This window comes from Phoenix dactylifera, chromosome 8 (assembly GCF_051530095.1).
Source record: "Phoenix dactylifera cultivar Ajwa chromosome 8, Ajwa_hap1_PhDact_Kaust_v1.1, whole genome shotgun sequence".
Lineage (NCBI taxonomy): Eukaryota > Viridiplantae > Streptophyta > Magnoliopsida > Arecales > Arecaceae > Phoenix > Phoenix dactylifera.
The window spans coordinates 16,530,856-16,602,944 of NC_143197.1; the positions used below are offsets into that span (position 1 = coordinate 16,530,856).

A 72,089-nucleotide genomic window follows, 5' to 3' on the forward strand; every position below is an offset into this window, starting at 1 on the left:
AATATAATCTGGAAAGAGTTTAGAAGCCCTCAAACGCTTTGAGTTGGAGTCGAGGAATGGCTTCTTGAACTCCGAGTCTCCTCTTGAATGTGTAGTCGACTTGAATGCAGGAGGAGGCTTCTTTAATTGCTGGGAAGATGTAGGTGGATGCAGTTAATGCAGCTCTTCCCTCTTTTTCGTTGAAGAACAGGTTGCAGAGATTGAATGCTTGAATACTTGGAGTGGAATAGTTGTTCTCTACCTTGCTACAGTCCTCTGTGGCTATTTAAACCCCCACGGAAACTAGCCGTTAGAGACCTTTTTCTGCCCGTTCTGCACACTCTGCACAGCCTGACAATGTGTCCGTTGGTGGGTTGGAGTCGACTCGCGCGATCAGGAGTCGACTCGGCTGTAGCGGGAGTCGACTCATGCATTTCTGGAGTCGACTCGGCAACTGTTTCGGATTTGAATTAAAGTGCCCTCTTCGACTGGGAGTCGACTCGTCTTGACCCGGAGTCGACTCGCCAACTTCTGGAGCTGACCTGGCTTTCTCGAAGTCGGCTCATCCCATGGAGTCCGTGGATCTATTTTTGAATTTGGTCCACTCGAGTCGACTCGACAATCCTGGGAGTCGACTCGCCGCTCAGAGCCCGAACTCCCGATCTTCTGTCTTTTGGCTCGTCCAGTCTTGGAGTCGACTCGAACTTCCTCGGAGTCGACTCGGCTCTCAGTTTCCAAAACTTGGTCTTCTGCCTTTTTGATGTGAAGCTGCCTTGGAGTCAACTCTAGCTGTCTGGGAGTCGACTCGAAACTCAGAGGCAGTAACTTGGTCTTCTGTCTTCTTTGTGGTCGCGGAGTCTCGGAGTCGACTCGCGTATTGCGGGAGTCGACTCGAATCTCAGAGTCCGAAAAATGCTTTCTGTCTTTTTCCTTGTGTTCCTCTGAGAGTCGACTCTCACTTTCTTTGGAGTCGACTTGCCAACCATTGGAGTCGACTCGCGTTCCACTGGAGTCGACTCGAATCTCAGACCCGAAAACTGCTCTCTGACTTTTCTGCCTGTGACTCCTTGGAGTCGACTCATACTTCTCCGGAGTCGACTCGGTAAACATTGGAGTCGACTCGCGCACTTCGGGAGTCGACTCGCTGACAGGTTTTGAATTGAAGCTTTCTGTTCGTCTGTCTGTTCTCAGTCGGAGTCGACTCGTACCGATCCGGAGTCGACTCGAGCCCGTGCCAGTGAACTTGATACGCTTGGAGTCGACTCGTGATACTCTGGAGTCGACTCGAGTCTCAGACTTTGGTTCAAGCTGACTTCTTAACTTATCCAAAATATTATGAACCAAGTCTAGAGACACTTAGAGAAGATTTTCACTGAAAACACTTAATTGAATTCATTAGTAAACAAGAAATATACTCAAATGCTTTGAGCTCATCAAAATCAAATAGGGTTTTAATCAATCACTCCACACCTTTAGATAATTAATTCTTACCTTAATCTACGAAGCCTAGGCTCTGATACCACTGTTAGGAATCCGCCCATGCCGCTGATATTTCAAAAAAATTCAGATGGCAGCGGAATCGGCATGTGCGGGATCGACGTTCATCTCATGAACGTTGTTTCATGAACCGTTCGTAGATGGGTAAGGATTAAAAACTTTTAATCTAATTGGAAGATCAGATCTTCACCTTGTGCGGGTAGATGATCACCGCAAACTGATGATCGTGGTTTTTGGATGAAGATTCGCTTGAAGCCGTTCAAGTGCCCGGCCTCTACGAGTATCCACACGAAGCAGGATCCGATCCAAGCTCTCTATCTCACCGGGGTGCTAGCTCCCTTGCAGAGATAACTTTTGATGGCTGATCTCCTCTCTTTCAATCAACCCTTGATTGTGCTTAAGAGGAGGAAGAAGAAGAAGCAACCAAGGAAGAAGAACACAGCCCCTGCAGCCTTCTTTCTTTTTCCTGTGTTGGAAGGAAGAAGGGAGGAAGAGGATGCCGCCAACACCTTGGACTTTGTTCTTCCTTGCTTGCGGCTGAACCAAGAGGAGAGGAGAGGGAGGCGTACGGCTTGAAGAGGAGGAGGACCAAGTATGCCCTAGGTGCCGCCCACAAGCCCTTTTAAAGGCATGAAGGGCTCCTACAAATTAGGAGCCCTTGATCACCTTCCAAGAGGGGCGCCGGCCCCTCTTGTGTTGCCGCCCCAAGCCAAGGAAAGGAGGAGGGGCGTGTGCCCCTCCTTCATGGTTGCCCTAATCCTCTTTAAGTAAGGATTTGGATGCCCTAATGTGGTTAAGTCCTAATCCAATTAGGCTTTGTCCAAGGGTGAACCAATTTGGGTCCAATCTAGGTAAGTCCTAATCCAATTAGAACTTAAATCAATTTTGACTCAATTGAACTCTTCAATCCTAATCCAATTAGGAGTCTTATTGATTCATTAGATTAATAATTAATTGTGACTTAAGAAATCCTAATCCAAATTAGGACATATTTGATTTTAGTCATAATCCAATTAGGACTCTATTTGAATCCGAAGTCCTAATCTGATTAGGACTCTAGGAATCCTACTCCAAGTAGGAATTCGATTCTAATTCAAAACTCCTAATCTTATTAGGATTGTAGGAATCCTATTTCAAGTAGGAATCCCAGTCCTATTCCAACTAGGATTCCCAGTCCTAGTCCAATTAGGACTCTAGGAATCCTACTCGAAGTAGGACTCTTGTTTTAAGTTCAATTAATTCCCTTTGTTCCTTCTTCAACTGAATATCAATCGAATTGATTACTTGTGATTCCTAATCACGATTCAACCATCGGATCGGTCAATACTTCTAGTGTGTGTGACCCCATAGGTTCTACTCTGACTGGTAGTGAGATATATCATGATCTCTATCATGATATCATTGAAAACTCCTTTCAATGGATTGGAACGATTCCAACTCTACTCATTGGGGTTTATCGATGATCGAGATAATCCCTGTGAGTCCCACCATCCACCAGTGACACCTAGCAGCATGTAGTGGCTACCCAGTAGAATAGAATGATGAACCTCTAGGTGCAGTTATCATGTGATACAGTCCTACTATCGTGGATCCCTACAGGACGGAGGTCATGGACAACTCGTCAAACCCCATCGTCTGTCATATGTGAAGATTTATTCGACTTAAGTTCGAGAGTGGAAAACTCTTTTTCCACTGTGCATCCTGCCCCGGCCGAGGTCTTACGAACTCAGTCTTATAAATCACATAGGATCTCTCCTTATCTATCAAGGTCGATAGATTCCTTATAGGTGAATACCCTACTCCTACAGTGAACTTACTGCAGCCAATCTACACTGCATGGACCCATATGGCTAGAGACCATGTATGTGTGTAGTCAAACTACAATAACCTCACTGTGAGTAGCCGAAGCACCGCAGGTCAAAGGACCAGTCACACTACTGCAACATCAAGCAAGTCACTGACGAGTGGATAGACATCTAAGTGACTTCTTATATTGGTCACGCTCAGTACCCTTGTTCTTAACAAGCACCTGCACTATTACTTCAGTGTCGCCACACTGTGGACTCGAGTCTCGTCCATCCATAAGGAAAGTAATCTGTGCACTGATCTCATCGGATCGATCACCGTCCTCGTGATGATCCATCGATCAGGAGCGTTCAGAAATTAATCACTAATGATACATGGCTCAAATTCTCAACTCTTGAGAATATGCATCATCATCTTATTAATTTCTTGGACGATTCATAGACACAATAATAATATGAATGAAAAAGATGCCTTTCATTTATTCAATAATAATAAAGTCAAGTACAAATTATGTCCTAGAATTAATAATGTGTCAGCCAAAATTGGCTTCTAGGGCATACATCTAACAGAATCAGTCAATACTTCTAGTGTGTGTGACCCCATATATTCTATTCTGACTGGTAGTGAGATACATTGCGATCTCTATCACAATATCATTGAAAACTCCTTTCAATGGGTTGGAACAGTTCCAACTCAACTCATCAGGATTTATCGATCATCGGGATATTCCCTATGAGTCTCACCATCCATCAGTGATACCTAGCAGCATGTAGTGGCTACCCAACAGAATGGAATGATGAACCTCTAGGTGCAGTTGTCGTATGATACAGTCCTACTATCGTGGATCCCTACATGATGGAGGTCATGGACAACTCATCAAATCCCATCGTCCGTCATATGTCAAGATTTATTAGACTTAAGTTCGAGAGTGGAAAACTCTTTCTCCACTGTGCATACTGCCCCGGCCGAGATCATACGAACTCAGTCTTATAAATCACATAGGATCTCTCCTTATCTACCAAGGTCGATAGATTCCATATAGGTGCATACCCTACTCCTACAGTGAACCTACTGTAGCCAATCTACACTGCATGGTCCCATATGTCTTGGGCCATGTGTATGTGCAGTCAAACTACAATAACCTTACTGTGAGTAGCCGAAGCACGCAGGTCAAAGGACCAGTCACACTACTACAACATCAAGCAAGTCACTGACGAGTAGATAGACATCCAAGTGACTTCTTGTATTGGTCATGCTCAGTACCCTTGTTCTTAACAAGCACCTGCACTATTACTTCAGTGTCGCCACACTGTGGACTCGAGTCTCATCCATCCATAAGGAAAGCAATGTGTGCACTGATCGGATCGATCACCGTCCTCGTGATGATCCATTGATCAAGAGCATTCAGAAATTAATCACCAATGATGCATGGCTCAAATTCTTAACTCTTAAGAATATGCATCATCATCTTATTAATTCTTGGACGATTCATAGACACATAAACAATATGAATGAAAAAGATATCTTTTATTTATTCAATAATAAATAGTCAAGTACAAAATTATGTCCCTAGAATTAACAATGTGTCAGCCAGATTGGCTTCTACGGCATACATCTAACAAGGGAGAGATTTCCCCTGTTTTGGATGCGGGGTGAAAGAATGGATAGCCGATTTGGAAGAGTCTGTTTTGCTGGCTGATACATAAGGATTTGAAAGAATGGAATCATCACGTGAGGTGGACAGAGCTTGGGTTGTGTTGCATTGGGCTGATCTCCCTATTTTGGCTTGGTTTATGGGGTTGAGCTCCATCACGTGATGATGCTGACAAGGAAGGGGAGATTAGGTTGATTTTGGAATGAAGCGGATCCTCCCTAGGATGGCTCCTCACGGACAGCTTGGGAGGAAGCGTGATGCGGAGATGGAAATTTCTGAACTGTTGGATCGCTTGGAAAGCCACGAACGGTGGATAGTGCTTGGGTGCATGCATGGCAACTGGGCATTGGGCTCAAACCCAATGTTATTGAGTCTCTAGGATTACTTGCACTTAGCTTAAGGAAGGAATTATTTATTTCTTAACATATATTAAATTTATTTCAATGATTATTCAATTTCATGGTAAAATAAGTATTTATCCGTTTAAGAACATTGGTAAGTGCTGAAAAAATATTAAATTATAGACTAATCAGCACTTATCACACCTTCAAACTTATGTTTTGCTAGTCCTCGAGCAAAATAAAACTAGAAAAGAAGAATTCTAACTCACTTTCGCAGGCATCGCGGTTACATTTACCATATGTAACAACAAGGCTTTAAATCCCTAGGTGGCCCTAGTGGACGAGTTTTGTCTCGTGAGGATTTCCGGCTCAGATACCAACAAATTGATGTCTCTACCCAAAGATTTTTTTTTTTAATATCTAATTTCAAATGCATAAGTGTCAAGAATTTGAAAAGCACACAAAGTTTTAATCACTAAGTCAACCCAAATCCTAGGTCAAAATGCAATTCAAGTTGAGGTCATTAAGTTTCCGTTAGGGAGTTGTATTTTGGCGGAAGAGCTGGATGCGGATGGCACGCGGTTGATGCGGCTGGAACGGATGGCGGATCTGGTCGCGGGATCGACGGGAGGAAGGTGGACGGTCGTGATGCACTGCGGGAGGAAGAAGATAAACAGTGCAGTGAGTCGGGTTTTCGTAACACTGTTCATTTGAATAGTGTTTTCACGGAACACTGTTCATATGAACAGTGTCATCTCGGAACACTGTTCATATAAACAGTGTTTTCAGCATTTCGGAAAAAACTCTTTTTCTTGCTCTTATTTTATCATGGAAATGGGCATATATGGATTTAAAACAAAGGTCTCCCCTATTTTGCTTAGTTTGGAAACATGATGCGGAGATGGAAATTTTTGAACCATTGGATCACTTGGGAAGCCATGGACGGTGGACAGTGCTTGGGTGCATGCATGTCAGTTGGGCATTGGGCTCGAACCCAGTGTTATTGAACTGAAACGTGTTGACTGGTATGCTCGAAAGGCAAGAACATGTGAATTATTTACTTCTTACCATATTTTAAAATATTTCAAAGATTGTTCTATTTTGTAGTAAAATATGTATTTATCAGTTTAAGAACATTGATAAGTGCTATGGAAAGATAGCTAAATTATAGATTATTAAGCACTTATCATACTCCAAACCTATATTTTGCTAGTCCTCGAAAAAAATAAAATTAGAAAAGAAAAAACTCTAACTCACTTTCGTAGGCATCGCGATTGCATTTACCATATACAACAAGGCTTTAAACCCCTAAGTTACCCCTAGTGGACGAGTTATAGTCTCGTGAGGGTTTCCAGTGAAGATACCCACAAACTTCAATCTTAAAATAGGTCATTTATTATTATTGTTATTATTATTATTATATTTTTTTATTTTTTATTAAATTTTTTTATTATTTTTATTATTATTTATTTATTTATTTATTTTTAGATCGATTAATCTATGAAGTGAAAATCAAATTCCAAATGCATACTAGCTAAGAATTTCAAAAACTCTCTTTTTTTTATTATTATTAAAATCTAATTTAAGATACATAAATGGTAAGAATTTCAAAGCACACACGGTTTTATTTACTAAGTCACCCCAAATCCTAGGTCAAAATGCAATTCAAGTTGAGGTCATTAAGTCTCCGTTAGGGAGTTGTAAGACTTATTTATACTGGAGTGCTCGGTGAAATCTGGACCGTACACAAGTTAAGAGTTCGGATCTCCAAAATATTGCTAATACTAGTAGTTTCCGAGGATTGGTCGAAAAGACCTGTTCACTGATTCAAAATCATCTTATCCGCAGGATTTCGAAAGTTGCGGATGTTTACTTTAGTACCTCACGGGCTTTATCTATAATATTCCAGTTTACTTGGATTTTTACAACGATGGCTTTCACACTATTGTCTTCTTTTTTTTTTAAATATCATAAATTGTGTACTTTTACTCTTGTGGTGATTTCTCTGTGTAACGAGCAATCAGTCGACAACTCTCACACCAGTTGGCATAAGGTGTCGGGCATCAAGACTCCCCTACGGACTTATGCTCAGAGTCTTCGTCACAAGCCCACTTGACCTTTGACAATAGGTAGCCCTTTTCGATGTTCCTGACTAAATCCATTTTTATTGATGATTTTTTTTTGGATTAGATAAGTATGATTCATCAAGATCCAAGGTTGCTACTATACTATCAACATAATGTCGAGCCTAGACCTTAGAAGGGTCGACCAGTGTGTAGTAAAATTTCAAAGTATTAATTAGCTTACAACTCCCTAAGAGAGACTTAATAAAAAGAACTTATATTTGTATTACTTCCGGCTAGTCATTGGGCTTTTTAGATTTTATATACCTATGTGTTTATCATTCTCGCATTCATGTATAGAAATTAGGTAAAAAATATATATATATTTTTTTAAAATTTATTATTATTATTATTATTATTTATTATTTTTTAATTTTTTTAATTTATAAAAATGAACACAATTTTTTAAAAGATAATTTTATTTTTTTATTTTTTATTTTTTTCGATAAACCTGACATTATGAAGTGAAAACAAATGCAAGAGATGCAAACAAAACAAAAAATGATTAAAAATACTTAAAAATACCTCCAAACCTAAACCTAACATTGTTCTCAATGTTAAAGAAATCTAAGAGAATTGGGTTGCCTCCCAACAAGCGCTAAGTTTATTGTCTTCAGCCAGACACAGTGAGGTAGTTTTTGCGTCTCCTTCTATGAGGTCATCTATCATAAAACACTCAACTTCCCTCGCGAGTTGGTCGGCCGCATTGAACACATTTAATTTTACCTTCATGTTCCCAAATGATATGTTCATTACCCCTGTTTTACAATTGATGCACGCATTGGCTGTTGCTAAAAGAGGGTGCCCAAGGATCACGGGAATTTGTTTCTTAGGATTAGGTTCGTGTTCCATATCAAGGATGATGAAATCTACTGGAAAATAGAATTTGTCTACCTTGACAAGAACATCTTCAATTATCCCACGTGGTGTTTTTACAGATCGATCAGCCAATTGAAGGGATACTGAGGTTGGTTTTAACTCACCTAACCCAAGCTTCTCATAAACTGAATAAGGTAAAAGGTTGACACTTGCCCCTAGATCTAAGAGTGCTCGATCAATGAAATTATTTCCTAAGACACAGGAGATGGTGGGAGCACCAGGATCTTTGAATTTTGGAGGGGTGTTGTGTTGGAGAATAGAACTCACTTGCTCAGTTAGGAAGACCTTTCTAGGCACATGTGTTTTAGATTTTCGCTTTTGGGTACAAAGGTCTTTGAGAAATTTGGCATAGGAGAAAACTTGTCTAATAGCATCAAGAAGCAGAAGGTTGATTTTCACTTGTTTGAAAACCTCCATCATTTCCTCTAGTGAAGTTCCCTTTCTGTCAAAGGGAGAGGGTGAATTAAGAGCTTCAGGAAATGGGGCCTCTGGGATGTGAGTTTTGGTAGAAGGTGGACTAGCTGAAGAAGAAGAAGATTTTAGATTTTTATTTGACACATGTCTATCCTCTTCTTCACCTTCCTTATTGTTATCTTCCCCAATCTTATTGTCTACTACACGTCCACTCCTTAGGGTAGTTAAAGCATTGGCTTGTTCATGATGAATTGCATTTAATTGATTTTCTTGAGCCATGTATTGTCCCCTAGGACTACTTAGTGGTTGGCTTGGAAGCTTTCCTTCCTCTCGCTTGTTCAGTGCATTAGCTAGTTGCCCCATTTGGGATTCTAGCTTGGCGATTGATTGCGTGTGAGAGTGCACCAATTGTGTAATGGTTTCCAAACCTTGAAGGGCGTTCAACACTTTCTCCTCAAAAGCTGTGTTTCTTTGGGGTGGAGGAGGAGTGTGTTGAAATTGAGTCGAGGGACGGTAGGGATGAATATTTTGTGGGGTTTGAAAATTTTGGAAGTAGGGTTGGGCAGTATTCGAAGCTTGCTGCTTCCAAGAAAAGTTTGGATGATTCCGCCATCCCGGATTATATGTATTGAAAAATGGGTCATTACCCGGTCTGGGCTATGTTTGAGCAGCATTAATGTGTTCTTGCACGAGTTCGGAGAATTGGGGCACTGAGGGGCACTCATGAATAGGGTGGGATGGGCTAGAACAGATAGTACACACTTGTGCTTGAGAAGAGTTAATGAAATGCCCACCTATCATCAGTTGGTCAATCTTATGGGACAATGCATCTACCTTGCTAGACAGGTCCATAGAATGACTTATTTCACAAATGGTCCCTTTTCTTTGAGAACTCGGGGGTGCTTGACGAAAACAAGAAGCATGGTGGAGGAAGTTTTCATTAAGATTTTCAAATAATTGCCATGCTTCATGCTCATTTTGAAGCATAAAAGTCCCACCACATGCAGCATCGATCATCTGACGGTTTCCTTCAGTCAATCCGTCATAGAAACATTGCACTAACTGCCATTTAGGTATTTGATGATGTGGGCATTTACGGATTAGGTTCCGAAATCTCTTCCAAGTTTCATGAAATTCTTCTTCCTCAGTTTGGAAGAAGCTTGTGATGGCACGTCTAAACTGGTTTGTTCTTCCTATGGAAAAGTATTTTTTAAGGAATTCTTGTTGCATTTGATCCCAGGAACGAATCGAATTGGCTTCTAAAGAATTCAGCCATTGCTTGGCTTTATCTTTAAGGGAGAAGGGAAATAATCTAAGTTTCAGAGCATCATCAGTGAAGTTCTGAATCTTGACAGTGGTGCAAATCTCAAGAAATTCATCTAAGTATTTATAAGGGTCTTCGTTGGTGAGCCCATAAAAAGATGGGAGCATTTGGATCACACTAGACTTTATTTCGTATTGTACAGCTGCTACCTCAGGTAATCGAATGCAAGATGGGAAAGTGTAAATGGTGGGAGTAAAGTACTCCCTCAGGAGTTTGGGTTATTCTTCAGCCATCTCAGGAGGTGGGGATGATTCTAATGTTCTGATCTCAGCTCGAATATTCCTAAGGGTTCGTTCTATTTTAGGATCAAAAGGTAATAGGTCACGTACTCTAGAACGACTCCCTTGCATACACTAGTACTTGATCAATCAAGCATGCAATAAAAGAACAACACATCAAATCCTTGTATTCGCCCTAAAATCACTAGACAGCTCCTAACTGGTTTGAAGAGGGCACCTAAGCCTCCAATCCGGTCTAATGAACTGAGTTAATCAGGTAAGCTCCCAGGTAAGTGGAGGGGTCACGATGCGTTCGCAAAGGTCTTACTTAAAACCCACTTACCTCGAACAGATGAACTGTCTTCCTTATAGGGACAAAGCTTGCCTAGACATCAACTAAGCCACAAAGCGAAATTGGTGCAACTTTCGGTGATCTTCGTCCTATTGAGCTCGAATGTCCCTAGGAGCCAACGTCTAATTGATTTTAATTAAAGTGACACTATATGAGATTGAGTTCACCTAAGTTGGGCAAGAGTCCGGTGATGAAATCCGGCTCTTATCTTGTTGGGGTGATTGCCCTTACTAAGTACAGATTAATTGGTGAATGTGTATCAGGCATGCATTCACAATTTTGTTGAAATTAAAATTAAACAATCACCACAAAATTTCAAGCTAATAATTAATTTAAATAAGAAAGGTTTAGAGGTTACCAAAGGAAATTTTCCCAGCAATTTAAATTTTTTTAGGCAAACCTTTACAGCATTTCTTTTCCAACAGTTCTCTTTCTGACCATCCCAGATTTTTTTCTCAATTTCTGATAAAATAATATAAAAAGAAAATTTAAAATTTAGTAGGAGAGAAAAAGGAGATAAGAAAAGTAACAACAATAGAAAATATTTTTATTATATATATATATATATATTTGAAAGTTTTTTTTAATTAATTATATTTTTTTTAATGATAGAAAAAATAACTATGCTAGCAGTACCCGGCAACGATGCCAAAAATTTATCGGTTCTTTCAATTTTAAAAATAAACCACGCAATAGCACGTATCCTATAGGATAGTGATTACGGGTGTCGTTCCACAGGGATTGAAGAATAAGTTATTTTTCTTTTAAAAATAAATCAAGAAGAAGGATTTGCTAACTTGATTTAACTAAATTAAACTATGAGTGTGAATTGGAATTTATCAGAGTAAATAGATCTAGGGTTTGGAATCCACCACATAGCTTGCATCAAGGACCGTGTTCTTAATTTTTGTCTTTTGGAGAGGCATGCAATTTGGCTACAAGCATTTTAAATAAAATCATAAAGAGTGTTAGGAAAATCCATCTTCGGTGTAGCATGAAGTGTCTACATAGTATGTTAATCTAGGATGCAGCACACTTTATCTTCCTAGGCATGGATCATCTTAGACTACTTTAGCAAACATGAATAGTAACTAGCATACTCAAAGTTTAAATATCATAAGAAAATATTTCATTGAAAATAAGAATTTAAACAAGCTCCAAAATAATAAAAAAGTAAGAACTACAATTGCCCTGATACATTGCTAGGGCTTCATCCAGCCCTAGACTAGACGTTTAGCCGAGCATGGCTTCCGGACAACCTCCCATCTTCAAATGAAATTGATCACCTCCCATTATTCCCAAAATATCCAAAACTATTCTCTTTCCCCCTCCTTTCTCTCTTTTTTTATTTCTTTTTCTCTTCTTCCCTCTCGGCTTTCTTCTTCTTTTCACCGAAACAGGGGGTCTCCCCTATTTTCTCCCCCAGCTCCCCCTCAGCCGATGGCCACCTTATATAGCCACTCTCACCCGGTGATGGATCCCCTGGGAGTATGCTGGTGAGGATGCAAATCCGGGATGCTCATTCGATGGGAGCTGGCTACGGGATTAATGTGGAGCGAAAGAAGAAGGATTCGCCGATTCCATGGGATCGCGGACGGTTGGAATGGCTCAAATCCGGCAGAGGGGGACGGCTAGATGCTTGATTTCATGGGATGCTGGAAGCGTTGATCATGGAGGAGATTTGGTTGCGGGATTGCTGGGCGGATTGCTCCGGTCGACTTCTGTCTTTGGACCGTGGAAGGAATGGATGCGGATCGCCGGACTCCTGATGCAGAAGGATGGCTAACTCCAAGAGCGGCTGGGACGCGATGCTGAGAGGAGCGAAAGAAGAAGGTGGCTGGATCCATGGCTCCGGACGCTTCGTGGAAGGCTGGGACGTGCTGATCGGAGGACGTGATTCGCGGCTGCTGGGAGGTGGAACGGGCTGATGGCGGAAGAGCTGGATGCGGATGGCACGCGGTTGATGCGGCTGGAACGAATGGCGGATCTGGTCGCGGGATCGACGGGAGGAAGGTGGACGGCCGTGATGCACTGCGGGAGGAAGAAGATAAATAGTGCAGTGAGTCGGGTTTTCGTAACACTGTTCATTTGAACAGTGTTTTCACGGAACACTGTTCATATGAACAGTGTCATCTCGGAACACTATTCATATGAACAGTGTTTTCAATATTTCGGAAAAAACTCTTTTTCTTGCTCTTATTTTATCATGGAAATGGGCATACATGAATTTAAAACAAAGGTCTCCCCTATTTTGCTTAGTTTGGAAACATGATGCGGAGATGGAAATTTTTGAACCGTTGGATCACTTGGGGAGCCATGGACGGTGGACGGTGCTTGGGTGGATGCATGTTAGTTGGGCATTGGGCTCGAACCCCGTGTTATTGAACTGAAACGTGTTAGCTGGTACGCTCGGAAGGCGAGAACATGTAAATTATTTACTTCTTACCATATTTTAAATTTATTTCAAAGATTGTTCTATTTTGTAGTAAAATATATATTTATCAGTTTAAGAACATTGGTAAGTGCTATGGAAAGATAACTAAATTATATATTATTAAGCACTTATCAACCTTTTTCTTGGAACTTCCTTGCTTGGCGTTTTCTCGGTCTTCTGCTTCTTCTCAGGCTTCTTCTTCTTCTAGGTAGACTCTCTCTTGGAAGTAAAAACCAACTCAACAGCGAGAACGATGCCCCTTGAACTCTTCAAGGTCCCTAAGGTAGTTACCAATTTATTTAACAATTCTGTTTTTGGTGCATACAATCTTGCTCATATGGTAGTCTACTATAAACTGTTCATATGAATCTGGAAGGGATTGTGGGATTAAATCCATTTGCAATTTCTTTGTGCATGGTCATGCCGAGCTTCTCAAGCTTCTCTAAGTCCTATATCATGGTCAAACCATGATCCTGGATAGACTGCCAATCACGCATCTTGGCCTTGAAGAGCCTCTTGGACACTTCAAACCATGCTGCACGACTCTGATCACCATACAACTCTTGCAGGTGATTTAATATGTCCCTGGCAGTCTTCATGTTCTCATGCTGGCATTGTAATTCATTGGACATAGATGCCATTATGCAGCACCTAACTTTATTGTCATTGTTCGTCCACTTAGCATGCGTCTTACGCTGATCAGTAATCGGACGGATTCGTAACATGGGGATTCCATGGTCTAGCACATATCCGAATTTCTGACAATTCAAAACTATTTTGAAATTTGCTGAGCCAGTCTTTATAATTGGGTTTGGTCAAACGGTTGTTCTATAGGATATGAGTTAAAAGTCTAGAAGCTCACTTTATAATCCTCAAAGAGTAAAGATTCTAGTTAGAATTTTGTACTTGAACTCTATTTGTTTTAGGGCCTTTTAAAACAAACACCTTCCACTATTTTCTCGAATCTCTTACACTCCTCTGGTAGAGAAACGAAAACCTGCGACTCTAGGTTTCAAGTGGGATGCTACAGTCCCACCAATTTACATGCCACCTCACCTAACAGTTATTAGCGACACATAAAAGGATGAGTGTACAACTCTTGTACAATGCTTCTCAAGCAAATTGCAGTGTTATCCGGTCTCTGAGTCATGAAAGCCTCACCTAACAGTTATTGGCTCCATTCTTTAGTTAAGTCGAACCCACCGTATAACCGCAGAAGTAAAACCGTCATTGGGTCCCTCACCTAACAGTTATTGGGCCCAACCCCATCTTTATCCCTACAACATCTCATGTCTATAGAGAGGTCCGGTCCCCTGATGCAACTTGCCCACTGTATCCAGCCGAGACAAATCAACGCCGGAAAGTATTGGATTGCCCCACAGCGGTGCGACGTTCGCGGCGGAATCCGCATGCTGGGCCCGGTGCATCGCATACGCCGGAACAGGATCGGGTAGATTTCAAAATTTTTCTGAATCAGAACGATTCAGAACCCTTTTGAATTAAGATGGGGACTAAACTAAGATCTAATAATTAATTATGCATCGTTAAACTACCAGAAAATTAGAAATATAAAAGTTCAAATGAAGATCTCATCTTCACCTTTGTGCGGGTAGAAGAACACCGCAACTGATGATCGTGGTTTGGTTCCTTGTAGCCGCACAAACGTCCGGCCTCTACAAGTATCCACACGAGGTTGCTGAAGATCAGAGATGGGGCTTCACCGGGGTGCTAGCTCCTTGTAAAAGCCTCTCTTAGATGTCGAAGAAGAAGAAAGAAGAAATCACAAGGATCCCACCTTGTGCAGCCTTCAAAAGGAAGAAGAAAACCCTTCACTGTTTTGATTCTTTTCTCTTCCTTTTTGCTAATTTAAAAATCCCCAAAAACATAGCCTTGCTGCCCCACGCCTGGGAGAAGAGCTCTAATTTTTCTTGGGGCGTGGGGCTCCCTTTTTATAGGGTTCAAAACCCTATGCGCCAGCAAACCTATTCCTAATAGGTTTCCTGGTGCCTTTCTTTATTGGCGGGCCCCTTGATTCTGGAAAGAATCAAGGGGCTCCGGCTCAGAGTAAAGAAGGAGAGGGGGCCACGCCCCTCCTTGCCCTCTTGGCTGCCCCCTCTTGCCAATTTTGACTCTTCAAAATAAGGCATCAAGAGAGAGGCTCTATTCAGGGAAAAAGGCTGAATTAGGCAGGGTTTTTAGGGACTCGATCTAGCCAACTCTTGACTAGGATTTGAGTCAAATTTCTTTGGATCAGACCCAACATAATTTGACTCAATTAATTAGCAATAATAGACTTAATTATAATCTAATTATAATTATTTAATTCTTCCATTTAACTCACTAACTCTTAGTGGGTTATTTCGAACATCAATCTTATTGACAATTGACATTGTGATTCTAAATCACAATTCGACGATCCTAATAATCAGAACCTCTAATGTGTGTGACCTCATAGGTTCTAATCTGACTGGTAATGAGACATATTGAGATCTCCATCTCAATATCACTGAAACACCTTTCAGTGGACTGAAACACTTTCAGTTCTACTCGTCAGGGTTTACCGATCATCAGGTAAATTCCCGTGAGTCCCAACATCCACAAGTGACACCTAGCAGTATGTAGTGGCAACCCAGTAGAATAGAATAATGAACCTCTAGGTGCAGTTATCGTATGATACAGTCCTACTATCGTGGATCCCTACAGGATGGAGGTCATGGACAACTCGTCAAACCCCATCGTCTGTCATATGTCAAGATTTATTCGACTTAAGTTCGAGAGTGGAAAACTCTTTCTCCACTATGCATACTGCCCCGGCCGAGGTCTTACGAACTCAGTCTTATAAATCACATAGGTTCTCTCCTTACCTATCAAGGTCGATAGATTCCATATAGGTGCATACCCTACTCCTACAGTGAACCTACTGCAGCCAATCTACACTGCATGGACCGATATGTCTAGAGACCATGTATTCGTGCAGTCAAACTACAATAACCTCACTGTGAGTAGCCGAAGCACCACAGATCAAAGGACCAGTCACACTACTGCAACATCAAGCAAGTCACTGACGAGTGGATAGACATCCAAGTAACTTCTTGTCTTGGTCACACTCAGTACCCTTGTTCTCTAACAAGCACTTGCACAATTGCTCCAGTGTCCCTACACTGTGGACTCAAGACTCGTCCATCAAAGAAAGCAATATGTGCACTAATCTCAGCGGATCAATCACCGTCCTCGTGATGATCCATCGATCAGGAGCAATTCAGGAATTAATCACCAATGATACATGCCTCAAATTCTCAACTCTTGAGAATATGTGTCATCATCTTATTAATTCTTTGGACGATTCATGGACACATAAGAACATGAATGAAAAGAATGCCCAACTTAATAGGTCAAGTACAAATTTATGTTCCAGAATAAAATAATGCGTCAGCCAAATTGGCTTCTAGGGCATACTTCTAACAATCTCCCACTTGAACTAAAGCCAATCAGCCATAAACCTTAGTCCCATCTTCTCAAGGTGGGCTTCAGTCTTTTGCTGACTCAGCTGCTTAGTGAACGGATCCGCCACGTTGTCCGCGGAGTCTACTCTTTGATCCTCTACTTATTTCTTTTCGAGGTACTCATTTATTAAGTTAAACCGCCGCTCTATGTGCTTCGGTTTCTGGTGAGACCTTTGGCTCCTTAGCTAGTGCTATGGTGCCTTTGTTATTGCAGAAGAGTGCTATGGCATCTGATGACATTACACCTAATTCTGCAATGAACTTTTAAACCAAAAGGTTTCCACTGCACCCTTAGAGACGGCTTAACATTCACCTTCTAAGGTAGAATCTACAATGGTCGGTTATTTGGAACTCTTCCAATTTACTGAACCACCATTGCACATATTCTAATGTAGAATTTCTATCATCAATATGTGTGCATCCTTCTACCTTCAACTGTTATCTTCTCCCAAAGACCAAAAACATGTCCTTAGTCTTCTCAAGTACTTAAGACTGTTCTTCATAGCTATCTAGTGCTTCTTGTCTGGATTTGACTGATATATGCTTGTGACACTCACAACATGTACTATATCATATCACGTACATAGCATGGTATACATGAGGCTCCCTATAGCCGAAGCATAAGGTATCTTGCTCATCCGCTGAATCTCTTCAGATGTGTTGGGGCACATCTTCTTGGAGAGATTTATCCCATGCCTAAGGGGTAATAATCCCCTTTTAGAGGTTTCCATGCCGAACCTCTTCAGCACTCCCTCTATGTAATATTCTGTGACAGAACAAGCATCCTTTTAGATCTATCACTATAAACCTTAATTCCCAAAATATAGGATGCTTTTCCAAAGTCTTTTATAGAGAAATCCTTAGACAACCATACCTTGACCTAAGTTAGCATGGGAACACCATTTTCAATTGGAAGAATATTATCCATGTATAATACGAGGAATACAATAGCCCTTCCACTAACCCTTCTTATAAACACATGGTTCCTCTTCGTTCTTGATGAAATCAAATGATTTGATTATATCGTTGAAACGAGTATTCCAACTCCGAGATTCTTGCTTTAGTCCATAGAAGGACCTTTGCAGTTTGCAGACCTTGTGATCACCATCACAATATCTCATAATCATATTATGCTGCAATATTAAGCAATATTCAAATGGACTTCAGCATGGCTACAGGTGAAAAAGTATCCCGATATTCAGTGCCTTCGCACTGACTATAATCTTTCGTCATTAGCCTTGCCTTCTGGTCTCTATCTAGCCATCCGAACTTAATTTTCTCTTGTAGATCCATTTACACCCAATAGGTACTATACCTTCTGGTGGATCTACCAAGGGCCAGACTTGGTTGGAATGCATGGAGTCCTTCTCTGACTTCATCGCTTCTAGCCATCTCTCAGAATCGATGTCCAACATCGCCTCGTTGTAGGTATTGGGATCCTTACCTTGATCCCCATCTCCCATGAGGAACACTTCCTCTACGAGGTGGAGGAGGTACTACGTGTACTGGCTTAATAGGTTCTATAGGCACAATGGCTCGTTGCTCTTTAGAGACTTTCTCTTCAAGCTCAATTTTCCTCCCACTGTCTCTGTCAAGGATAAACTATTTTCCATGAAGATAGCATCTAGGCTCACAAACACTTTGTGATCCTTTGGGACGAAAAGTCGTATCCTAATGACTCTTTAGGATATCCTATAAAACGAGCATTAATTGTCCTATCCTCTAACTTATCCGCCTGTTGTTGCTTGAGTTGAGCTAGACATCCCTAAATCTTGAGATTACCAAGACTCGGCTTCTTACCATGTCATATCTCATATGGTGTGGTAGGAATGGACTTTAGAGGAAATTCTATTCAATAAGTAAATAGCTGAAAATAGAGTATCTATCTAAAGAAACAAGGATAAATCAGTGAAGCTCATCATGGACCGGACCATATCCAATAGAGTCCGATTCATTCTTTCTGACACTCCGTTGAGCTGAGGTGTACCAGAAGGAGTCCATTATGAAACTATACCATTCTCCTTGAGATAATCACAGAACTCTTCACTAAGGTATTCACTTTCTCGATCTGATCGAAGAACCTTAATGAGTTTTTTTGTTTATTTTTCTACTTCATATCTCAACTCTTTGAACCTTTCAAAAATTCCAGATTTGTGTATCATACACATATCCATACCGTGAGTAATCATCGGTAAATGAAGTAAAAAATTACAACCCCTCGCCTGTACATCGAATGGGCCACACACATCAGTGTGTACTAGGGTAAGTATTTCCGTGGACCTCCCTGTATCCTACAAAGGATAATTTGGCCATCTTTCCTCGAAGGCAGAATTTACAAATCGAATATGACTCGAAAGTCAATGAGCCCAAAAGCTCATGTTTCTCCAATTTGTTTATTCTGTCTTCTCCTATATGGCCAAGCTTGAGGTGCCACAAATACTTTAAATTTATCTCATTTCTGGATCTATTAGATCCTATGGTATTCACTGTTTTCTCAGATACATTCATAGATACATCCATATGTATGTGATAGAGACTGTCAATCATAAAACCACGTTGAACCAATTTATTTCTCAAATAAATGGAACAGTAGTCTTATAAAAATCTTTCTGTGCTAAACAAGATACAGAAATTAAATTTCTGCTAGCAATAGGTAACAGTCCCTAAGTATCCTGAGCATTTCTGACATACCTTCTGCAGGTCTGTCACCCTTCATGTTCTTTATGCTTCCTATGTATGTAGGACAGTTCCTCTTCCAATAGCCATCCATTATGCAATGGAAACACTTTTTCTTGCAATTGGCCTTTTTCTTGGAACTTCCTTACTTGGCTTCTTGTCCTTTTTCTGCTTCTTTGCAGGCTTCTTTTTCTTCCAGATAGACTCTCTCTTGGAAGTAGAAACCAACTCGACAGCGAGAATGATGCCCCTTGAACTCTTCAAGGTCCCTAAGGTAGTTACCAATTTATTTAATAATTCTGTTTTGGTGCATACAATCTTGTTCATATGGTAGTCTACTATAAACTGTTCATATGAATCTAGAAGGGATTGTAGGATCAGATCTATTTGCAATTCCTTATACATGGTCATACCGAGCTTCTCAAGCTCCTCTAGGTCTTTGATCATAGTCAAACAGTGATTGTGGACAGACTGCCCCTCATGCATCTTTGCCTTGAAGAGCCTCTTGGACACTTCAAAACATGCTGCGCGACTCTAATCACCATACAACTCTTGCATGTGATTTAATATGTCCCTGGCAGTCTCATGTTCTCATGCTGGCATTGTAATTCATTGGACATACATGCCATTGTGCAGCACGTAACTTTATTGTCATTGTTCGTCCACTTAACATGCGTCTTACGCTAATCAGTGATCGGACAGATTGGTAACACGGGGATTCCATGGCCTAGCACATACCCTAATTTCTCATAATTCAAAATTGTTTTGAAATTTGCTGAGCCAGTCTTTATAATTGGGCTTGGTCAAACGGTTGTTCTATAGGATATGAGTTAAAAATCTAGAAGCTGACTTTATAATCCTCAGAGAGTAAAGATTCTTGTTAGAATTTTGTACTTGATCCTAATTTGTTCTAGGATCTTTTAGAACAAATGTACCTCCCACTATTTTCTCGAATTCCTCACACTCTCCTGGTAGAAAAACGGAAAACCTACACGACTAGGGTTTCTAGTGGGTACTGCGGTCCCACCGATTTACATGCCACCTCACCTAACAGTTATTGGTGACACATAAATGGATGAGTGTACAACTCTTGTACAATGCTTCTCAAGCATGTTGCAGTGCTACTTGGTCTCTAAGTCATGAAGACCTCACCTAACAGTTATTGGTCCCATTCCTTAGTTAAGTCAGACCCACCGTATAACCGTAGAAATAAAGTCGTCATTGGGTCCTCACCTAACAGTTATTGATGCCCAACCCCACCCTTACCCCTACAACATCTCATATCTATAGAGAGGTCCAGCCCCCCGATGCAACTTGCCCACTGTGTCCAGCCGAGACAAGTCAACACCAGAAAGACCTTAGCAGCTCTACTACGGTGGAAGACCTATAGACTTAATATTGGTTAATCATGTCTTAGTGTTTGCAACTTGAGCTCTTCATAAGAGGTAATCGAACAATTGGCCAGGTAAGCAGGTGGGAGGCTCCCCTTACTCAGAGAGTAAGGTCCTAATTAAGTAACCACCTTTCATGCTTTCCTAGACACCAATTAGATCAATTAATCTAATATGACTCGCTCATGTTAGTTCACTCTTGACTTGATTGAGGAGGTTTTAGTTTAGGTCTCATTTGAATTGGTCTAATAGTTTTCATCATATGTAAACCTATCTACCCCATTCACATTCGCATCACATGCAAATAGCACAGCACAGGTAGTTTATAATTGTAGCAATAAATAAAAGCTGAATTTTAAATAGGTGATGATCATGCATTCTAATTAGGTCATATTACAAGCACATACACGTCAATCGATCAACTGGTCTTCAACTCTTGAATTGGTCCTGAGTCTTCTTAATTCGATCCCTGATCAACTCTTGATCCAATCGCCATCAACCGCTCAGATCGTTGTTCATCTCATGTACTGTCTTCGACTGATCGTTGACGTACATTACATTACAGAAATACAACCAGATATATAAATAAATTACATCCCTTTTAGGAGGCTCGCAGGCCCCTCAAAACATTAAATAAGATGCATGCAAGCATCTGAAAAATTACATGACATTACAGATCACATCGCAGGTCTTTACATTTGATACCAAAAGGGTTTGAATCCTATGATCATCATCACATGCATCTTATGCATGATTTTATCTAATCTGATTTTAATTTTATTATGCAACCATCTGAGATCCAGATCATGCAATACCTTAATTTTAAACATCATAATCACATCATAATTTTAAAACTAACATCGCATGATCGATCTAACAAAATCAGGATGCTGAAAATTCCAGCATCACGAAATTTCAGCACGCAGAATTTTTCAGCATGTATAATAATTAAAAAATCAGAACTAATTCATAATCAATTAACTATTATCTTAATTGGATCCCCAAAACCTTGGTTCTGATACCACTGTTGGATTGCCCCACAGCGGCGCGACGTTCGCAGCGGAATCCGCATGCTGGGCCCGGTGCATCGCATACGCCGGAACACGATCGGGTAGATTTCATAATTTTTCTGAATCAGAACGATTCAGAACCCTTTTGAATTAAGATGGGGACTAAACTAAGATCTAATAATTAATTATGAATTATTAAACTACCAAATAATTAGAAATATAAAAGTTCAAATGAAGATCTCATCTTCACCTTTGTGCGGGTAGAAGAACACCGCAACCGATGATCATGGTTTGGTTCCTTGTAGCCGCACAAACGTCCGGCCTCTACAAGTATCCACACGAGGTTGCTGAAGATCAGAGATGGGGCTTCACCGGGGTGCTAGCTCCTTGTAAAAGCCTCTCTTGGATGTCGAAGAAGAAGGAAGAAGAAATCACAAGGATCCCACCTTGTGCAGCCTTCAAAAGGAAGAAGAAAATCCTTCACTGTTTTGATTCTTTTCTCTCCCTTTTTGCTGATTTAAAAATCCCCAAAAACATAGCCTTGCTGCCCCACGCCTGGGAGAAGAGCTCTAATTTTTCTTGGGGCGTGGGGCTCCCTTTTTATAGGGTTCAAAACTCTATGCGCCAGGAAACCTATTCCTAATAGGTTTCCTGGTGCCTTTCTTTATTGGCGGGCCCCTTGGAAAGAATCAAGGGGCTCCGGCTCACAGCAAAGAAGGAGAGGGGGCCACGCCCCTCCTTGCCCTCTTGGCTGCCACCTCTTGCCAATTTTGACTCTTCAAAATAAGGCATCAAGAGAGAGGCTCTATTCAGGGAAAAAGGCTGAATTAGGCAGGGTTTTTAGGGACTCGATCTAGCCAACTCTTGACTAGGATTTGAGTCAAATTTCTTTGGATCAGACCCAACATAATTTGACTCAATTAATCAGCAATAATAGACTTAATTATAATCTAATTATAATTATTTAATTCTTCCATTTAACTCACTAACTCTTAGTGGGTTATTTCGAACATCAATCTTATTGATAATTGACATTGTGATTTTAAATCACAATTCGACAATCCTAATAATCAGAACCTCTAATGTGTGTGACCTCATAGGTTCTAATCTGACTAGTAATGAGACATATTGAGATCTCCATCTCAATATCACTGAAACACCTTTCAGTGGACTGAAACACTTTCAGTTCTACTCATCAGGGTTTACCGATCATCAGGTAAATTCCCGTGAGTCCCAACATCCACAAGTGACACCTAGCAGTATGTAGTGGCAACCCAGTAGAATAGAATAATGAACCTCTAGGTGCAGTTATCGTATGATACAGTCCTACTATCGTGGATCCCTACAGGACGGAGGTCATGGACAACTCGTCAAACCCCATCGTCTGTCATATGTCAAGATTTATTCGACTTAAGTTCGAGAGTGGAAAACTCTTTCTCCACTATGCATACTGCCCCGGCCGAGGTCTCACGAACTCAGTCTTATAAATCACATAGGATCTCCCCTTATCTATCAAGGTCGATAGATTCCATATAGGTGCATACCCTACTCCTACAGTGAACCTACTGCAGCCAATTTACACTGCATGGACCGATATGTCTAGAGACCATGTATTCGTGCAGTCAAACTACAATAACCTCACTGTGAGTAGCCGAAGCACCACAGGTCAAAGGACCAGTCACACTACTGCAACATCAAGCAAGTCACTGACGAGTGGATAGACATCCAAGTGACTTCTTGTCTTGATCATGCTCAGTACCCTTGTTCTCTAACAAGCACTTGAACAATTGCTCCAGTGTCCCTACACTGTGGACTCAAGACTCGTCCATCAAAGAAAGCAATATGTGCACTAATCTCAGCAGATCAATCACCGTCCTCGTGATGATCCATCGATCAGGAGTAATTCAGGAATTAATCACCAATGACACATGCCTCAAATTCTCAACTCTTGAGAATATGTGTCATCATCTTATTAATTCCTTGGACGATTCATGGACACATAAGAACATGAATGAAAAGAATGCCCAACTTAATAGGTCAAGTACAAATTTATTTTCCAGAATAAAATAATGCGTCAGCCAAATTGGCTTCTAGGGCATACTTCTAACAGAAAGACCTTAGCAGCTCTACTACGGTGGAAGACCACTAGACTTAATATTTTCGAGGAGATTTAATTTAGGTCTCTTTCATTTAATTATCTACATGTTATGTAAATAATTATCTACCCGTTATGCATAGACATAAACATAAATAATAAGGCATAATCATAAAATAACTAGTGATGATCATGGATCCAGGATGGGGTCATAGTACAAGCACATGCACGTCAATTGGTTAGATCGTCTTCAACTTTTGACTCGATCTTGAGCACCCTTAGTCCAATTGCGATCAACTCCTTGATCCATCTCAAATAATCCTTGATCTCGATCCACGCAAATCGTGCTTGTAGAGGCATGCACCGATCAACCATTGACGTGCAAACACATCACAGATTACATCCCAGATAACTTTAAAATTAAATAAAATTAAATAATAATTACAACCTTTTTTATGAGACACGCAGATCTCTAATACATCAATATAAGATGCACGCAGGCATCTGAAAATCTGATTTACATGCCATCACATAACATCACAGAACATCGCAGAACATTTCGGCACATGTAAAGGGTCCATCCATGATCATCACCATACGCATCTCATGCATTAAATATAATTTACATATCTGAATATTTAATTGATTATGTCATCTTATGAGTTGCTGATCATGCAAGATATGATTCTAAATATTTGTAATCTCATTAACAAATCAATAAAATCATTAATCTAATCGCATAGAAAATCAGCATGCAGAAAAATCAGCAAGCTGAAAATTCTGCATGCAGAAAAATTCAGCAAGCATAATTTTTAAATTTTCAGATCTATTATGCCTTAATCTTCTAATCCTAATCTTAATCTACGCAACCATGGCTCTGATACCACTGTTGGGATCCGATGCAAGCCGCAGAAAAATTCTGAACGCAGCGGAAGGGCATGCGCGAGATCCTGTTCGTCGCATGAACGTATTTCAAAACCGATGTTCGTAGATGGATTAGGATCAAAACTTTTACATAAGATTAGGAAGATCAGATCTTCACCTTTTGCGAGTAGATATTCACCGCAATCTGATGATCGTGGTATTTGTTGGAAGGTTCGCTTGAAGCCGCACATGCGTCTAACCTCTACGGGTATCCACACGAGGCAGAGGACCAATCCAAACTCTCTAATCTCCCCAGGATGCTAGCTCCCCTGCAGAGATACATTTTGATGGCTGAAATTCTCTCTTGATTTATCAACTCTTTGATAGATCTCAAGAGGAAGAAGAAGGACTTGAAAGGGAGGAAGAAGATCCCATCTTGCTGCCTCCTTTTCTTTTATTCTTGTGGATGGAAGAAGGGTGAAGAGAGAAAGCCACACACCACCCTTTTTTTTTTTTTGATGCTCACGGCTGAAACCCCAAGAGGAAGGAGGCTTTCCCATGGCACAAAAACCAAGAGGGGAGGAGGCACTCTCACGGCACAAAAAAAAAAAAACCAGAGAGGGGGAGGCAATCTCACGGCACAAAGGGAGGAGAGAAGAGGGATCTCACGGCATGGAATTCCCTTCTTCTTTTTTTTTTTCTTTGCGGGGTCCGCCCATTATTCCCTTTTTTTTTTTTGTCTTTGTTTGCGGCTGTATATCTCATGGGAGAGGGGGGCTGCCGTATCCTATTATTTAGATGAGAGGAGGGGGCCACATGCTCTCCTTTTCTTCTTTTTTTTTTTTTTGAACCCTAGGCATGAGCTTCTACAAATTAGGAGCTCACGTCTATCTTTTGGCAACAGGTACGCCCCTCCCTCTAATCCTCTCATGTCCCACGCCCAAGCCTCATCTCATGAGGTGCGTGGGCCCCACTTTCAACCCCTTTTAATCCCCTCATAATTGAGGTCTAATCTAATTGGATCTTAATCAATTTATGAATCAATTAGGACTTATCCATATGAGTTCTAATCCAATTATGACCCAATTGAATCTTGATTCAATTAAACTCTTCAATCCTAATCCAATTAGGAGTCATCTTAATTTATTAGATCAAAATTAATTAGGACTTTAGGAATCCTAATCCTATTAGGACTTATTTAATTTTAGTCCTAATCCAATTAGGACTCTAGGTATCCTACTCTAAGTAGGACTCTAATTAAATTTGAAGTCCTAATCTAATCAGGACTCTAGGAGTCACTACAAGAAAATACACTTTCAGTGACCACTTTCGGCGACTAAATGAATAGTGGTCGCTGCAAATAAGGTTATTTGCGACCAATATTTTTGTTAGTTACTGAATGATTGTCCTACACCGACTAAATGCATATTTGGTCGCGGAAAATCAAAACCAAGTTGGCGGGGTGGAGGTAAAACGTTTGGCGACTAAAGTTTGGTCGCTGAAAATAAGGCTATCTGCGACCAACATTCTTGTTAGTTATGGAATAATTATCCTATACCGACTAAATGCATATCTAGTCACAGAAAAGCAAAACCAAATTGGCGGGCTGGAGGTAACATTTTTGGCGACTACATTTTGGTCCCTAAAGGTTCCCCTCCAGCGACTAAAAAAAATTTAGTCGCGAAAAGTATGCATGTAGGTGAATTCTGTTTTAACTTTTTTTTTTTTTGGTACCCAAACAAACCCTAATTCCCTATTCCTCTATTCTGCTTTAACTTTTTTTTTTGGTAAATTTTGCTTTAACTCTGCCTTCGCCCATCGCCTTCACCCATCGCGTTCGCTCGTTCGCCCGTCGCCTCTCCGTTCGTCGGTTCGCCCGTCGCCTCTCCATTCGCCCGGCGTCGGCGTTTCAAGGTATGTACTCCTCCGTTATTTGATTTAGCAGAGGCCGGGAGGGAGAGGGAGAGGGAGAGGGAGAGGTGGGGGTCCTCCGTTGTTTGATTTAGCAGAGGCCGGGAGGGAGAGGGAGAGGGAGAGGGAGAGGTGGCGGTCCTCTGTTGTTTGATTTAGCAGAGGCCAGGAGGGAGAGGGAGAGGGAGAGGTGGGGGTCGTTGGGGGGCTTCTCGTCCTTCGCCGCCGCCGCAGCCACCGCAGAGGGCTTCTCCTCCTTCGCCGCCTCCTTCGCCGCCGCCGCAGCCACCATAGGGCTTTTCCTCCTTCGCTGCCACCGCAGCCATTGCAGCCACCGTGGCCACCGCAGGGCTTCTCATCCTTCGCCGCCGCCGCCGCCGCTTCGCCAGGTCCATTCCGATCAGGCCGGCAGGGAGAGAGAGCGAGGAGGCGAAGAGGATTTGGGGCGAGGGCCTTTTCTTGGGCCGGCAGGGAAAGAGAGCAAGGAGGGATTTGGGGACAATAGTTTTATTTTGGGTGGAGAGAAAGAGAGGGGAGGGATTTGGTTGGCTTTCATCCCTTCACTTTTTTGGTTTTGGTCTTGGTTTTCCTTCCCTCACGTTACTCCTGATCCAGATGGGCCATCGAGAAGAAAGTCAGGGGGATTAGAGATGGACTTCTTAGAGGGTGGAGATTCTTTTAATTGTTTGGGTTGGATGGCTGTCGTCTGTGATGTAGCTTGGGTATCGAAGGGGAGATGGGAGATGGGAGATGGTGGGATGGGATTTCTTTTAAACTAATTATTTTTCCATTCTTCTATTCAAGGATTATATTAAACTGAAGAGGCTTCTTGTCTATCTTTGTTAGATTCATGCATCTTTGTTGAAATAGTATACTTGACAGCTTTCTATTTTCATATCATTTTTTTAACTATTTTATACTTATTAAAATTTATTATTATTATAATAATAAAAAAAAGAAAAGGCCTCATTCACTGAATTTGTCTTAGGCCCCCAAATGTATTGGGCCGCCCCTGGTTTTCTGCTGCAAGTTTTTTTTGCAGGGTACAAAAATAAATCTATAAACTAATCAATCTAACTTGATGAAGTACTTTGTAGGTCAGTCAAAATGGACAAGAGTTGGATGACAATAAAAAATAGAATGAAGAGTAAAGAATATAGAGAAGGGGTGAAGTCCTTTATTGAATTTGTGGTGGCAAATTTAGGCTCAGCAAATGATATTTGGTGTCCTTGTGTCGAGTGCATGAATGACAAAAACAAAGCATTCAAGTTGTCAAGATTCATTTGATGTTGAAAGAAATCTCGCCTTCTTACAAGACTTGGGTGCAACATGGAGAATCTGTTCACGTGCATCAATCTTGTGTTTCAAATGATACTAACTGTGACAATGGTGGAGGTGTTGAGGATAGAATGGCTGGGGATGGCACCGATGATAGGGACGAATTGTCTAATATGCTGGAAGCTGTTTACATGGGCGCTTTCATGAATGACAATATTGATGAATTGCCTAATAACTTGGGGAGGGAGGATGCACAGAATTTTGATAAGTTGTTCGATGATGCTCAACGACCCGTTTATCCTGGTTGCAAAACTTTTACAGTATTATTATTCGTTATTAAGATGCTTCATATTAAGGTGTACAACCAGTGGAGCAATTTCTCTTTTGACATGAACATGAAGGTATACAAGGAAATTCTACCGGAGTGTGATAAGTCTGTTCCATGATCCTTTATGAAGTCAAGAAATTTTTACGAGATTTGGGTTTGGATATGTGCTAATTCATGTATGCAAATATGATTGTGCTCTTTTTTAGAAGGAGAATGCGAACCTGGAGAAATGCCCTATATGTGATAAACCTAGATATAAGCTGAATGATGGTAACGGTAAGAAAATCCCTCATAAAATTTTGCGGTACTTTCCCCTGACACCGAGATTGAAGCGTTTATTTTTGTCCCCGAAAATAGCTGTAGATATCAGATGGCACAAGGAGAAGCGAGTGGATGACGAAACATCAAGACATCCGGCTGATGGGGAGGAATGGAAGAACTTTGATCGGCAACATCTAGAGTTTTCCAAGGATCCGCGGAATGTGAGGTTTGGGCTAGCCACCGATGGTTTCAATCCTTTTGGAAATATGAGCACATCGTACAGTATGTGGCCCGTTATTGTGATGCCTTATAATCTTCCACCTTGGAAGTGTATGAAAGAGCAATTTTGTATGCTGTCATTGCTTATTCCCGGAAAAACGGCTCCCGGTAAAGAAATAGATGTTTACTTGAGGCCATTAATTGATGAGTTGAAAGAGCTTTGGAAGGATGGCGTGCAAACTTATGATGCCTCTAGTGGAAGTACATTTAGAGTGCGTGCTGCTCTCATGTGGACCATTAATGACTTTTCTGCATATAGTAACATGTCTGGATGGCCAACAAAAGGTTATTTGGCTTGTCCCATTTGTAACGAAGATGCTTCATTAGAACGTTTGAGGAGTAAGATTGGCTATATCGGTGCAAGGCGTTTCTTGCCTGAGAACCACATATGGCGAAAGAGCAAGCTCTTTAATGGTAAAAGTGAGGACAGGTCAAGGCCACGAGAGTTCACGGGAGAAGAGATCTTGGAGCAAATTAATTCAGGGACATACAAGCCGTTGGGCAAGCATCCAAGCATTAATAAGAAAAAAAAAGGGGCAAAGATGATGACACGATTTGGGCCAAGAAAAGTATTTTGTTTGATCTTCCTTATTGGAAAACACTCAAGCTGCGCCACAACTTGGATGTCATGCACATAGAAAAGAACATTGCAGAAAATATTGTTGGGACATTACTGGGCGTTGATGGGAAATGCAAGGATACAGAAAAAGCACGCATGGATTTGGCAGATATGGGTATACGGAAGGAGTTACACCTAAAAAAGCGGACGAACTGATCTTATGAGAAGCCTCCAGCATTGTACACATTGTCCCTGCAAGAGAGACAAGGGTTTTGTGATTTTTTAAAATCGATTAAGTTTCCAGATGGCTATGCGGCAAACATCTCTAGCTGTGTAAGTACTTAAGGTGGTAAATTATCGGGTCTGAAAAGTCATGACTATCATATTCTTTTGCAACGCCTTCTTCCAGTTGGAATGCGTGGGTACCTCAACAAAGAACTTAATACTGCATTATTTCAGTTAGGCAATTTCTTTGAGCAATTGTGCTCCAAGGCATTAAAAATAGCTGATTTGAAAAAATTAGAGGACCAAATTGTTCTTATTCTTTGCAAGCTTGAGAAGATTTTCTCTCCTGCCTTCTTTGATGTCATGGTTCATCTAGCTATTCACTTGCCTCGCGAGGTTATTCTTGGAGGGCCAGTGCAATATCGATGGATGTATCCAATTGAAAGGTAATTGTTTGCAACCGTATAATAGGAATAGTAATCATGTATATTATTGTATATGTAAGAATTTTTCAATTAGCATTGAGCTATAATTTATCGTAGGTTACTCGGAGTTCTAAAAGGATTTGTTGCCAACCGAGCTCACCCAGAAGGTTCTATCACTGAGGCTTATATTTCTAAAGAGAGTACAACATTTTGCTCAATGTACCTCGATGGAATCGAAACAGTGTTTAACAGAGAAGAAAGGAATGATGACAGTGGTGATCATGGCACGGGGTTAGCAGTCTTCACTCAAAGTGCCCGACCATTTGGGTTAATCCGAAGGGGACCTGATGTGTCGATCAATGAACTCGAGATGGCTGAATGGTTTGTCTTATACAATAGTTCAGAAGTGGATCAATATCGAGAGTATGTTTTTTTAACTTGCTTATTAAGGTTCAGCTATTATATATTTAGTTGTTTTAGACTTATATGTTACTTATACGTTACGGAATGTTGAATAGGGAACACAAGAACTACATACAAGGTGAGAGTGAAGTTGACATCACAAACAGACAACGTAAAGAATTTTTCAAGTGGTTCAAAGATCGCGTAAGCAAAATTAATTAACATGTAGGCACCTTGAGTTATCCTTGTATTTGAAAGTGAAGTAACATATTATGTCACTTTTTTGTTATAGATGACTCAACTTCGAAACCAGCGATCACCGGAAGCTACTGATGAATTATGGTCATTGGCCAACGGTCCTCGTCCGATAGTCAACATATATTCAGGGTGCTTTTCTAATGGTGTCCGATTCCATACCATCGAACGTGACAACCGCCGTAAAAGCCAGAATAGTGGATTAGTTGTTGAAGTAGACCACGAAGGGCAACCGATTGACTTCTACGGTTACTTGTGCAAAGTTTGGGAATTAACATATATGTTCGGACAACGAGTCGTCTTGTTCCAATGCGAATGGTTCAACACTGGAAGTAAAAAAACTTTCTGCATTGATGCGCATTGCACTAGCATTGATACAAGAAGTTGGTGCTACAAAGATGATTCTTTTGTACTACCGAGTCAAGTGCAGCAAGTATTCTATATTAATGACACTACAAAGAGACGTGGCAATTGGAAAGTTGTCCAAAGATTCAAGCATCAAGGTATATGGGATGTGCCACAAATGAGTGATTTAGAACCCAATGATGTTGAAGAAACCATTGTTCTCAATCATGTGTTCCAACAAGATGAAACCAATGACGTTGAACCAATTTCCATTGAAGAACCAACCACAATGGATTTGCGCAGATATGATATTGATGCTGAAATTATTCAAGAGGAGGTCATTTTGCAGTGCCGTGGGCGAGATCAAGCCGGGGGGAGTGTCGATGAAGTAATGGAGGAGCCTAGCGATGAAGAAGAAGACATTGATAGTGACAGTGATACATATCTAGATTTAGAGCCATGATATATTTCTCTAATGATCTATCTAGCGACGTGGCGGCATGTAGACGAGGCTACTCAATCTGCTATCATACAATCTGTCCTTGTAATTATTTATTGCACAATATTTTTTTAGGTACTTGTAATAGTTGCATTGATCATACTACATAATGATTTTACTTATGTTTTTAGGACAAGTTTAAAATCTCGGATGATTATCATGGCAATCTAGTAGCTCAGCAAGTTGTCTACAATATTACTACAATATTCACAGAAATTGGAGGCATAATATGAAATTGCATTACAAGCATCTTAAGAACGTCTTACATGTGGATCCTTATAGTCATCCATACGAACATGTGACTCAAGAGGATTGGTGCCACTTAATTGACGATGTGTGAAAAAGCAAAGAACACAAGGTAACTTACATATTTAGTGCTTCAGAGTTTATAAGTAAAATATTTGATCATAATGTTTTCTTTAGATTTTTAATTTGTATTTTTTTGAAGATGAGATCAAAAGCTGGCAAAAAGAATAGGAAAAAGCTTGAGTATAATCATTGTTCAGGATCTCGGTCATTTGTTGCAACAATGACTATACAGGTAATATGTTTTATTCTAGTTTGCTGCAAGTATATTTTTGAAATCATTTTATGCAAGTAGATCTGTCAGTTATTTTAGTTTTCTTATTATGTAGTGGCTATATGCTAATCTAAATTACACTTTGCAGCCGGAGTTTAATAGTTCTGAAAATCTTGAATTTTCAGAATTCTATAAGAAAACGCATACCAAGAAGAACAAAGAGTGGATTGATCCTATTTGCGCCGTGAAACATGTAGGTATTTAAAATCTCAATAATCATTTAAATCAGTTTCTACTTTTGCAAGGTTATATACATTTAATTCTGTTGTTACCTTTGCATTGACAGTCAAAGATGTTAAGCTTGCGAGAAGAATCTTCCCAGTCCGGTGTGCAATTAACATCAGAGGAGATGTCTAGGCAGACACTTGGAAAAAGGAAGAGATACATTCTTGGATTTGGGGATGGGCCGAAGCCCTCTTCATCTTCTTCCACACCTAGTCGTGTGTCACAAGACCATGTTGGAGAGTTGCAGAAACTTAAAGCTGAGATGGAGGAGATGAAGTTGGAGCGTGAGATAGAGCATGAGGAGCTGCGGAGGCAATTGGAGCAAGAGAGGAGAGAGCGTTCGGAGGAAAAGAAAGAGCGAGAGGAAGAACAGAAGCAAATTGCACATCTTACAAGTTTGGTGACAGAGTTCTTAAAGGGAAAGACTCAAATGCACAAGTCATCTATCCATCATGATGGGGCCATGTATTCAACTGGTTGTACAAATACTCGTTGGTATGTATTCTCATTTATATTACGTAGGTTATTTAGAGATTTGGACCAAATTAAACGAAATGTCATTGTGAACTTATACTTGAATTTTAGTTTATTATTATTCACATGTGGTTATTGATTGTGTATTCTTTTTTGCTTTCTCAGATACATGGTGGAGTTATGAGCATGTAAAATCTAGTTTCTGGTATATGGATAGCTTTTGTTCGGATGATCATGGTGGAGTTGTCTACAAGCAGAATCTAGTTTTTGGTATAAGAATATTTTTGTCTACATGATGGTTGTTTGGATGAATAGCAACATCAGATATTTTGGAATTTTTACTTTACATTTTGATGTGTTTGGTGATGATTATCACCTTAACATATGGTATGGATGAAACATTTTGATGTATGGTTAATAGGTATGCTTGACTTTAGACTTATAGATGATGATATTTATAATGAATAATTATGGATTCTCCAACATTGTGTATACTTCTATTTGGATGAGCAAATGTATTGTGCAATATGGATATTGGATAGGCTGTGTTGTTTGTACAGGATTTGGAATGAGCCCAAAAATAAATATTAAGCTTATAATTTGAATTGTTAATTAAATACAGGTTAATACTTTTTGCCATCAAAAAATGTTTGTTGCCAATGCATTCCAATACATTCTGCAACCAAACTATTGGTGGGGGAAGATAGACATTCAGTGACCATTTTTTTGGTAGCGGAAGACAAACCTTCCACGACCAACTATTTGGTCGGCGTTGAAATTAGCGACAACAGATTTGGTCGCTGATAATTTTCTTCGGCAACCAAATGTTGGTCGTTGTTGGTGTACCTTAGGTGACCACACAATATTGGTCGCTAAAACCTTTCAGTGACTAGGGTTCGGCGACGAAGGGTATGCTAGTCGCGAAAAGGTTTCGGCGACCAAATATGGTTATTCGGCGACTAGAATCTTAGTCGCTGAAAGTGTATTTTCTTGTAGTGAGTCCTACTCCAAGTAGGACTCTTATTTAATAAGATCAAGCCCAATTAATTAAGTCCAATTGATTCAATTAAATTGCAATCTAATTGCAATTACTCCTTCTTCAACTCACTAACTCTTAGTGGGTTAATTAATTATCAATCAAATTGATAATCATGAACTATTGTGATTCCAAATCACAACTAAACCATCGGATCGGTTAATACCTCTATTGTGTGTAACCCCATAGGTTCTATTCTGTCTGGTAGTGAGATATATTATGATCCCTATCATAATATCATTGAAACTCCTTCTTATGGGTTGGAACAATTCCAACTCTTCTCATTTGGGTTCACTGATCACCAAGTGAATGCCTTTGAGTCTCACAATTCACCAATGACACCTAGCAGCATGTAGTGGCAACCCAGCAGAATGGAATGATGAACCTCTAGGTGTAGTTAGTGTATGATACAGTCCCTCTATCGTGGATTCCGACAGGATGGAGGTTATGGATAACTCGTCAAACCCCTTCATCTGTCATATGTAAAATTTATTCGACTTTAGTTCGAGATTGGAAAACTATTTTTCCAAAAGCTACCTTGGCCAAGGATTTACGAACTCAGTCTCATAAATCACATAAGATCTCTCCTAATCTATCAAGGTCGATAGATTCCATCTAGATGCATCCCTACTCCTACAATGAACCTACTGCAGCCAATCTGCACCACAAGAACCCAAATGGATAGGGCCCATGTTTATGTGCTCGTCAAACTACAGCAACCTTAATGTGAATAGCCGAGACATCGCAGGTCAAAGGAACAGTCATACAACTGCAGCATCAAGTATGTCACTGACGAGTGGATAGACATCCAAGTGACTACTTGCTATCGTCATGCTCAGTACCCTTGTTTTCTAACAAGCACTTGCACAATCACTCCAGTGTCCCCACACTATGGACTCAAGACTCGTCCATCAAAGAAAGCGATCTGTGCACTAATCTCAGCGGATCGATCACCGTCCTCGTGATGATCCATCGATCAGGAGCAATTCAGGAATTAATCACCAATGACACATGCCTCAAATTCTCAACTCTTGAAAATATGCATCATCATCTTATTAATTTCTTGGACGATTCATGGACACATAAGAACATAAATAAAAAGAATGCCCAACTTAATAAATTCATAATTAGGTTAAGTACAAATTTATGCCCTAGAACTAAATAATGCGTTAGCCAAATTGGCTTCTAGGGCATACTTCTAACAGATCCTCCATTGGGCGAATGGCCAGGGGGCACTGATCGAGGTCAGCGGGGCCGAGGGTCGGCACTGGATGTTGGCATTCCGCTGGCATCGATCGTACCTTCAGACGAAGTCCGTTGCGTCCTTTTGAAGTGTGGGCCAATAGTACCTTGGCGCAAGATTTTATGGGCTAGTGCTCGGCCTCCCAGATGGTTCCCGCATATCCCTTCATGAACCTCTCGTATAGCATAGTCTGTCTCTGACGGGCGGAGGCATCTGAGGAGAGGAGAGGCGAAAGATTTTCGGTAGATCTTGCCCTCATATAATATATATCGGAAGGCTTGATGCCTGATTCGGCGAGCCTCAAGCTCATCATTGGGAAGGGCTTCATTTTGTAGATAACTGATGAGCTCGTCCATCCAGCTCGGCTCAGTGTCGATGCAGAGGGTCGGCTCAGGCTCTTCCGTGCTGGGCATTTGGAGATATTCGAGCATTGTTGCCTTAGGAAGCTCGCTCATGCGGGAGGTCGCCAGCTTCGATAGTTGGTCTACCCTTAGGTTCTCTATTCTGGGGATGTGCTGGATATTGAAGGAGCCCAGGATGGATGTGAGGTCTCGCACCTTTTGAAGATATCTTTGCATCGATGGCTCTCTTGCTTCAAAGTTCCTCAGGATCTGGCTCACGACTAGTTGGGAGTCGCTGAAGACTTTTAGGTCCTCCACTTTCAGCTCCTTCGCCAGTTTGAGCCCGGCGATGAGCGCCTCGTATTCTGCCACATTGTTCAAGGTGGGAAATTCGAGGTGTAAAGCCTGATATGCGACCACCCCGTCCGGGCTGGTGAGAATGAGGCCTGCTCCGCTCCCCCCCGAGGTCGAGGAGCCGTCCACATATAGAGTCCATGGTTGCCTCGGGGTCTCCTCCGCTGGTGTGGGTGCGAGCTTAGAATCATCCGGCAGGGTGCACTCCACAATGAAGTCAGCGAGCGCCTAGGCTTTGATTGCTGGCCTCGGACGGTATTCAAGGTCGAACTCTCCGAGCTCAATTGCCTACTTCACGATCCTCCCGGCGCGATCCGACCGCTGCAGAATTTGCTTCATAGGCTGGTCGATCAGTATGGCCACAGTATGGGCCTGAAAATAGGGTCGGAGCCTCCGAGCCAAGATGACCAGAGCAAAGATTGTTTTCTCCAGTTTAGAATATCTTGTCTCAGTATCCCTCAGGACCCGACTGGTGTAGTACACTCATCTTTGGAGCTTGTTCTCTTCTCGGACCAGGACCGAGCTTACCACAACCGGAGAGACGGCCAGGTACAAATAGAGGAGCTCATCCTGCTGAGGTTTGGTGAGTAGTGGCGGAGAAGCAAGAAGGTGCCTAAGCTCTTCAAAAGCTTGCTGGCATTCCTCCGACTATAAGAAGTCTTTCGATCGCTTGAGAATTTTAAAGAATGGGAGGCACCGCTCGATCGACCTGGAGATAAATCTTCCCAGAGCTACGACCCGCCTTATGAGCCGCTGTACCTTCTTGACCGTCTTTGGTGGCACCATCTCTTGCAGTGCTCGGATCTTCTTAGGATTTGCTTCGATTCCACGCTGGGTGATTACGAAGCCAAGAAATTTGTCCGAGGTGACTCCGAATGCGCACTTAGTAGAGTTGAGCTTCATCCGATACTTTCTAAGTGTGGAGAATGTCTCATTGAGGTCAGCTACATGGTCCTCCGTTGTTCGGCTCTTTACCAGCATGTCGTCCACATAGACCTCCATGTTTTAGCCTATTTGATTTTTGAAGATTTGGCTGACCAGTCTTTGATATGTTGCTCCGGCATTTTTCAACCCGAAAGGCATCACTTTGTAGCAGTAAGTGCCCCGGTCGGTGATGAAGGCCATCTTCTCCTCATTTTCTGGCGCCATTCGGATTTGATTGTATCCCGAGAAGGCGTCCATGAATGTCAGCAACTGGTGTCCCGATGTGGGGTCCACAAGCTGGTCGATGCTAGGAAGTGGAAAGCTGTCCTTTGGGCAGGCTTTATTCAAGTCGGTGTAGTCCATGCACATGCGCCACTTTCCATTGGATTTCTTCACGAGGACCACGTTGACGAGCCAATCTGGATAGGAGACCTCTCGGATGAAGCCGGCCTCGAGAAGTTTGTCCACTTTCTCGACCGCTGCTCGTTGTCATTCTGGGGCGGAGCTCCGTTTCTTCTGCCGCACGGGCCTGCAGGTCGGCTTCACCTGAAGTTGGTGAACCATGACCTCAGGGTCGATTCCCGGCATGTCGAGGGCGACCAGGCGAAGACGTCCATGTTGGACCGAAGGAACTCGATCAGGCGGTCTCTTTCGAGGGAGCTCAGGCCGAAGCCGACCTGCACGGTTAGCTCTGGACAATTTTCTTGTAAAGGAATCTGGGTAAGAAGCTCACCAGGCTCTACCTGTTCTTTTCGGGAGTTGTCCCGCACCTTCAAGGTTTCGATGGGCAGCGCCTGACCTGATACTTGGGTTGGCACCTCAGCTGTTTGCTCCTCTTGGCTTGGTGCTTTAGCCGGTTGCTTTGTTTTGTGGGTTGCCATATAGCACCGCTTAGCTATTGACTGGTCCCCACGAACTTCGCCCACTCCTTGGTCGGTGGAGAACCGCATGAGCAGGTGATAAGTCGAGACAACAGCCCGGAGGGCATTAAGCCCTGGTCGTCCGAGAATGGCGTTGTAGGCCGAGGGCAGACGGACCACAAGGAAATCCATCTTCACAGTGTTTTCTCGGGGAGCGAGCCCGACCGTGACAAGAAGACCGACCTCACCCTCAACCGGACCGAATTTCCGGTGAATCCGACCAATGGAGCATTTATTCTCCGAAGCTGGTGATGAGAGCACAAAAGTGCAATCATCGTACCACCTTAATTAGTATTATAATTAATTTTTAATGATAAAATTAATGAATTAACATTGTATTTGTGTTTGAGTGCAAGGAATCTAAGAGACCCAATAACATTGGGTTTGAGCCCAATGCTCGACAACCCGAGCTCAACAAATTTTCCAGCTGCCATGCAAGCATGAAATCCCACGCCGTCCATCAGATCACCTTCCAAATCAGTCCCACATCAAGGCCCCGCGATCATTTCCTTCTCAGCCATCCGCCCAGCTAATCATCAACATCCCAAATAAATCCACTCCGTCCGCATCTTCAACGAGTCCTCCTAGCATCCCACGGATCACGGCACCATCGCAGCCGTCCATCTTTTCAGCTCCAAGGATCTCGTGATCGGCTCAACCTCCCATGCCCGTGAAGCATCCGCCCCCGTCCGACTGCAGCGTGATCCAAGCTCCTCTCAAATCCCAGCTTCCAGCCGGATCAGCCTCCAAATGATCCCGAGCGATCTCCAAGCCTCCGACGTCGCGTCCGTGATCCACGCCTCCTCCCAGGCGCCCGTTCGAAGCAGCTTCTTCCAACTGGTTGTCCGCATCGCAACGCCCACATCTCCAGCATCCCACGATCAGCGTCAAGCTCCTTCCATCCGCAACGTCCCAACTTCATTCCACGCATCACCGGCAGTCTGCCCTCTCCTTCCGCCCGTGATTCAGCCATCCGTGAATCACCCCCTCCACGGATCAAGCTCCCGCGTCCGCGTCCAAGGATCCGGCCATTCGAGATGTCCGCCCGTGATTCTCCCCCACACGCCACGGATCAAGCTTCCACGCCTTCCTCCGAGAAATCCCCGCTTCTCCCTTCCGGATTCAAGACCCCCCTCTGCCTCTGCTTCCGCCCATGATGCGGATGCTAATCCCGGCGTTTCAGCCTCGTCCGTTGTCCATGACGCGTCCGTGATCCCGCCACCGTTTTGATTCTCAAGCCAGCTTCAAGGTGGGGGCGAGCTATAAAAGGAGGTGGTGCTCGGCTGTTGAGGAGGAGGAAGAAGAAGGGGGCCGGCGGGTCCACAGAAAAGAGAAGAACAGGAGAGAGGGCTCGGTTTGGGAGAGAAGAAAGAAAATCAAAAAGAAAATCAAACAGGGGAGATGGCTCTGTTTTGTGAAAAGAAAGAATAAAAAATAGGAAGGAGGAGGGTGGGAGCTCGGAGGCGAGTGGCCGGCGGGTCCAAGGCTGGTGGTCGGCGGGTCCAAGGAAGAAGAAGGCTCGGCTACTTCGGTCCACAAAGAAAGAAAAAAAAAACAGGGGAGGCCCTGTTTTCCGAGAAGAAGAAAGAAAGAAATTCTATTTTAATGTTTTTTTTCTTCTTTTGTTTAAGTGTTTAACCGAGTTACTTGTTCCTTGTTCTTTATATTTTATTTTATTTTTTATATTTTTCTTTTCTTTCTTACTCTTGTAAGCACTTGTCCTTTTATGCAATCTATAAATTTATTTTATGCAATCTATATTCCAGTCTGCAATTTTCCTAGCACTATTTTCATCCAATTTATGTTAAAGCTTTAATTTCTATTGTTTTTAATTTCTGTATTTTCAAGTTTCGCTCTTCAACTTCTGTAATTTTTCTTTTTATGCAATACAATTAAATCTTCCTTCATGCAATTTGTGTTCGCTTCAATCTTCTTATTTTCATCCATTTTAATTTATGCCAAAACTCTTCTTTGATTAATAAAATAAATGCTTTTCGAATTTAAATACCTGTCTTTTAGTTAATTTCAATTAAAAAACATTCTCCGGTAGACTAGAGAATCCATCAACATCCTCAAAATAATGTTTTTCTTCTATCATTCAAAAATCGATTTTAAATCCGAGTGAACATTTTAATTTTTATGCAACTCCAATCGCCTCCCTATGGATCGACCTCTTACAACCGCTATTCTTCGAGGTGGAAAGGTAAGAGTAGAATTTAAATTCAACTTTTGTTCGTCGGTTCTAACAACGATCTGTCTAGCGTATTTTTAGGTAGGCAGGAATCGGACGAACAGAATTTTGGCGCCGTTGCCGGGGAGGCAAATCGAGAAGCAAGAACGATCACGAAGATCAAATCGGATTTTGGATGTCCGGAGTGAACGCACTCCGGTAGTAAGTTTTTTTTTATTTTTACTTTTATTAATTTTCCTTATTTTGATAATTTTTAGTTAATAATTTCGTAGTTATAAAATTCTGAAATTTGAAATTCGAAATTTAAAGTTTTTTTTAAAAAAATGTAAATAAAAAATTTAAAATTCAAAAAAAAAAGATAATTAAAAAAAATTGAAAAAATTTCCAAAATTCAAAAATTCAAAAATTTAAATTCAAAATTTGAATTCTGTGATTCGAAATTTGAAATTTAAATTTAAAAAAAAAGTTAAAAAAAATTAATTAAATCAAAAAGAATAAAAAAAATATTATTTTTGCTAGTAATTGATAGGGTGCAATCCTCCGAGGTGATCATACCTCTATTGGGGCTCCTCACGGAGTAATCTCCAGAGCTTATTCAACGGGCATTCGGAGATTGACTGACACATAAGAATTGTGTTTAGTTTACATTCAAGTTATTGCTATATAAAAATTAAAAAAAAATAAAAAAAATTATTAAAAAAAATAGTAAAAAAAAATTGCTTGCTCATTTAATCAGTACAACCTAATGACATTGCATAAACTTTAAAAAAAAAATATTGATTATTTGCTGCATTTAGTATTAAGCATTTGCATAAAATAATTTAAGGGCAAAACCCATTAAAAAGATAAGGTCGGAAAGTCATTACCTGTCCTTAGCCCAAAAATCACCACCTTGCAACATATCCTAAGCCAAATTAAATTAAAATCAAATTAGACGTTGGCCTTAGGGTTTTCGAGCTCAATTAGGCTCTTGGAAAGAAGCGGCTGAAAGCCACTCCAGTGAGGATTTAGTAATTGGTGATGTCTAAGAAAGTTTTACAACAGTGAGAACTGTTACGGGTATTGTGGTATCGGTGTATCCCTTCTGGCACCACCACACACCCCGGGACTTTTCTGGTCACTGGTTACTGGATCGCTTAACTGGTAAGCTCAAGCTTAATCTAAAAGGGAGATTAGGGGCTGTCTAATCTAGGAGAGAATTTTAGGAACTTTTTTAACCTGATAAATCTCTGTGCAACTAGATTAAAAGCTACCAAACCTTCTTTAACCTCAAGATTAAAGAGCCAATCCATTGTGTGGTGTTGATTGTGGTCATCTTGGTCTAGCCCTTCTTCTTATCTTTTAGGATTTCGTTCATTTTAGGAGTCGAGTCTAATTAAGTTGTGATAATGTATGCATGGTAGAAGGTCATTAAGGGATAAGTTAACCCCATTTGATCCTGAGATTGATAGAACTTTTCATCACAACCTGCGAACTGTAAACTAACCGTCGATCTCTACAATGGGTGAACATATTAGAACCCTGAATGAATTGTTTGCACCCGCATCTGCTAGTTTCCCTACTTGCATAGTATTACCAATTAATAATGCAGCCCAATTCGAGATTCGGGCTGCAACAATAAACATGTTACCCAAATTTTATGGGTTTGAAAGTGAACAACCCTACATTCATTTAAACAAATTTTTGACAATCTGTCAAACGTTTAGAAATCAAAACTTAGATGAAGAGGGTATTAAATTAAGGTTGTTTCCCATGACTTTAGAGGATCGTGCTGCTGCATGGTTGTATTCCCTTGCTTCAAATTCCATCACATCATGGGAACAACTATCTAAGAAGTTCATGGCTAAGTTCTATCCTATGGTAAAGACTGAAAAAATTAAGGATGCCATAAGAACTTTTAGAGGAAAATCTGAGGAGGAATTTTTCCAACTTTGGGAAAGATTCCATGATCTTTTGGTCAAGTGCCCGCACCATGGGCTTGATAAGGCTGATCTGGTCCACTTCTTTTATAAAGGACTACCTCCGGCACATAGAAACATGATTGAGTCAATGCACAAGGGTAGGTTCATGAACCAAACCCCAGATCAAGCCTATGAATTTCTTGTTGACTTAGCTGAAAACGCCCAAAATTAGAGTAGCTATGGTGAGGAAGTAAATAGAGATGAGTTCGGGTCTAGAAAATCAGGTAATTATGAAATGAAAACAGACCCAGATCTCAAAAATGTCATGTCCAATCTGGTGACTGGAATGAATAGCTTAAGCAAAAAGTTTGATGCTTTCACTGTTTCCACTAGCTCGAGTTCATATAAAGAGTTAAATCCCATCATGAAAATGGATCACGAGTCACATAGTTTATGTATCTTGTGTAACAGTTCTGAGCATCTAGTGGAGTGTTGTCCTAGTTTACCCAACATAAAGGTCGAGCAAGCAAATGCTCTAAATTCGTATAGTGCCTTCAAGAAGCCCACTCCTAATTCGTTCAGCCCAGTTTACCATCCTGATAATAGGTTCCACCCAAATTTCTCATATAAGCAGAACGAACCTATTCAGCATCAAGGTGGTCCACCAGGTTTTCAGAGGAACTTTTCCAGGATAGGTCCATCACAAATGAACCAACCTTTGGTTCCATCTGTACCTACTTACAATACCCCTGCCCCACAACAATCTTCAACTTTAGAAACCATGATGGCTAATATGATGAAGCAGCAACAAGACTTCATCCAACAGCAACAACAGACCAACATGGCTCAAACACAAACTAACCAATTTCATGCGCAAGCGATTGCAAAACTTGAGGTTAGTCTGAGCCAAATAGCTAACTCTCTAGGGGATAGGAAGAGAGGTGAATTGCCCAGTCAGCCAGTACCTAACCCTAGTAGGCAACAGAATCAAGGGCCGAGAGGCCAGTTTCAGATTGATTCTAATGGAAACCCTACCCATGAAGTCCAAGCAATTACCACTTTACGGTCTGGCAAGCAAGTGGACAACAAAGTCCAACTTTCTGTGCAAGAAAAAGAAGAAAAACATGAACCAAACCCCACCCAGAAAAAGGTACAAGAACAGGGAACACAAGAAATAGAGGAGAAACCAATAGAAACTTACACACATAAGGCTCCCTTTCCTAGTAGACTACAAGACTCAAAGAAAAAATCTCAGTACGATGAAATCATGGAAGTCTTTAAAAATGTTCAAATAAATTTACCCTTCCTAGATGCCATCAGACAGATCCCCTCCTATACAAAATTCTTAAAAGACCTAACCACGGTGAAAAGGAAAACCAGTATTCCTAGACAAGCTGTGATGGCGGCACAAGCCTCATCTCTTATTCAACAACAGATTGCCCCAAAATACAAGGACCCCGGTTGCCCCACTGTTGAAATTAAAATAGGAGACACCATCATTCGGAGAGCCCTATTAGACTTAGGAGTAAGTGTAAACCTATTACCCTATTCTGTCTACACCGAACTAGGTTTGGGGGAATTAAAGCCCACAAACATTACCTTGTCATTAGCAGATAGGACTGTGAAGTATCCCAAAGAAATTGTGGAGGATGTGATTGTAAAAGTTAATGAATTCTACTACCCTGTGGATTTTGTAGTCCTTGAAACTGAACCAGTAAAAAATCCAGAAAGTCACATCCCGGTGATCCTAGGTAGACCATTTTTGGCCACTTCAAATGCTGTGATTAGTTGCCGAAATGGAATAATGATTCTAGCCTTTGGGAACATGACTGTCCAGCTCAATGTTTTTCATAGTAGTAGTCAGTCAACAGAGATGGACGATTTGGAAGAAATTCACATGATTGAGAATATGATTAGCAGTTCTTTTGAAGAGTCGAGTTATTCTGACCCATTAGAAAGATTTTTGGCTAATTTTGGTCAAGATTGTGAGTCAAGTCAAGAGGTTAATACATTGTTAGATTCCATTCCTATGATGGATACTAGCAGATGGGCCACCAAGTTTGAATCATTGCCTATTTCGGAATCTCAGCTAGTGTCATCCAATGTCAAACCTCCACAACTAGAACTTAAAGACCTTCCCGAAAACTTGAAGTATGCATTTCTTGGAGAAAACAAGACCTTACCTGTTATAATTGCATCGAATCTAACTAAAGAACAGGAAGAGAAGCTGTTAAGTATCCTTCAGAAGAATCAGGAAGCTATCGGTTGGTCTATAGCTGATATTAAGGGGATTAGTCCTTCTGTGGTCCAACATAAAATCCATCTAGAAGAAGATGCAAAAATTTCTAGAGAACCACAAAGGCGACTTAATCCAATCATGAAGGACGTAGTTCGAGCCGAGGTCATCAAGCTTTTAGATGCAGGAATTATATATCCTATTTCTGATAGTCAGTGGGTAAGCCCAGTTCAAGTCGTACCTAAAAAGTCTGGCATCACTGTGGTGAAAAATGATCACAATGAGTTAGTCCCTACTCGAGTCCAAATGGGATGGCGAGTATGCATCGACTATAGGAAGCTTAATGCCATGACTAGGAAAGACCACTTTCCTCTACCCTTCATCGATCAAATGCTAGAACGGCTAGCTGGCCACTCCCATTACTGTTTCCTCGATGGTTATTCTGGATATAACCAAGTCCCTATCGCACGTGAGGATCAAGAGAAAACCACATTCACCTGTCCTTATGGCACTTATGCCTATCGTCGCATGCCTTTTGGGCTATGCAATGCACCAGCTACATTCCAACGGTGTATGATGAGTATTTTCTCCGACATGGTGGAGAAATTTTTAGAAGTTTTCATGGATGATTTTTCTGTATTTGGATCCAATTTCGATGAATGTCTGCACCACTTGACACTTGTTGTAGAACGCTGTAAAGATAAAAACTTAGTTCTTAACTGGGAAAAGTGTCATTTCATGGTAGAATCAGGAATTGTTTTAGGACACATTGTGTCACAAAGGGGAATTGAGGTGGATAAGGCCAAAGTAGAATTAATTGCTAAATTGCCACCTCCTAAGACTATTAGGGAAATTCGATCATTTTTAGGGCATGCGGGTTTTTACCGTCGTTTTATCAAGGATTTTAGCAAAATATCAAAACCCTTATGTGATTTGTTGGCCAAAGATACTGTTTTCAATTTTTCACCAACTTGTGTAACTGCTTTCGAAAGACTGAAGTCTGAATTGACTTCAGCACCCATCATAAGGTGTCCTGATTGGAGTCGTCCTTTTGAAATCATGTGTGATGCATCCGATTATGCCATAGGTGCTGTCTTAGGTCAGCGAGTAGAGAAGCTTCCCCATGTTATTCATTATGCGAGCAAAACTCTGAATGACGCCCAACTCAACTATTCCACCACTGAAAAAGAATTGTTGGCAGTTGTTTTTGCCCTAGATAAATTTCGTCCCTACCTGATAGGATCTAAGGTTCTTGTTTATTCCGATCATGTCGCCCTTAAGTACCTTCTCACAAAGAAGGATGCTAAGGCAAGGCTCATTCGTTGGATCCTATTGCTCCAGGAATTTGATCTCGAAATTCGAGATAAAAAGGGATCTGAAAATGTAGTAGCTGACCACTTGTCCAGACTGATTGTTGAGTCATCTGCAGAATCCTTACCTGTATCCGAAACTTTTTCGGATGAACAACTAATGATGATTTCCCATACCAATGTTCCATGGTATGCTGACATAGTCAACTACCTCGTTACTGAACAAATGCCCAGCTCTTGGACCAAACAGGAGCAATTTCGCTTTCTAGCTCATGTGAAGTGGTATTTCTGGGATGAACCATACCTATTTAAATATTGCCCTGATTAGATCATCCGACGGTGTATCCCTGAATACGAACAAAGGAAAGTCCTTTTCTTTTGTCATGACCACGCTTGTGGTGGTCATTTCAGTGGTAAAAAGACGGCTGCAAAGGTTTTGCAGTGCGGATTCTATTGGCCCACACTATTTCATGACTCACACGAGTATTGTAAAGCATGTGACCGATGTCAAAGACTAGAAAAAATTTCAAGAAAAAATGAGATGCCCCTGAACCCGATCTTAATTGTAGAAATCTTTGATGTTTGGGGTATTGATTTTATGGGTCCTTTTCCTATGTCATTTGGGCACCAGTACATACTCCTAGCTGTTGACTATGTATCTAAGTGGATTGAGGCTATCGCGTGTAAGACCAATGATCACAAAGTAGTGATCAAGTTTCTTAAGGAGTCTGTCTTCGCTCGCTTTGGCACCCCTCGTGCTATCATTAGTGATGGGGGGAAACATTTTTGCAATAGAATTTTTAAAGCCCTTGCTAGGAAGTACAACATCACCCACAAGGTCGGTACACCATATCATCCACAAACAAGTGGACAAGTTGAGATTTCCAATAGAGAAATCAAGACCATCCTTGAAAAAACTGTCAACCCATCACGAAAGGATTGGTCCCTTAGGTTAACGGATGCATTGTGGGCATATCGAACGGCCTACAAAACACCAATTGGAATGTCCCCATATAGGATTGTCTATGGCAAGGCTTGCCATTTACCTGTCGAGTTAGAACACAAGGTCTATTGGGCAATTAAACGCCTAAATTTCGATCTCGACAAGGCAGGAGAACATAGAAAGCTACAGCTCGACGAGCTTGAAGAAATTAGGAACGATGCTTACGAGTGTGTTAAGAAGTACAAAAATCGCATGAAAATCATGCATGATAAAATGATTACTCGTAAAGAGTTTCACCAAGGACAAAAAGTTCTTTTGTATGATTCTCGATTACATCTATTCCCTGAAAAACTTAAATCTCGCTGGACTGGCCCATACACGGTAGAGAAAGTGCATCCACATGGTGCAGTAGTAATATGCAATACCAAGGATAGTAGGTCTTTTCAAGTCAATGGACATCGTTTAAAACCATACCTTGAGTATCTGAGTCCAGAAGTCGAGGAGACACTTCTGACCGACCCTGTCTATTATGAGTAAATCGGAATTGTCTGGCTGAAGACATAAAACTTAGCGCTCTTGGGAGGCAACCCAACATGTAAATATCTTCTAATTAAAAAAATAATAAAAAAAATAATAATAAAAAAAATTCAATAAATTACTAACATGCAGGTTTGGAAGATTTTGCCCCAATTTTCAATTTACCTACCCATGTCAGGTAACTTCTCCTCTGTCCTCTTACTGCTTTAATTTTTCTTTAACATTGAGGACAATGTTAGATTTAGGTTTGGGGGTATTTTTAAGCATTTGAAATTTTATAAAAATAATGAAAAAAAAATTAGTTAAAATTTTTTGAAATTTTAAAAAAAAAAATCAAAAAATTACAACACGCAAGGTATATAAAATCTAAGAGCCCAATGACTAGTTGGAAGTAGTGCAAAGTGAGTTCTTTTTATTAAGTTCCTTTTAGTGAGTTGTAAGCTAATTAGTGCTTTGAATTTCACAACACATCTGGCCTGCATTTTCTAAGGTATAGGTTCGACATTGTGTTGAGAATATGGTAGCAACCTCGAATCTTGATGAACCATCCTTTTCTGATCCAAAAAAAAAAATATTTGGTGGATTTAGTCAGGTACATCGAAAAGGGCTACCTATTGTCAAAGGTCAGCGGGCTTGTGATGAGGAACCCGAGCATAGGTCCGTAGGGGAGTCTTGATGCCCGATACCTCATACCAACTGGTGTGAGAATTGTCGACTAATTGCTTGCTACATGGAGGAATCATCACAGGAGTAAAAGTGCACAATATATACATTATCATTTCTCAATCAAAAAAAAAAAGAAAAAAAAAGAGAAGAAAAAAATGAAAAACAAAAAAATGTATATTGACCTTAAAAAAGACAATAGTGTGAAAGCCGTCGTTGTAAAAATTCGAGTAAACTGGAATATTACATATAAAGCCCATGAGGTATTAAAGTAAATATCCACAGCTCTCGAAATCCTGCAGAAAAGATGATTTTGAATCAGCAAATAGGTCTTGTCCGACCAATTCTTGGAAACTACTAATATTAGCGATATTTTGGAGATCCGAAACTGCTACGCTTTTAATCTTGCTCTTTTAAAAAGGGAAATTAAACGTAGGATACCCCAAGTATAGGGTGTAGCAAAGTAATATTCTCGGTGAGACCGAGATCGAATCCACAGGGATTTGACAGTGAACAAAAACTAAAGGCTAAATAATATTCGGATTGACAAAATATAACTAAGGCATCAGGATTCAGCCTAGCATTTCATCATGCTTTTCCTAAAATCATCTATTATCTCAGTTAAATAGATTTAGTTTTATGGGCAGCGTTACAGTAATTCTATTTTAAACTACAGGGATTTCTAAGCATTTGTTATACCCGGGAGAAATAACAAATCAAAGAAAATATATAAGTTTGAAATAATTTTTATAAATTTCCTACACCATAAATTAAATCAAAAACATTAAAATCCCATTGATGATTAAATGAAATACATGAAGAAAATACTAGGCTTTTCCCTAGCCTTAGCTAGAGAAGATTTAGCTACTCATATGAAATGGGAACATTTTATAAAATGGATTAGCATAAAATAAATAAAATAAACATAAACCCCTTTTTTTATCTTTCTTCTCTCAAGGAAAAAGAGCACTCTGTTTTCCTTGAATCTTCTCTTCTTCTTCTCCCGTCCGTGGCCTCTTCTCCTCTCTCGCTCGGCTGGGAAAGAAGTTGGCTTCCTTGGTTCCGTGACCTCCCCTCGCTTCCTCCTCTTCCTCCTCCGGATGGTTCTCTCCTTCCTCGCCGGCTGATTTCTCCTCTCCCGTCGGCTGTGTAGGAATGAACCCGTGCGGCTGCCTTCTCTCGGACCGCTCTCTCGTTGGCTGCTTCCCCCTTTCACCGGATGGCTCTCCCCCTCTTTTATAGACACCTTCAGCATGTTGAAGGGAAGACAGAAGGACGCTGCTGGGATTTGAATGCTTGGGACTCTTCGGCTGCAGGAACGGATGGGGGGTTGTTGAGGCGGGATGCGAACGGACGCTGCTGGGAAGAAACGCTCGGAGATGACGAACGTTTGGAAGCTGCGATTGAGAAGACTCCTCAGATGGCTGGAACTTATTTGCTGGAAAGGGAGTGGAGGACTCGGCTGGATGAAGTCGAATCGCTTGGGATGCTCTTCTTCATGGCTGGGACGCGTGGAATAAATTGGATGTTGAATACGGCTTGAATGTTCTTGAAACAGGGGAGACGAAAGCCATGGATGCGATGTGGCTTGAATTGAAGAGCTGAGTGCTGGGTTTGTTCCAATACTGAGGAAAATGAATGTTGCCACGGTTGGTTGGAGGACTTAAACATTTGGAAGTTGATACCAAACGGATACTAGGTTTGAGAAGCAATTGGATTGCTTTGGGACTTTCGAGACGGCACAGGGACACTTGAAAATGTTGGGAAATCACTTGCTTCAGCTCATTGATGGAAATTTTATGTTAGAAACTGTTGAGTCGCCTCATCACGGTCACTGGGGAATTCGTTGAGCTCGAACTACCAGGCATTGCGCTAAAATCCAGCATTTTTGGGTCTTTTGAATTACATGCACTCCGACACAAATAAAACATTAATTAATTAATTTTATTAATAAAGATTAGCTATAATACTAATTAAGATAATATGAAAATTTCACTTTTGTACTCTCATCACACCCCCCAACTAGCTTATTGCTAGTCTCTAGCAATTTAGTGTAAAAATGATAAAATGAGAGTGCAAAAGTATTGTTTATTAATATGCATGAATTAAAATAAATACTCACTTTCGTAGAGCATGACGATTGCACTTAGCACGTGCAACAAGCCGTTAAACCCCTAGGTTACCCTAGTGGACGAGTGTTGTCTCGTGAGGGTTTGCAGTGATGTTACCCACAAACATCGTTTTTAAGTTAGAAAATACTTTAGTACATAGCAACCCTTAAGGCAAATGTAAATGTGACGTCTCAGAACACCTATACCTCCACCACAATTGGGTACCCCTTGAGTTCTAGGTGCACTACTCAAATTCACAAGTGTTAACTATCATTTGTTAGCTCCCGATCCACTAAATTTTCTGAATATCACATGTTATTTATCCAGAATGGTTCGCATATAAAAATGAAGCTATCAATCCCAACTAGACATCCCAGGTACACAGAGTTCTAAAATAATGGAGTCAAACCAGTCATCCACATGTCACTTGGTTTAAGTTTAACTAACTCACTCATGTTTAAAATATTATTATTTTTTTTTTCTTTTTTTTTCTTTTTTTTTTTAACACAATGACTACAACAGTCCAACTCCATTAGGCTCTAGTAAGGTCCATGTAACGAGCTTTGGGTCAATGACTCTTGATCCAGTTGGCTCAAGGCATTAGGTGAAACACCCCTCGGACTTAATTACTCGAACCAGACTACGCCACGAGGCCAGACTAATCACTTATTTCAGTTATTTTCACCTTTTTACGCGAACACTCGCTGCTTTGTAGGCAAGAGGCCCGGTTACTCAGTGAAGACAAACTGTATTATTTCTCTCTCTTTATATATATATATATATATATATATATATATATATATATATATATACATATGTAACGTGACTGTATTGTGACTATAGGTCAACCAAGGTCAGAACATAAGGCACCCAGGTGATCTAGCCGGGAATTTCAAACTCAATCTTTATGTGAGAACCAAATCATGAACTTTAGGATAAGGACACTCGTACTTTCTTGCAAATAAGATCAACAAACAAGTAGGTAAAACAAGTGAACTCCTGAGGCCTTCCTATTGTCATTGAATACCTATGTGGGGATCTAGTAATAGGTCTCTGATAAGTCATAATGCTCCTTGCCTTAATAGCTGCACATGTTTATTTCTTTGAAAAATATAGTGGTAATTAAATGACTACAACATATATGTTTAAATATTTTTTTTTTTTTTTTGAAATATATGACAATTGGTATGATATATAGAAAAATATAGTAATCTCTCCCCCCAACTTAAATTCAACATTGTCCCCAATGTTTCAACATGAGTGCATTAAATATGATTGTATGAAGTATAATAAGGCTAAAGGTGAGAATTTACCTGATAGAATGACTGCACACTGCTGTTGCTCACCAATTGTCATATGAAAGAAAGAAAAATTATGTACAAACAGAGGATCTCTAGCAGATATAGAGATCAATCCTGATAAACAGGGTCTCCCAGATTGGTCGATTCAACCTCTGGGGTAAAGTTGTCCAAAAATAACTTCAAACGTTGGCCATTTACTTTAAAAATATTACCGGTGTTTGGATTCTCTAGTTCAACGGTTCCATACGGATAAACAGTTTTAACTATAAATGGGCCGGTCCATCTAGATCTCAATTTTCCTGGAAATAAATGAAGTCTTGAATTATACAATAAAACTTTCTGGGAAGGCTCAAATGTTTTTCTCATAATATTTCTATCATGAAAGACTTTCATTTTGTTCTTATAAATTCGAGCATTCTCATATGCTTCCTTCCTGATTTCCTCTAGTTCATTAAGTTGAAGTTTGCGTAGTGAACTAGCCTTATCCATATCAAAATTAAATCTCTTAATAGCCCAGTATGCCCTATGCTCCAATTCCACAGGCAAGTGACAAGGTTTGCCAAAAATAAGACGGTACGGAGACATACCAATCGGAGTTTTATAAGCAGTACGATAAGCCCAAAGTGCATCAGTTAAACGCAAGGACCAGTCTTTGCGATTTGGGTTAACCGTTTTTTCCAGAATATTCTTAATTGATCGATTTGATACTTCAACTTGTCCACTTGTTTGTGGATGATAAGGGGTGGCGATTTTATGGGTGATCCCATATTTTCGCATTAAAGCCTCAAAGGGCTTATTACAGAAGTTTGAACCCCCATCACTGATGATGGCTCGAGGTGTTCCAAATTTAGAAAGAATGTTTTCCTTTAAAAATTTTAGAACAGTTTTGTGGTCATTATGTTTGCAAGGAATTGCCTCAATCCATTTGGAGACATAATCTACAGCTACTAGGATGTACAAATTTCCGAATGAAGGAGGAAATGGGCCCATAAAATCTATTCCCCAACAATCAAATATTTCGATAATTAAAATTGGGTTGAGGGGCATCATATTCCTACGAGTTATCCCACCTAACTTTTGACAACGCTCGCAAGCTTTGCAAAAATTATGGGAATCTTTAAACAAGGTGGGCCAATAGAAACCGCACTGTAAAATTTTTGCAGCCGTTTTCTTAGCAGAGAAATGACCACCGCAAGCTTCAGAATGACAAAAGAAAATGACACTAATAAATTCGTCATTAGGTACACATCTCCTAATAATTTGATCTGGGCAGTATTTGAAAAGATAAGGATCATCCCAAAAAAAAATTTTTATTTCAATCAAAAATTTTCTTTTGTCTTGTTTATTCCAATGACTTGGTAGTTCACCTGTGACTAGAAAATTTGCAATGTCTGCAAACCAGGGTGAAGATGTGATCTCAAACAGTTGCTCATCAGGGAAAGTGTCTTTTATGGGTGAATTGTCTAAGAAATCTGGAAAAGTGAGACGGGACAAGTGATCAGCTACTACATTCTCTACCCCCTTTTTATCTCTTATTTCTAGAAAAAATTCTTGGAGCAGAAGGATCCACCTAAGCAAACGCGCCTTAGCATCCTTTTTTGAAAGAAGGTACTTAAGGGCAGCATGGTCAGTGTAGATAATGATTTTGGATCCAATCAAGTAAGACCTAAATTTTTCTAGTGCAAATACTACGGCGAGTAGTTCTTTTTCCGTAGTGGTGTAATTCATTTGTGCACTATTTAAAGTCTTACTTGCATAGTAAATAACATAAGGCTTTCTTTCTTTTCTTTGCCCTAGAACTACCCCAACTGCATATTCACTAGCATCACACATAATTTCAAAAGGAAGTGACCAGTCAGGTGGTTGCATGATGGGAGCAGAGGTCAGCAAGCTTTTAAGTTTATCAAAAGCTTTTTGACATTCTTCAGACCACACAAATTGGGTTTCCTTCTGAAGGAGATTACATAAGGGTTTAGATATTGAGCTAAAATCTTTAATGAATCTCCTATAAAATCCTGCATGACCCAAAAATGAGCGTATATCTTTGATAGTTTTTGGGTTGGGTAAGTTAGCAATTAAATCAATTTTAGCCTTGTCTACTTCAATTCCTTCAGATGAAATGACATGCCCGAGAACAATTCCCCTAGTTACCATGAAATGGCACTTTTCCCAGTTTAAGATTAGATTCTTCTCCTCACACCGAATTAAGACTAGCCTTAAATGGTCTATACAGTTTTTAAAAGAGGAGCCGAAAACAGAAAAATCATCCATGAAGACTTCCAAAAAACGCTCAACCATGTCAGAAAAAATACTGAGCATGCATCTTTGGAAGGTTGCAGGAGCATTACATAATCCAAAAGGCATTCTCTTGTAAGCAAATGTGCCAAAAGGACATGTAAAAGTGGTCTTTTCCTGATCTTCAGGATCAATTGCAATTTGGTTGTAACCTGAATAGCCATCTAGGAAGCAATAATATTTATGACCCGCTAACCTTTCTAAAATTTGATCAATAAAAGGTAGAGGAAAATGATCCTTCCTAGTGACAGAATTAAGTTTCCTATAGTCAATGCATACACGCCAACTAGTGGGGACCCTAGTTGGAACTAATTCATTGTTGGCATTTTTGACTACAGTAACACCAGATTTTTTCGGGACCACTTGGGTTGGACTTACCCATTTACTATCTGAAATTGGGTAGATCATACCCGCATCCAGAAGTTTCAGAACTTCTGCTCTAACCACATCCTTCATGTTTGGGTTTAATCGACGTTGAGGTTGACGAGAAGGTTTGGCATCAACTTCTAAGTGGATTCTATGAGTGCAAATTGAGGGACTAATTCCCTTGATATTAGCAATTGTCCACCCTAATGCTCCCTTATGCTCTTTGAGAATTTCTAATAATTTTAATTCCTGATTTTGTTCGAGTTGGGATGATATGATCACAGGAAAGGTCTCTTCTTGACCAAGGTATGCGTACTTGAGCTCGGATGGCAAAGGCTTTAGCTCAAGTTTAGGTGCTTGAACACTAGATGGTAGAGGACTATTGTTGCGTGTGGGCAATTCTTCAAAACGAGATTTCCACCTATCTGTATCCAACAAAGGAGCTGAATCTAATATAGCACTGATTTCTCTAAAATTTTGGTTGATATCTGTATTTCCGAAATGAGTTAGGCATGTTTCTAAAGGATCAGAAGAAAGAGATGGGACAAGAACATCTTCTACAATGGAGTCGATCAGATTAACTCCATGAATTTCATCATTTTCATTGTCATTATCGGGTTGTTTACAAATGTTAAATATATTAAAATCTATAGTCATATTCCCGAATGACATTTTCATTATTCCATTTCGACAGTTGATTAAAGCATTGGAAGTAGCTAGAAATGGGCGGCCTAGAATGACAGGTATTGGAGTGGTACAATTCATGACAAGCTGGGTATCTAATACTATGAAGTCGATTGGAAAATAGAATTTATCAACTTGGACAAGTACATCCTCGACTATACCTCTTGGTATCTTTATAGATCGATCGGCAAGTTGGAGAGTAACCTTGTTGGGTTTTAGTTCACCAAGTCCTAATTGTTCATAAACTGAATAGGGCAGTAAGTTAACACTAGCACCTAAATCCAGAAGGGCTCGTTGTATCCTGAAGTTTCCTATGAGGCAAGATATGGTAGGACAACCAGGATCTTTATATTTAGGTGGGGTGTTGTGTTTGAGAATAGCACTCACCTGTTCAGTTAGAAAAGCTTTCTTTTGTACGTAAAGCTTTCGCTTTATGGTACAAAGATCTTTTAAAAATTTGGCATAAGATGGGATCTGCTTAATGGCATCTAATAGAGGAATGTTAATCTTTACTTGTTTAAAGATTTCCAAAATTTCTTGATCAGGTATTCCCTTTTTAGCTGCAAGCAAGCGCTGAGGAAATGGAGCAACTATCTTATGATGCAGTATTGGATCATTTTGTTCATTATCATCTTCATCATTCTTTTCAATAGATTTTTTAAGTTTGTCATCTTTTGTTGGAATTTCTTTGTTAATTATTTTTCCACTCCGAAGGGTTGTGACAGACTTTACTTGCTCAAATTTAGGTTGGGATGAACTTGCTTCATGGACCTCATGTTGACCCTTTGGGTTAGATTGAGGTTGGGCTGGAAATGTCCCTTTTTCCCTAACATTGAGTTGAGCCTCAATTCTACCTACAGAATTTTTAAGTTCTTGAAGTGACTGTATGGTATTCTGATTTATCTGGGTCTGCCCTTGCATGAATGCCTGCAAAGTATCCTCAAGAGATCTCTTATGGGGTGGCACATAGGGTATGGAATTCCCTTGAGATTCATTGGCAGTGGGTCCATGTCTCCAACTAAAATTAGGATGGTTTCGCCAACTAGGATTATATGTTTCAGGAAATGGTCTCTTATAAGCATTTGTGAAATTCGCTTGATCATGCAACACTTCTTGGAAGGCGGGGATTGTAGGACAATCCTTGGTTAAGTGTGCATTACTCTCACAGATTTCACAAATACTTTCATCTATAGTAGGTGTCTTTCCTGTATTGGCTCTGCTTAATTCAATGGCTTCAACCTTCCTAGTTAGATTAGCAATCTTTAAATTTACATCATTTTCTTCTTTAACATGATACATTCCTCCTTTAGTATTAGTCGATTTTTGAGGTTTCTCGTTCTTATCTATTGTATCCCAGGCCTGTGCATTTTCTGCCAACAGATCAAAATAGTCCCAGGCTTCCTCTGGTTCTTTATTCATAAATTCACCATTACACATCATTTCTACAAATTGTCTCATATTGGAGGACAAACCATCATAAAAGAAACTAATGACCCTCCAAATTTCATATCCATAATGTGGGCAAGCAAGGAGAAGGTCCTTAAATCTTTCCCAACACTGAAAAAATGTTTCTCCATCTTTTTGTGCAAAGTTCATGATATTTCTTCTAAGTGTGTTTGTTTTATGTGTTGGGAAGAATTTCTTTAAAAATTCTCTTGTCATTTCTTGCCAGGTGGCTATGGTCCTAGGCCTTAAGGAGTGTAACCATGACTTAGCTTTTTCCTTTAAAGAAAAGGGAAATAACTTAAGCTTCACTACCTCTTCATTGATATTATTAAATTGAAGTGTTGAACACACTTCATCAAATTCTTTTAGGTGCAAGTAGGGACTTTCGGAGTCAAGTCCATGAAACTTTGGGAGTAATTGGATTATTCCTGGTTTCATGTCAAAGGCTCCCGCAGCAGTAGGAATAACCATACAGGATGGGGTACTGATCCTAGTGGGTTGTAGATAATCACGAAGCGTTCTAATAGGTAAGTCATCTTGAAATTCATTATCTCCCTGATTACTACCATTATCTTCCATTTGATTATTTGAACTTTTATCCCTTGATTCAACTCGAAATAATCTTTTCGTTTTATCCCTTTGCCACAACCGCATATACTGACCAATTAACCAGTCGATTTTTTTTATTATTATTATTAATTAATTATTATTTATTTATTTATTTATTTTGTATATATATATATATTTTAGAGTTTTGGATGAGTATGAATATTACCTAAAGCTATGAATATTGACACCCTGCTACTAAAATTATTCACAATCAAATAGTATCAAAGCATAGCACCCTTATTTCTAATGTTTTCCTAAAAATTTCTAGACAGCTCCTAACTGGTTTGAAGAGTACACTTAAGCCTCCAATCCGGTCTAATAACCTAGTCGACCAGGTAAGCTCCCAGGTAAGTGGAAGGGTCACGATGCGTATAGCAAAGGTCCCACTTAAAACCCACTTTCCTCGAACAGAAACTGTCTCCCTTCAATCACTTAGAGGGACAAAGCTTGCCTAGACATCGACCGGGGTCATAGAGCAAAATTGGTGCAACTTTCAGTGGTCTTCGTCCTATTGAGCTCGAATATCCTTAGGGGCCAACGTCTAGTTGATTTTAATTAGGCTTAGGATATTTATGCACTTGGATGATTTTTGGGCTAAGGACGAGTGATGAAATTCCGACCTTATCTTGTTAATGGGTTCAGCCCTTAGATTATTTTATGCAAATGCTTTATACTATATGCAACAATCAAGAAAATTTTTAACATTTTATGTCATGACATTAAATTGCATTTGAATAGTTGATCAAGCAAACTAGCTATTTTTTATTATTATTATTATTATTTATTATTTTTTTATTTTAATTAATATTTTTTTTTAATTTTTTAAATAAGAGTAAAATTTTAATCTAGGAAAAATAGGACTAGTATGAACAAAACAGGAAAATTAATTTAAATACTCACGGCCGGAGTTCGTTCACTCCGGGAATCCAAAAATGTGATCTTGATCTTCCTCGTTACTGGTCCTGCTTTGTGTCGCCCTTGAATCTGAAAAGATTTGAAATTTCAGCTGTGTTAAAAATAAAGAAAAATTGAAGAACTAGAAATAAAGAGTTGAAATTTGCAGCCTTGTTCTCGTTCGCACGTTGCAAATCCCCGGCAACGGCGCCAAAAACTTGCTACGCTTTTAATCTTGCTCTTTTAAAAAGGGAAATTAAACGTAGGATACCCCAAGTATAGGGTGTAGCAAAGTAATATTCTCGGTGAGACCGAGATCGAATCCACAGGGATTTGACAGTGAACAAAAACTAAAGGCTAAATAATATTCGGATTGACAAAATATAACTAAGGCATCAGGATTCAGCCTAGCATTTCATCATGCTTTTCCTAAAATCATCTATTATCTCAGTTAAATAGATTTAGTTTTATGGGCAGCGTTACAGTAATTCTATTTTAAACTACAGGGATTTCTAAGCATTTGTTATACCCGGGAGAAATAACAAATCAAAGAAAATATATAAGTTTGAAATAATTTTTATAAATTTCCTGCACCATAAATTAAATCAAAAACATTAAAATCCCATTGATGATTAAATGAAATACATGAAGAAAATACTAGGCTTTTCCCTAGCCTTAGCTAGAGAAGATTTAGCTACTCATATGAAATGGGAACATTTTATAAAATGGATTAGCATAAAATAAATAAAATAAACATAAACCCCTTTTTTTATCTTTCTTCTCTCAAGGAAAAAGAGCACTCTGTTTTCCTTGAATCTTCTCTTCTTCTTCTCCCGTCCGTGGCCTCTTCTCCTCTCTCGCTCGGCTGGGAAAGAAGTTGGCTTCCTTGGTTCCGTGACCTCCCCTCGCTTCCTCCTCTTCCTCCTCCGGATGGTTCTCTCCTTCCTCGCCGGCTGATTTCTCCTCTCCCGTCGGCTGTGTAGGAATGAACCCGTGCGGCTGCCTTCTCTCGGACCGCTCTCTCGTTGGCTGCTTCCCCCTTTCACCGGATGGCTCTCCCCCTCTTTTATAGACACCTTCAGCATGTTGAAGGGAAGACAGAAGGACGCTGCTGGGATTTGAATGCTTGGGACTCTTCGGCTGCAGGAACGGATGGGGGGTTGTTGAGGCGGGATGCGAACGGACGCTGCTGGGAAGAAACGCTCGGAGATGACGAACGTTTGGAAGCTGCGATTGAGAAGACTCCTCAGATGGCTGGAACTTATTTGCTGGAAAGGGAGTGGAGGACTCGGCTGGATGAAGTCGAATCGCTTGGGATGCTCTTCTTCATGGCTGGGACGCGTGGAATAAATTGGATGTTGAATACGGCTTGAATGTTCTTGAAACAGGGGAGACGAAAGCCATGGATGCGATGTGGCTTGAATTGAAGAGCTGAGTGCTGGGTTTGTTCCAATACTGAGGAAAATGAATGTTGCCACGGTTGGTTGGAGGACTTAAACATTTGGAAGTTGATACCAAACGGATACTAGGTTTGAGAAGCAATTGGATTGCTTTGGGACTTTCGAGACGGCACAGGGACACTTGAAAATGTTGGGAAATCACTTGCTTCAGCTCATTGATGGAAATTTTATGTTAGAAACTGTTGAGTCGCCTCATCACGGTCACTGGGGAATTCGTTGAGCTCGAACTACCAGGCATTGCGCTAAAATCCAGCATTTTTGGGTCTTTTGAATTACATGCACTCCGACACAAATAAAACATTAATTAATTAATTTTATTAATAAAGATTAGCTATAATACTAATTAAGATAATATGAAAATTTCACTTTTGTACTCTCATCAGAAACCTTAGCTGGTGCATGGTCTAGACTTCACTAAGCACTCAAGTATAAATAAGTATTACAACTCCCTAGCAGAAAACTTAATAACTTCAACTTAAATTGCATACTAACCTAGAATTTGGGCTACCTAGTAATTAAAACCTTGTGAGCTTTTGAAATTCTTATCAGTTATGTACTTGAAATTAGACTTTCATTTCGAAAAAAAAAAAAAAGGGATTGAAGTTTGTGGGTAACTTCACTGCAAACCCTCACGAGACAACACTCGTCCACTAGGGTAACCTAGGGGTTTAAAGGCTTGTTGCACGTGCTAAGTGCAATCGTAATGCTCTACGAAAATGAGTATTTATCTTAGTATATTTATATAATAAATTACACTTTTGCACTCTCATTTTATCATTTTCGCACTAAATTGCTAGAGACTAGCAATAAGCTAGTTGGGGGGTGTGATGAGAGCACAAAAGTGCAATCATTGTACCATCTTAATTAGTATTATAATTAATTTTTAATGATAAAATTAATGAATTAACATTGTATTTGTGTTTGAGTGCAAGGAATCTAAGAGACCCAATAACATTGGGTTTGAGCCCAATGCTCGACAGCCCGAGCTCAACAAATTTTCCAGCTGCCATGCAAGCATGAAATCCCACGCCGTCCATCAGATCACCTTCCAAATCAGTCCCACATCAAGACCCCGCGATCATTTCCTTCTCAGCCATCCGCCCAGCTAATCATCAACATCCCAAATAAATCCACTCCGTCCGCATCTTCAACGAGTCCTCCTAGCATCCCACGGATCACGGCACCATCGCAGCCGTCCATCTTTTCAGCTCCAAGGATCTCGTGATCGGCTCAACCTCCCATGCCCGTGAAGCATCCGCCCCCGTCCGACTGCAGCGTGATCCAAGCTCCTCTCAAATCCCAGCTTCCAGCCGGATCAGCCTCCAAATGATCCCGAGCGATCTCCAAGCCTCCGACGTCGCGTCCGTGATCCACGCCTCCTCCCAGGCGCCCGTTCGAAGCAGCTTCTTCCAACCGTTTGTCCGCATCGCAACGCCCGCATCTCCAGCATCCCACGATCAGCGTCAAGCTCCTTCCATCCGCAACGTCCCAACTTCATTCCACGCATCACCGGCAGTCTGCCCTCTCCTTCCGCCCGTGATTCAGCCATCCGTGAATCACCCCCTCCACGGATCAAGCTCCCGCGTCCGCGTCCAAGGATCCGGCCATTCGAGATGTCCGCCCGTGATTCTCCCCCACACGCCACGGATCAAGCTTCCACGCCTTCCTCCAAGAAATCCCCGCTTCTCCCTTCCGGATTCAAGACCCCCCTCTGCCTCTGCTTCCGCCCATAATGCGGATGCTAATCCCGGCGTTTCAGCCTCGTCCGTTGTCCATGACGCGTCCGTGATCCCGCCACCGTTTTGATTCTCAAGCCAGCTTCAAAGTGGGGGCGAGCTATAAAAGGAGGTGGTGCTCGGCTGTTGAGGAGGAGGAAGAAGAAGGGGGCCGGCGGGTCCACAGAAAAGAGAAGAACAGGGGAGAGGGCTCGGTTTGGGAGAGAAGAAAGAAAATCAAAAAGGAAATCAAACAGGGGAGATGGCTCTGTTTTGTGAAAAGAAAGAATAAAAAATAGGAAGGAGGAGGGTGGGAGCTCGGAGGGAGTGGCCGGCGGGTCCAAGGCTGGTGGTCGGCGGGTCCAAGGAAGAAGAAGGCTCGGCTACTTCGGTCCACAAAGAAAGAAAGAAAAAAACAGGGGAGGCCCTGTTTTCCGAGAAGAAGAAAGAAAGAAATTCTATTTTAATGTTTTTTTTCTTCTTTTCTTTAAGTGTTTAACCGAGTTACTTGTTCCTTGTTCTTTATATTTTATTTTATTTTTTATATTTTTCTTTTCTTTCTTACTCTTGTAAGCACTTGTCCTTTTATGCAATCCATAAATTTATTTTATGCAATCTATATTCCAGTCTGCAATTTTCCTAGCACTATTTTCATCCAATTTATGTTAAAGCTTTAATTTCTATTGTTTTTAATTTCTGTATTTTCAAGTTCCGCTCTTCAACTTCTGTAATTTTTCTTTTTATGCAATACAATTAAATCTTCCTTCATGCAATTTGTGTTCGCTTCAATCTTCTTATTTTTATCCATTTTAATTTATGCCAAAACTCTTCTTTGATTAATTAAATAAATGCTTTTCGAATTTAAATACCTGTCTTTTAGTTAATTTCAATTAAAAAACATTCTCCGGTAGACTAGAGAATCCATCAACATCCTCAAAATAATGTTTTTCTTCTATCATTCAAAAATCGATTTTAAATCCGAGTGAACATTTTAATTTTTATGTAACTCCAATCGCCTCCCTGTGGATCGACCTCTTACAACCGCTATTCTTCGAGGTGGAAAGGTAAGAGTATAATTTAAATTCAACTTTTGTTCGTCGGTTCTAACAACGATCTGTCTAGCGTATTTTTAGGTAGGCAGGAATCGGACGAACAGCTGGCTTTCCGTCATCTCCATTTTTTGATAGGCATCGTAGTACAAAATATTTGCCGAGCTTTCATTATCAACTAGGACGCGTTTTACATCAAAATTATTTACAATTATGGAGATGACCACAGCATCATCATGAGGAGGTTCAACTCCTTCCAAGTCCTTGTCCGAGAATAAGATGGCTTCGGAGGTGCGTGGGCGCTTCGGAGGGGTCCTCCTCTCGGTTGGATCTTCAGCTGCGCTCCCTCCTCCAATAGTGTTGATGGTGCCGGCGATAAGCCCGTTGTTATTTGGATTTTCGGGCAATGCGGCATTTTCCACTGGCCTTCTTTCCTCATCCGGGTCCGCACGAACCGGTTGAGTACTCCGTGACGGATAAGCGCCTCGATCTCATCTTGGAGCTAGAAACAATCCTCTGTGTCGGCCGAGGTCCCGGTGGAAGCGGCAATACTTTCTAGGATTGCGCCGAGCTCCCGGGTCCCGCATCGAGGGTGGAGGTCGGAAGTAGTCTCGACTCTCAATCTCCATTAGGATTTGCGCCCGAGGAGCATTAAGGGGAGTATAATCCTCATACTTCCCCGAGGGCATTCGTGGCCGCGGTGGAGATCTCGGTCGAGGCGAGGATCTTGGTCGAAGCCATCCTCGCTGTCGGGGTGGGCTCCTCAGCCGAGGCAGGTTCTTATCTCGGCGAGGAGATCGGCTTCTCGAGCGACCGCGCTCTTCGCGGCGCTTCTTTTGCTTCTTTGAGGCCTGCTCGATCGTGCCCCGCCTGGAGGCGATAGCCTCCTCAGCCTTCGTATACTTCCGAGCTCGGGCCAGCATTTCAGTGAAGTCGGCGGAGAAGCTCTTCTCGATAGAGAAGAGGAATCTGTAGGAGCAAGCCCCAGTCTTTAGTGCCGACATGGCTATCGATTGGTCGAGCTCGCGGACCTCCTAGGTTGCAGCGGTAAAGCGGTCGAGGTATTCTCTGAGGGATTCCCCCTCCTTCTGCTTGACGTCCAGGAGAAAATCTGACGTTCGCCGCTGGCGCCGGCTGGCATCAAAGTTGGTAGCGAACTGCCTGCAGAGCTGCTCAAAAGAGGATACCGTGTTCGGCTTCAGTCCATAGAACCAAAGCCGAGCTGTTCCCCGAAGAGTCGCTGGGAAGGTCTTGCAGAGCACAGCCTCCGAGGACCCTTGCAATGCCATAAGGGCTCGGTAACTTTCCAAATGGTCGAGGGGGTCGGTGGTTCCGTTGTAGGGCTCCACTTGGGGCATTTTGAACCTCGGTGAGACCGGCTCATCCTCAATCTGGCGAGAAAATGGGGACTTAGTGGTAAAATCAAAGTCGCCCTCGCACCTTGCCTTCTTGCTGTGGAGCGCCTCAATCTGGTGCTCGAGCCTCTCGACCTTCCTATCGAGTTTTCCATCCTGGGGGATCGCCACGGTAGTCTGCTCTGGTGCAGGCTACCCCGGGACTGACTCAGCTTCTAATAGCTGCGGCCCATTGCCTAGGCCCCTCCCCGGCGGCTCTCTCCAGGGAGACGCTCGGGCTGAACCTTGGCAGCAGCATCGCTCATCGTTGTTGGCCCTCGAGGAGCCATGAAGATTTTGGCCTTGGGGTGCTAGTCCGTCTGGGGGAAGTACTGGCTGGACCTGGGCTTGTAGAGGCGGTAAGGGCTCCACACGTTGCAGGCCTTGGACCGCCGTGGCCAAGGCCTGAACTTGCTGTACCAGAGTATCGAACTGCTTCGACTGGACCTGGGGGACTGGGTCTGCCGGAGATCTCGGCGGCGATTTCTGGACAGAGTGCCCAGGGCTTGACGGGGGACGCCGAGAGACGTTGGAGGCTCCTTTGCTTCTCAACTTCATAACCACAACTCGGTCCCTTCCTCTAGCACCAGCTGTTGCTGGAATTTGGACCCGGAGGCGGCCGTCGACTGAGAAGGAGGAGCTCCAGCGTGAGATGGGAGGTGGCGGTCCGTCAGCGAGCGGCGTCCTCCGGAAGACCTGCAAAAAGCCGATGGCCGGGGTTTCCGGCGCCTGCCCTCCGATGTTTAAGTCAGAGGGAGCTAATGTGTAGAAGGAGGGAGAGAGAGTTCTCTCTAAAGTTTCAGAGTCCAACCCCTTCTAAGGGTGAGGGGGTTTTCTTTTATAGAGGGATACAAGTGTACCTGCGATGCGACGGGGCGAACGGGTTACCATCATGATTGAGCATGATCGTGTGAATTAATGCATTACCCTGGGAGATCAGGCCAGAGTCAGTGAGTCGTCGTGGCTGATCAGACGTGGCAGGGTAGCTCAACTATCTATCGTGGGGAGCCTGAGGTCCGTAGATGGTATTAATTGTTGAGTAAGCAGAGGCCAAGCGCATTAATTGTTGAGTGAGCCGGAGATCAGTAGAGGCCATGCGCATTAATTGTTAAGTGAGCCGGAGATCAGTAGAGGCCATGCGCATTAATTGTTGAGTGGCGGTGGCAGGGCATGGCCCCTGGTCGAGCTGTAGAAGGATGTGACCGCAGCAGGTGGAAGGTAAGGTCGGGCCTCCAAAATCGGGCTTCCGAGGGAGATCAGGCCGAGGCCGAGTGCTTGGATGGGACATCTCAGAGTCGAGCGCCTGGTCGGACGTCGGGCTCGGCTACACGTCTTAAAGTCGGACGCCCCCAGGTCGGGCACCTCCAGGTCGGGCGCCTTCAGGCACGTGGTGGTCATGCGCCCAGGTATTACGGGACGACTCATTTTTCCCCCAACAACTATAATCCCCACTTGTAGGATATTAAAGTACCAATATATAATCATCACTAGCAGGGTATCAAAATGCTAACATATAACTTCATTGACAGAGTATCGAAATGCCAACATATAATTTTAATTGACATGGTATCGAAGTGTCAATGTATAACCCCCACTTGCAGAGTATCAAAATATAAGTTGACTATAAATCCAAATCCATCTCAAATAAAAACTCTTTTTCTCAAAAACATATTTTCTATTTCAAATTGAAAGATACATAAAAAATAAAAAATATCAAAAATCGATCAAGCATAATCCATATTGAAATCAACATGTTCGACCATGAGTCCTATAATATACTAGAAAAAAGCATGTTCAATAATAAATACTATGCATCAAGTTCATAAACCATAGATAATTTAACTAAAAAATATTTTTTATTTTTTGATAAATCTAGAAAAAGTGTTGCATTATTTGTCTTGTGAGTACAAACAACCGTTAAATCTTCTAACTCTAAAATTCTCCCTTAAAACTTAATATTTAAAATTTATATTTTTATCAAAAAATAGCCTTGATGTATTTAAGAATAAAATTTTATATCCCAAACACTTTTACAGGCGGGCCAAAGTGGCAGTGTCCAATACCCTAAGTTGGTTCGATCAAAATAATTTCATCTAATGAAAGTCAAATTAGGGTACTGATGGCCCAATAGTGATGGAGGATAACCAAATCTAGTGATGTCCAGCAAGTCAAGCAAGGGGTGGGATTTTTTTTGGCAACATAGAGGAGGAAGGCCTCCTCTTGCTGTAGACAAGTAAGAGGAAGAGGAGAAGGTAAGGGGTGGCAGTGGTTTGGCGAGGTGCGGCGGCGCCACTGAAGGTCCAGCAGCATGTGGTGAAGCATGGCTGGTGATGGCGATTGGTGCAAAATGGTGCAGAAATCAGCCAAAAAATAGGGCTGAATTGTTAGATGTATGCCCTAGAAGCCAATTTGGCTGACACATTGTTGATTCTAGGGACATAATTTTGTACTTGACTATTTATTATTGAATAAATAAAAGGCATCTTTTCATTCATATTGTTTATGTGTCTATGAATCGTCCAAGGAATTAATAAGATGATGATACATATTCTCAAGAGTTGAAAATTTGAGCCATGTATCATTGGTGATTAATTTCTAAATGCTCCTGATCAATGGATCATCACGAGGACGGTGATCGATCCGATCAGTGCACAGATCACTTTCCTTCTGGATGGACGAGACTTGAGTCCACAGTGTAGGGACACTGAAGTGATAGTGCAGGTGCTTGTTAGAGAACAAGGGTACTGAGCGTGACCAAGACAAGAAGTCACTTGGATGTCTATCCACTCGTCAGTGACTTGCTTGATGTTGCAGTAGTGTGACTGGTCCTTTGACCTGCGGTGCTTCGGCTACTCACAGTGAGGTTATTGTAGTTTGACTGCACACATACATGGTCTCTAGCCATATGGGTCCATGCAGTGTAGATTGGCTGCAGTAAGTTCACTGTAGGAGTAGGGTATGCACCTATAAGGAATCTATCGACCTTGATAGAAGAGGAGTGATCCTATGTGATTTGTTAGACTGAGTTCTAAGACCTTGGCCAGGGCAGTAATATAAAGTGGAGAAAGAGTTTTCCACTATCGAACTCGAGTCGAATAAATCTTGACATATGACAGACGAAGGGGTTTGACGAGTTATCCATGACCTCCGTCCTGTAGGGATCCACGATAGTAGGACTGTATCACATCACAACTGCACCTAGAGGTTCATCATTCCATTCTGCTGGATAGCCACTACATGCTGCTAGGTGTCACTGGTGGATGGTGGGACTCATAGGGATTATCTTGATGATCGATAAACCCTAATGAGTTGAGTTGGAATCGTTCCAACCCATTGAAAGGAGTTTTCAATGATATTGAGATAGAGATCACAATATATCTCACTACCAGTCAGAGTAGAACCTATGGGGTCACACACACTAGAAGTATTGACCGATCCGATGGTTGAAATCGTGATTAGAAATCACAAGTAATCAATTTAATTGATAAAGAAGTTGAAGAAGGAACCAAAGGAATTAATTAATTGGACTTGAAACAAGAGTCCTACTTCGGGTAGGATTCCTAGAGTCCTAATTGGATTAGGACTGGGAATCCTAGTTGGAGTAGGACTGGGATTCCTACTTGGAATAGGATTCCTACAATCCTAATGAGATTAGGAATTTTGAATTAAAATTGGATTCCTACTTGGAGTAGGATTCCTAGAAATCCTAATTGGATTAGGACTTCGGATTCAAATTAGAGTCCTAATTGGATTAGGACTAGAATTAAACAAATCCTAATTGGATTAGGATTCCTTAAGTCCTAATTAATTATTAATCTAATGAATCAACATGACTCCTAATTGGATTAGGATTGAAGAGTTCAATTGAGTCATGGTTCATTCAAGTCCTAATTGGATTAGGACTAGCGTAGATTGAACCCAAATTTGGCTAATCCTAATTAGATTAGGATTAAACCATGAGAGAGGCACCTAATCCTCTTTGGAAGAGGATTGGGTTAACCAAGTAAGAGGGGCATCAGCCCCTCTTCACTTAGTTGGTGCGACATGAAGAGAGAAGGGGGGCCGGCGCCCCCTCTTGGAAAGTAGTCAAGGGCTCCTAACTTGTAGGAGCCCTTCATCCTTATTAAAGGAGGACTAGGGCCGGCGCCCTAGAGGGACCTTTCTCCTCTTCATCACGTGGCCACCCCCTCTCCATCTCTCCTTGGTTCAGCCGCCATCAGCAAAGGGAAAAGAAGAGGAGGCGTCTCCCTCCTCTTGGTCTTCTTCCTTGGCTCCAACGCATGGAAAAAGAAGAAGGCTGCAGGGGCTTTTGATCTTCTTCCCATCTTCATCCTTCTTCTTCCTCCTCTCAAGCACAATCAAGGGTTGATTGAAAGAGAGGAGATCAGCCATCAAAAGCTATCTCTACAAGGGAGCTAGCACCCCGGTGAGATAGAGAGCTTGGATCGGATCCTGCTTCGTGTGGATACCCGTAGAGGCCGGACGTTTGAACGGCTTCAAGCGAACCCTCTTCCAAAACCACGAATTCAGATTTGCGGTGATCATCTACCCGCACAAGGTGAAGATTTGATCTTCCTAATAGTTTTAAAAGTTTTAATTCTTACCTAATTACGAAAGGTCTAGAAACAACGTTCATGCGATGAACGTCGATCCCGCACATGCCCCTTTCCGCTGCCATCTGATTTTTGTTTTGAAATATCAGCGGCATGGGCGGGTTCCCAACAGTGGTATCAGAGCCTAGGCTTCGTAGATTAAGGTAAGAATTAAATATCTAAAGGCTAATTAGATCTGAAAATTGAATGATCATGCATGCTGAAAAATTCTGCATGCAGATTTTTCATGGGTGCTGATTTTTGCATGCTGATTTTTATGTGATAAAATGATGATTCTAATTACATTGTTAATGGGATTACAAAGTTTAGAATCATGATTAGCATGATCAGCGACCTATGTCATGATACAATCAGTTAGTTTTCAGATCTGAAAATTATAATTGTTGCATACGGTGATGATCATAGGATTCAACCCCTTTTGGTATCAAATGTAATGACCTGCGATGTGATCTGCGATGTCATGTAATTTTTCAGATGCTTGCATGCATCTTATTTGATGTTTTGAGAGGCCTGCGTGCCTCCTAAAAGGAGATGTAATTTATTTTTATTTTTATTTTACATCTGGTTGTATTTCTATGATGTGATGTACATCAACGATCAAGTTGAAGCAAAGGCATGAGATGAAAGGTGATCTAAGCGGTTGATGGCGATGGGATCAAGAGTTGATCAAGGATCGAATCAAGGAGGCTTAGAACCAATTCAAGAGTTGAAGACCACTTGATCGATTGATGTGCATGTGCTTGTAATACGACCTAATTAGAATCCATGATCATCACCTATTTAAAGTTTAACTTTATTTGATGCTGCGATTATAACTGCCTGTGATGTACCGTTTGCATGAGATGTGAATGCGAGTCGGGTAGATAGGTTTACATGTGATGTAGCAAACCCAATTGAGACCTAAATCAAAACCTCCTCAATCAAGTCGAGAGTGAACCGACATGAGCAAGTCATATTAGATTAATTGATCTAATTGGTGTCTAGGAAAGCATGAAAGGTGGTTACTTAATTAGGACCTTACTCTCTGAGTAAGGGGAGCCTCCCACCTGCTTACCTGGCCAATTGTTCGATTACCTCTTATGAAGGGCTCAAGTTGCAAACACTAAGACCTGATTAACCAATAGGTCTTCCACTGTAGTAGAGCTGCTAAGGCCTTTCTGATGTTGATTTGTCTCGGCTGGACACAGTGGTCAAGTTGCATTGGGGGGCTGGACCTCTCTATAGACATGAGATGTTGTAGGGTAAAGGTGGGGTTGGGCACCAATAACTGTTAGGTGAGGACCCAATGACGACTTTATTCCTACGGTTATACGGTGGGTCTGACTTAACTAAGAAATGGGACCAATAACTGTTAGGTGAGGTCTTCATGGCTTAGAGACCAAGTAACACTGCAACATGCTTGAGAAGCATTGTACAAGAGTTGTACACTCATCCATCTATGTGTCACCAATAACTGTTAGGTGAGGTGGCATGTAAATCGGTGGGACCGCAGTACCCACTAGAAACCCTAGTCGTGTGGGATTTCCGTTTCCCTACCAGGGGAGTGTGAGGGATTCGAGAAAATAGTGGGAGTCACATTTGTTCTAAAAGACCTTAGAACAGATTAGGATCAAGTACAAAAGTCTAACTAGAATCTTTACTCTCTGCAGATACAATGTCGGCTTCAAACCCTCTGACCCGTATTCTTGAGACCAACCGACTGACCGGAACCAATTACAAAGACTGGCTTAGAAATCTCAAAATTGTTTTGGACTGTGAGAAAATAGGCTACATACTCGATTCAGATATCCCCACACTACCAACACGTCCTACTGATGTTCAGCGTGAGATGCATAAAAAGTGGTTGGATGATGACATTAGAGTAAAATGCTATATGATGGCATCCATGTCTAATGAACTCCAATGCCAGCATGAAAATATAAAGACTGCTAGGGACATACTGGCACACCTGCAAGAGTTGTATGGTGAGCAGAGTCGCACAGCTCGTTTTGAAGTGTCCAAGAGGCTTTTCAAAGCAAAGATGCGCGAGGGGCAGTCTGTCCATGATCACGGTCTGACCATGATCAAGGACCTAGAGGAGCTTGAGAAGCTCGGTATGGACATGCACAAGGAATTGCAAATAGATCTGATCCTTCAATCCCTTCCTGATTCATTTGGTCAGTTTATAGTAAACTACCACATGAATAAGATTGAATGCACTAAGACTGAACTAATCAACATGTTGGTAACTGCTGAGGGAGCCTTGAAAGGCTCAAGGGGCAATGTCCTTGCTGCTGAGTTGACTTCTGGTTCCAAGAGAAAGTCTACTTGGAAGAAAAAGAAGCCTGCTAAGAAGCAGAAGAAAGACAAGAAGCCAAAGAAGGAAGTTCAAAAGAAAAGTGCTAACGACAAAGGAAAATGTTTCCACTGCAATGTCGAAGGCCACTAGAAGAGAAACTGTCCTTCATACCTCGAGAGCCTAAAGAACAAGAAAGGTGACACACCTTCAGAAGGTATAGACTTGCTTATAATTGAAACTAATCTAACGGTTTCTTCTACTTCTAGTTGGGTTATAGATTCTGGTTCTAGTGCTCATCTGTGCACTACCATGCAGGGTCTAAAGGAAAGTAGAAGGCTGGCGGAAGGTGCGGTAACCCTTCGGGTTGGCAACGGGGCAAAAGTTGCTGCTGTAGCTGTGGGCACCTACCATCTGCGACTACCGTCTGGATTTAGTTTAATACTTAGAGACTGCTATTATGTACCTGTTGCTAGCAGAAATTTGATTTCTGTTTCATGTCTAGCACAGGAAGGTCATATTTTTACATTTGATAAAGACTGCTGTTCTATTTATTTAAGAAATAAAATAGTCGCACGTGGTTTTATGATTGACAGTCTCTATCATTTACATATGGATGTATCTGTGAATGTTACCGAGCAAGAAGTGAGTGCCAAAGGATCCAAAAGATCCAGAGATGAGATAAACCAAAGATATTTGTGGCACCTCAGGCTTGGCCATATTGGAGAAGACAGAATGAACAAAATGGATAAAGATGGGCTTTTAGGCTCATTGACTTCCGAGTCATATCCAGTTTGCGAGTCCTGTCTTCAAGGAAAAATGGCAAGACTGCCCTTTGTAGGACATGGGGAGAGGACCACTGAATTACTTGCCCTAGTACATACAGATGTATGTGGCCCATTCGATGTGCTAGCCAGGGGACGTTATTCTTACTTCATTACCTTTACCGATGATTACTCACGGTATGGGTATGTGTATCTTATGAGACACAAGTCTGAATCTTTTGAAAAGTTCAAAGAGTTCAAGAATGAAGTAGAAAAACAAACTGGAAAACCTCTTAAGGCTCTTCGATCAGATCGAGGAGGAGAATACCTTAGTGGGGAATTCCGGGACTATCTCAAAGAAAACGGCATAGTCTCACAATGGACACCTCCGGGTACACCTCAACTCAACGGGGTGTCAGAGAGGAGGAATCGGACCCTGTTGGACATGGTCAGGTCCATGATGAGCTTCACTGATTTACCTATGTTCCTTTGGGGAGATGCCTTACTCACAGCGATTTATTTATTGAATAGAGTTCCCTCTAAATCCGTTCCTACCACATCGTATGAGATATGGCATGGTAAGAAACCAAGTCTGGGTCATCTCAAGATTTGGGGATGTCCGGCCCACGTCAAGAGACTACAGGCGGACAAGTTAGAGGCTAGGACCATAAGTGCTCGTTTTATAGGATATCCTAAAGAGTCATTAGGATACAATTTTTACGTCTCAGAGGATCACAATGTGTTTGTGAGCCGTCATGCCATCTTCTTGGAAAATCAGTTTATCCTTGATAGAGGCAGTGGGAGGAAAATTGAGCTTGAAGAGAAAGTCTCTGAAAAGCAACGAGTCATGGATCCTATTGAACCCATTCATACAGAGCCAGTACACGATGTCCCTCAACCACCTCGTAGATCTAGTAGGGTCTCCCATCCTCCCGATAGATACTTAGGTATACTAGAAGAGGATACCGAGGAAATGTTCCTAGTGGGAGATAGGGATCACATACAGGATCCCAAAACCTACAACGAGGCGATATCTGATATCGATTCCGAGAAATGGCTGGAAGCAATGAAGTCAGAGTTAGACTCCATGCGTTCCAACCAAGTCTGGACCTTAGTAGATCCACCAGAAGGTATTGTACCTATTGGATGCAAATGGATCTATAAAAGAAAGATAGGTTCGGATGGAGAGGTAGAGACCTATAAGGCAAGGCTTGTGGCGAAAGGGTATAGTCAGCGCGAAGGCATTGACTATCAGGAGACCTTTTCACCTGTAGCCATGCTAAAATCCATCCGAATATTGCTTGCCATTGCAGCATTTCATGATTATGAAATCTGGCAGATGGATGTGAAAACTGCTTTCCTGAATGGACATCTTGATGAAGATATCTATATGGAACAGCCTTTGGGCTTCACTTCCAGTGATGGAGATCACAAGGTCTGCAAGCTGCAAAGGTCCATCTATGGACTAAAGCAAGCATCTCGGAGTTGGAACACTCGTTTCGATGAGGCAATCAAAACGTTTGATTTCATCAAAAACGAAGAGGAATCGTGTGTTTATAAAAAGGTTAGTGGGAGTGCTGTCGTGTTTCTCGTACTGTACGTAGATGACATACTCCTGATTGGGAATGATATTCCCATGCTAACCTCGGTCAAGGTCTGGTTGTCAAAAGAATTCTCCATGAAAGACCTTGGGGAAGCATCCTATATTTTGGGAATAAAGGTCTATAGAGATAGATCTAAAAGGATGCTTGGCCTTTCACAGAAGATGTACATAGAGGAGGTGCTGAAGAGGTTCAGCATGGAAAACTCCAAGAGGGGTCTCTTACCCCTAAGGCATGGAATTCATCTCTCCAAGAAGATGTGCCCCAACACATCTGAAGAGATTCAACGCATGAGCAAGATTCCTTA

General features: G+C 41.3%; 1 long non-coding RNA gene, 1 other non-coding gene and 1 pseudogene across 2 annotated transcripts; all 3 read left to right on the forward strand.

Moving 5' to 3' along the window:
- Nucleotides 1–27,757: 27,757 nt before the first annotated feature.
- On the forward strand, nt 27,758–30,637 carry LOC148702696 (uncharacterized; annotated as a pseudogene).
- A 1,284-nt stretch (nt 30,638–31,921) lies between these two features.
- Nucleotides 31,922–33,089, forward strand: LOC149752993 (uncharacterized). Its single transcript, XR_016396080.1, has 3 exons — nt 31,922–32,100; nt 32,194–32,627; nt 32,772–33,089. It is a non-coding gene; the product is annotated as an uncharacterized LOC149752993 (long non-coding RNA).
- A 22,380-nt stretch (nt 33,090–55,469) lies between these two features.
- Nucleotides 55,470–55,576, forward strand: LOC120109790 (small nucleolar RNA R71). The gene has a single exon (XR_005510568.3). It is a non-coding gene; the product is annotated as a small nucleolar RNA R71 (small nucleolar RNA).
- The last annotated feature ends 16,513 nt before the right edge of the window (nt 55,577–72,089 follow it).